Source organism: Arachis hypogaea, chromosome 3, assembly GCF_003086295.3.
Source record: "Arachis hypogaea cultivar Tifrunner chromosome 3, arahy.Tifrunner.gnm2.J5K5, whole genome shotgun sequence".
In the NCBI taxonomy this organism is placed as follows: Eukaryota; Viridiplantae; Streptophyta; class Magnoliopsida; order Fabales; family Fabaceae; genus Arachis; species Arachis hypogaea.
Window position 1 is genome coordinate 58,265,976 of NC_092038.1, and position 72,089 is coordinate 58,338,064.

At 36.6% G+C, this 72,089-nt stretch overlaps 1 protein-coding gene and 2 non-coding genes across 4 annotated transcripts; 2 read left to right on the forward strand and 1 right to left on the reverse strand.

The window, feature by feature from the left end:
* Positions 1–20,295: 20,295 nt before the first annotated feature.
* LOC112793806 (small nucleolar RNA R71) lies at positions 20,296–20,403 on the reverse strand. Its single transcript, XR_003198497.1, has one exon. It is a non-coding gene; the product is annotated as a small nucleolar RNA R71 (small nucleolar RNA).
* A 9,484-nt stretch (positions 20,404–29,887) lies between these two features.
* Positions 29,888–34,509, forward strand: LOC112790633 (cyprosin). Of its 2 annotated transcripts, none has more exons than XM_025833119.3 (14): positions 29,888–30,096; positions 30,265–30,643; positions 31,233–31,293; positions 31,457–31,551; positions 31,655–31,767; positions 31,920–32,088; positions 32,169–32,208; positions 32,524–32,588; positions 32,698–32,811; positions 32,904–32,968; positions 33,063–33,219; positions 33,325–33,444; positions 33,792–33,880; positions 34,025–34,509. In XM_025833119.3, the coding sequence occupies exons 2-14, from the start codon at positions 30,278–30,280 to the stop codon at positions 34,107–34,109; spliced, it is 1,539 nt and encodes a 512-aa protein (XP_025688904.1). In that variant the 5' UTR covers positions 29,888–30,096; positions 30,265–30,277; the 3' UTR covers positions 34,110–34,509. The 2 variants fall into 2 exon arrangements, with proteins under 2 accessions (XP_025688904.1, XP_025688905.1); XM_025833120.3 differs by having other exon boundaries at positions 32,907–32,968.
* Positions 34,510–59,125: 24,616 nt separating this feature from the next.
* Positions 59,126–59,233, forward strand: LOC112792953 (small nucleolar RNA R71). The gene has a single exon (XR_003197669.1). It is a non-coding gene; the product is annotated as a small nucleolar RNA R71 (small nucleolar RNA).
* Positions 59,234–72,089: the final 12,856 nt, after the last annotated feature.

Here is a 72,089-nt window from a genome sequence, read left to right on the forward strand (position 1 = left end):
ATAAATTCTCGTTGCAAGTATAGTTTCTAAACCAAGCAATCAACCTTTCTTACAAATGTTTGGTTGTCACAAGTAACAAACCCAATAAAATTTATAACCGAAGTATTCAAACCTCGTGTCGTCTTCTCAAGGAATTGCAGGAAAGTATGATTTATTATTGGTTATGGAAAACAGTATTTTAGGTTTTGAAAGGGGTTTTGAACAAGAGAGGCAGATTGCAGAAATTAATAAATTAATAACTAATAAAACCCTTGACAAGGTATGAAAACTGGAAATCCTATCCTTGTTATCCTTATCAATGGTGATGAGAATTATATTTTTGATACCACTAAGTCAACCTCTAACTATGAAGGTCAGTTAAGTGGACAAATTAATTTAACCCTTAAAGTCCTAGTCAACTCCTTAAGGAAAGACTAGAATTATAGGAATCTAAATTAATCAGCAAAGATAGTAATTATCAATCACGATGAGCTTGATAACTCAAGAGTTACCAATTAATCAACCAAAGCCAATAGTAAATAATCTAAATTATAAATAAGGAAAAACAATCATGAGTCTGAAATACCTCAAATTATATTATTTAAGAAAATCCTAACATGAATGGTTCATAAGCCAAATAGGCAACATAAGTAATACAAGCATTAAAGTATCTAAAAGTAAAAGAGAAATACAAAGTAAAAGGAATATTGAACCTAATGAAGAGTTGAAATCCTAAATCCTTTAATAGGAATCCTAATCCTAAATTCTAAGAGAGATGAGAGAACCTCTCTCTCTAAAAGCTACATCTAAAATTATGAAAAGTGAATTATCAATCTGATATGTTGAGTCTCTACATGTTCCCTGACTTTAATCTGTGTTTCTGGGCCGAACTCTGGGTCAAAACGCGGCACGAAACGGTCTCCAGCATATTCTGTAATTTCTGCAGATCGCGCATGTCACGCGTCCGCGTGGGTCACGCAGTCGTGTCATTTGGAGTTTTGCTCTTCCACGCGGTCGCGTCAGTCATGCGTCCGCATCAATTGTGTTTCGCAAGTCACGCGCTCGCGTCATTCAGGCGCTCGCGTCGATTCTCTTCTGCACTAAGCACGCGTTCGCGTCGCCCATGCGGACGCGTCGCTGCCAATTTCTCCAAAACTCCAATTTGTGCTTTTCTTCCAATTTTTGTATGTTTCCTTTCCATCCTTTAAGTCATTCCTACCCTATAAAACCTGAAAGTACTCAACACACAAATCACGGCATCGAATGGTAATAAAGGATAATTAAATTTGATTATTTTAAAGCTAAGAAACATGTTTTCTCACATGTCATATCATAAGGAAGGAATTGTAAAACCATGCAAATTCATATGAATAAGTAGGTGAAGAGTTGACAAAATCATTCAATTTAAGCACAAGATTTATCATGAAATAGTGGTTTATCAGGCATAATCATGATAAGAATCATCATATCCATTGGAATGATATGCATCATAGGAGGGATTGCAATCATAGTAGCGTGGTAGAGGAGGTTGCCATGATCATTGCTCATATGGATGTGGCTCCTTTCTCAAGAGTTCCTCCCTCCCATAATGTGAGCCATCATTAAAGTCTCCATTACTTATAACATAGTCATAACCATATCCAAAACCACAAGGATGAGAATTCATATCGAAAAGAGGAAATCAAAACAAAAATATCAAAGATGCAAAGAAAGAGTAAACTCCTAATTACTAGCAAGACCAAGAAATTACCAAAAATTAAGATATTCACAATATGAAGATATTCACAATAGCCAATAACATAACACCATTGCATTTCTCTGGCAACGGCACCAAAAATTTGATGTGAGAAAATTGTCGGTAAAGAATTTCTCAATGAAATCCCGTTGCAAGTATAGTTCTAAACCAACAACAATCCTTAATCAAAATTTAATTTGTTTGTCACAAGTACAAACCCCAATAAAAATAACCGAAGTATCTAAACCTCGAGTCATCTCTCAAGGAATTGTAGGGAAGTGTGCTCAATTATTGGTTATGGATTGAATATTTTGGGGTTTTATGATAAGGGTCAAGAAACATAAATGACAAGAAAGTAAATGAAACTCAAATGATAAAAAGGTCTTGGCAAAGGTTGATGATTAAGGATCTCAATCCTTGTCACTAACCACAACATGATAATTGCAAGGATCAACTCCATTAAGTCATCCTCTAACAAGTGAAGGAAAGTCAAATGAGCTTTATCAATCCCAATCCATAAGTCCTAGCCACTCACTAATTGACTTAGTGAAAGCTAGTGTCAATGGACACCAATTATCAATCACTTGGACATTAGCAACTCAAGGTCACCTAAGTTACCATCCCAAGCCAAGAACACAAAAATCTACTCTAAAATCCAACCAAGAATTTTATCAAACACTTAGAAGGCATAAAAAGAAAGCATAATAAAATGACAAGAAATTTAAAATCTACCACTACCCAAAGTAGGATAAACAACTCAATTGAAAAATAAAGGAACATAAAACATCAATTGCATTAAAAAGAAAGCCAAATCCAACAAGATTGCAACAACATAAAAGAGGCATAAAAAGAGAGATTAACAAGGGGAACTAAGGGAATCAAGACAATAGAACAAGGAATTTTAAAGAAAATAAGATAGAAACAAGAAATTAAACCTAGATCTAAGAGAATTTAGTCTAATCCTAACCTAATTCTGGAGAGAAGAGGGAGCTTCTCTCTCTAGAAAACTAACTAAAGGCTCATCATCACTAATCTAAGTGCTCCCCCCTTGACCCATCTTGAATTTCGATGAAATAGTCTCTGTAATCAGTGGGATTTGGGCTTGGGAAGCTCAGAAATCGCCCCCAGCATTTTCACTTTAATGAGGTCATGTGCGAGCTACGACGCGTACGCATGGGCCACGCGTACTGATAAACCACTATTTTATGGTTTATCTTGTGCTTAATTGAGTGGATTTTATCAATCTTTCATACACTTATTCATACCAATTGCATGAGTTTACGTTTCCCTTCCTGATTTTGTGCTATGATTGAAAACATGCTTCTTTGGGCTTTAAATTTGCTATATTACCATTTGATGCCTTGATATGTGTGTTAAGTGATTTCAGAGATTACAGGGCAGGAATGGCTTAGAGGATGGAAAGGAAGCATGCAAAAGTGGAAGGAATACAAGAAGTTGAAGGAACTGCAAAGTTGTAAGCCTGACTCTCTCGCACTAAAACGGTCATAACTTGAGCTATAAAGGTCCAAACGATGCAGTTCTAGTTGCGTTGCAAAGCTAACGTCCGGGGCTTCGATTTGATATATAATTTGCTATAGTGGACGTACAGCTAGGTGATACAAACGCGTGCTCCACACGGACGCATCGCAGTGACAGAAATCAGCGTGGCAGATTTCGCAACCAGCGAATCCTGGGCTATTTCCGGCCCAGTTTCAAGCCCAAAAAACACAGATTAAAGGCTGCAAAGTGGAGGAATGAAGGGGACACTTCAGATCAGACTCACAACACACTTTTCATAATTTTAGATGTAGCTTTTAGAGGGAGAGGCTCTCTCCTCTCTCTTAGGATTTAGGATTAGGATTTTTAGAATTTAGGAATATTTCTTCTTCATCTCAGGTTCAATGTTCTTTTTAGTTATTTTTCTCTTTTATTTATTTAATGACCATTCATGTTATGACTTTCTTAATTAATATAATTTGAGGTATTTCAGACTCGTGATTGTTTTTCTTATTTTTAATTTAGATTATTTACTATTGGCTTTGGTTGATTAATTGGTAACTCTTGAGTTATCAAACTCATCGTGATTGATAATTACTATCTTTGCTGATTAATTTAGATTCCTATAATTCTAGTCTTTCCTTAAGGAGTTGACTAGGACTTTAAGGGTTAAATTAATTTGTCCACTTAACTGACCTTCATAGTTAGAGGTTGACTTAGTGGTATCAAAAATATAATTCTCATCACCATTGATAAGGATAACAAGGATAGGACTTCCAGTTTTCATACCTTGTCAAGGGTTTTATTAGTTATTAATTTATTAATTTCTGCAATCTGTCTCTCTTGTTCAAAACCCCTTTCAAAACCTAAAATACTGTTTTCCATAACCAATAATAATCATACTTCCCTGCAATTCCTTGAGAAGACGACACGAGGTTTGAATACTTCGGTTATAAATTTTATTGTGTTTGTTACTTGTGACAACCAAACGTTTGTAAGAAAGGACTTTTGTTGGTTTAGAAGCTATACTTACAACGGGAATTTATTCTGAATTCTAGACCACGCAAAAGTTCTCTCTTCACGTACGCGTCATCTGGCATTTTGCTTTCCACGCGTACACATTTGTCATGCGTGCGCGTTGATGTGTGCACTCCAAATCCTTGATTTTCCATGAATTCTCCACTTTGCATGCTTTTCTCTTCACTCCTTTGATCCATTCCTAGCCCTTTTCAACTTGAATTCACTAACAAACACATCAAGGCATCTAGTGGAATCAAAGGGGAATTAAAATTAGCAAATTAAAGGCCTAAAAAGCATGCTTTTTACACTTAAGCACAAATTAAGGGAGAATTATAAAACCATGCTATTTTATTGAATAAATGTGAGAAAAGTTGATAAAATCCCCTAGAATCAACACAAGATACACCACCAAATTAGGGTTTATTAAACCTCCCCACACTTAAACCAAGCATGTCCTCATGCTAAAATCAAGAAAGAAACAAGGGATATGAACATTTATTCAATGCAAACTATCTATATACAACCTATCTATATGCAACTACCTAGATGCAACTATCTAAATGTATGCAATTACTTGGTCAAAATAAATCAATCCCCAAGAAAACATATATAAGCATAGGGGCTAAAGTAATAGCAACCAAATCAAACCCACAATTGAATTGAGTTATTAAGAGATTTTACAAACTTGCAAGAAAAGGGATGATCATGGTGAAAACATGTAATTAAGCAATCGAACCCTCACCAGATATGTATCCGCACTAGTCATTCAAGTGTATAGGGTTGGTTCACTTAATTCTCCCCTAATTATGCTTTCTAAGATTTGTTTTTCATCTAACAATCAACAATCATTCAATGCATGCATACAATTATCATGAGGACTTTCCATAAGGTTATAATGGGTCTAGGGTCAAGGTAGGATTGTATATGGTTAAGTGGACTAGAATTTGAATCTTTGATTCACCTAAGGTTCCCACCTAACCTATATAACAACCTATACTATTATAAACAAATCTAACTACCCATAATTTTCACTTTCTCACATACTCATGCATTCTCTTTTCAATTCACATCCCATATGCTTTGATATTATTGAACTCTACTTTGGGGTGTTTTATCCCCTTTTATTGCTTTTCTTTTTTTTTTCTTTTCTATATATATATATATATATATATATATATATATTATTTTTTATTTTCATTTATTTTTTTATGACTTATATACAAAGATGCCAATGCATATGGCTTAACATTTAATGCATGAGTATGCACCCAATTCCTAAAATTTTCAACAAAATTACAAAATACACTTTTTTATCCCAACCAATATTCCAAACTCTCCCAAACTTAAATGGTAAACACTCTCACTAGCCTAAGCTAATCAAAGATCCAAACAAGGAACTTTTATTATTTTTCACTTAGGCTTGTAATGTGCTAAAATTAAGAACAAATGGGTTTAGCATAGGCTCAAAGTTGGCTAACAATGGAAGATAAAAGGTAGGCTATTTGGGTAAGTGAGCTAATTGAAACAATGGCCTCGATCATATAAATGCATCTATACATAAAATAATGGACATATAGAATCAAACAAATCAAATATCACAATCATAGAAAGAGAACAATGTACACACAAGAAGGAAAATAAGTGGGTATAAGATGTAACCATGCAATTAGGCTCAAGATCTCTCTTGCTTGTGTTCTTAGCTCAAAATCATGATCCAAAATAAATTCTCCAAGCAAGTTCAACAATTTTTTTTCAAATTGGTAGGGTGCCCTAAAACAGTTTCTTGGAAAAAAAATCATCACCCTAACCAAGTAGTCCTAACATAAAAAGAAGTGGTAAAATATGTACACATATTGTAACTATCATGCAACCTAGCATGCCATGCAACAACTAATCTAACAAAGAAAATTAAGAGTTGGTGTTGAAAAGGAATGTGGTTACCCATGGAGGTCAGTCAAACGACCTCCCCACATTTGAAGATTGCATCGTCCTCAGTGCATGCAAAGAAGAGCAAGGTAGGCGGGTTGCTACAAATGATGAATTTCCTCAAAGAATTATGCGGATGAACTTGTTTGGTGCCCCCATTTAGAAGCTTTTCCATTCCTTCTTGGTGGCCAATCTAAAAGGAGAGAAAGAGAAAGAAAATTAAGCCCATAACAAAGATATCAAAGCAAATAAAACATAGGCGGGGGCTAATGCCAAATAAGAGTAGGGTTCTCATCTACATGGTAGCTATAACATGTGAGTGAGAAAGCAATGTAAGATAAGGCATATCAACTAACACTTGATGCAAGAGAAAAGTCAAACCTAAAGTAAATGACATGAAGAGCACTCAAAAGCATCAAGTTCGAACGAGAAAGAGTAGGTCATGAAAGACAACATGAGTTCATATCAATGCACAAAGGATGCAAGAGTCATCAAAGATTAAGCATTGACTTAAAAATTTCATCACCCAACAATACGAAACAAGTCAAGAAGAACCAATATAACCAAGAAATTCTCAACAATTGAGTAAGAGAATTCAACACCATTATTAAAATAAGAAACTTTTGAAAGAAAAATAAGGACAAGCTATAAAAACAAAATTAAAATGCAATGAATAAAATTATGCAAATGCAATAAACAAAAGAAAATGAAAGATGAGAAAAATAAAAAGTGAAATTTTATTTTATTTTATTTTGTTATTATTTTTTTCTTTTGAAGAGAGGGGAAAAGGAGAAAGTAAGAAAGGAAGAAGAGAGAAGAAGAAAGGAGAGAAGAAAGAAGAAGAAAAGAAAAGGAAGAGAGAAGAGGAAAGAAAAAAAGGAAAAGAAACAGGGCACGAGGCAACGCGTAAGCGTCACCCACGCGTGCGCATGGGAGGCAGCAAGGATAAGCAACGTGTAAGCTTCGCCCACGCGTACATGCAGAATGCTGAAAGTACAGGTGAAGCGTAAGCATCACCCACGCATACGCATGGGGGCAAATTGTGCTATAGGCACAAAACCAGTACCACTCTAGTACAACTCTCTAGTTTTTGTACCAAGAGTTCCAAAATGCCACACGATGCATGCGGGTCGGCCACGCTTACGCATGGCGTGCACACTTTTTTTTTAGAAATATAAAAACAGACACAGAACACTCTCCTAATCTACAAGAATTCTAAAACAACCAAAATTCAAATTTAACAACAATCTTTTAGTTTTTTGATAAATTTTCAAAGACAAAACAAACAAAACTTGCACTTCAAGAAAAATGCAATTCAAAAACAACTAACCTACAACGTAAAGCATAAATCTACTCAAACAAACTAACAACCAAAATACTAAAATAAAAATAGGCAAAGGAGAAAACTACCTAACAATGGCAACTCAATTCATTCATTGATTATATATGCAAAAGAATGGAAAGAGTTTACCATGGTGGGGTGTCTCCCACCTAGCACTTTTATTTATTGTCCTTAAGTTGGACTTGTAGGGAGCTTGATAAGCCCATATTTCATGAGTTCTTTTGTGCTTAATTTGAGTGATTTATTCAATCCTTCACGTACTTATTCACATTAATTGCATGATTTTACTTTCCCTTCCTTATTATGTCATATTGTGAAAAACATGTTTCCTAAGCTTTAAAATTAATTGTTTTAATTACCTTTATTTCCATTCGATGACATGATTAGTGTGTTGAGTAGTCTTAGGTTTTCTAAGGCTGAATGACTTAAAGGATGAAAAAGGAAACATACAAAAATGGAAGGAGAAGGCAAAATGGAGCTTTAAGGAAACTGGTATCCACGCGATCGCATGGACGACGCGATCGCGTGCCAGAAGCGAAGAAGCAACGATGCGGCCGCATGACTGACGCGACTGCGCGCCTCAAGTAGAACACCCACGACGCGGACGCGTGACCGACGCGACCGTATGGCAAGGAAAAACTCCAGACGATGCGACCGCGTGACCCACGCGGACGCGTGACAGAGGCCACGTATCAGAATTCACAAAATACGCCCCCAGCGATTTCTGAAGCCATTTTTGGCCTAGATCCAAGCATAGACAGCATAGATTAGAAGTTATAAAGTGGAGGAATGCATCCACTCAGGGAGAGCTCGCCAATTTCTAGTTTTCATGATTTAGATTTAGTTTAGAGAGAGATTCTCTCTCTCTCTTTAGGATTTAGGATTTCTTCTTGTTTTGAGAGTAACTCTGGATCCAGGTTTAATGTTCTTTTATTTTCAGTTTATTTTTATTTATTTATTTGCTTTTAATATTTGAATTGATTTATGAATTATTCCATGTTACAGATCTCTATTTTGAATTAATGATATTTGAAGTATTTTCAGTTAAGATTGTTCTCTTTGATTTAAGTTACTATTGCCTTCCATCTAAGGTCACCTCTATTATTCTAGCAATTTTACTTTTTCCCCTTTTGGTTTTGGTTAAGAAATCAGTAACTCAACATATTTGATAATCGTTATCTTGCTAATTGAGCTGAACTTAAGTAATCCCAACCTTTTCTTAGAAAATAAATAGGATTCAAAGTTCAATTTAATTAGTCCCTTGACTTTCCTTTGCTTTAGTAAAGGTTGACCAAGTGGAGTTTAGATTCAACTTTTCTTATAGTTGAGAGAGATAACTACGTTGGACCTCCAATTTCTCATACCTTGCCCAAAAGTTTGCTTTACAGTATTTATTCATTTTTAATTGCCATTTATATTATTTGTCATATAACATATTCCCACCTTACTTCCAAAACCCCAATTTACAAACTCATAACCAATAATAAGAACATACCTTCCTCGCAGTTCCTTGAGAAGACGACCCGAGGTTTAATACTCGGTTATCAATTTTAAAAGGGGTTTGTTACTTGTGACAACCAAAACGTTTGTACGAAGGGATTTCTGTCGGTTTAGAGACTATATCTACAACGCGACTGTTTTTATGAAATTCTTTACTGACAAAAATCCTAACGTCAGAGCTCTCATCAAGGTGGCTTGTGCTTGAATCCATCCTTGAACATCCACCAATGCTTGTACTTCCAATAAGCTCCATCATTCAAGATTAATAGCTCCAAACTTTGATGGAGTTCTTCACAAATCATGAGCTCCCAAAGTTGATCCTCCTCTTGTAATCCGGGATCTCACACTTTTTTTAAACTCGTCTTCAAGTTGATCATCATGATTCCATCCAGGTGGCATGACCTTAGAATTCTCACTTAAGCAACCAAACATCCTCCTAGACCCAAGTAATCTAGCTCTACATCAAACTTTGCAATCAAACTTTGAACATGCAACCATCATGAACCTAGAGTGATGTTTCCAACCACTAACCATCTCCCTTTTGCTCTTAAAGCCACAAAGAGCTCTAAGTTGACCGTCCGTCTCAAGCAAACCATATTCAAAAGGGATAATGAAGCTTAGAGATAAGAGATTTACCCATTTGAATGAAAGGATGGATGGTGATGGCTTGGGGAGAGGTGTCTCTAATGTCCTTACAAGCTCCACTCCCTTGTGTTATTCCTTGACAACTTCCACCTCTAGGCAAGCTTCTTTAATTTCAACCTCTTCCTCTTTAATCCCTATGTCAAGTCCAATGGGAGAGGATTCAATTGTAGATAAGAACTCATCAATGATTGAATCTATCTCTTGATCAACCTCTTCAAAGTCTCCCACTATGATATGCTTTGGAGGTTGTACACTCTTCTCAACATAAATTTCAAGCTTCTTGGAGGGAGGTTCTATGTCTTGAGATTCCCATGGAGGTTCTGCATCTCCTAAGTCTTCAACCACTTCTTCCTCTTCAATAATTACAGCTTCTTCCAATTTTTCCAACACAAAATCGCATTCCTCATCCTCCACCAGAGTTTCTAATCTCTCCTTCACGCTAAACTCTTCATTTGATTCTTCACATGTGGACATGAAAGTACTTTGAGTACATGAGTATCGGGAGACCAAAGTGTTTACTACCATGGTCAAGGTAGCCACAAATTCTAGTGTCTCCCTTTGCATTTCTCTTTGCCCTTAAAGTAATAAAGTGAGAGAATCATCCAATGGGGCTTGGAGTGGATAAGAAGGTTCATTGTTTAGAAGAAAGGATTCATAATAAGAAGGTCGTTCTTCTTAGTGGAAATATGGAGGTGGTGTATATGAAATTTGTGGTTCTTGGGAGTAATTGTATTGGAATATGAGTGGTTCTATAGGTTTCCTCTCATAATAGTCACAAGGATGAGGTACGGGTGATTGGTTATATGATGCATGAGGGTTATAGAAAGGTATTTAGCAAAAAAGGGTTTGTGAGAATGGTTGAGGGCTATGTTGAGGATGAGGTTCATAGGCATATGGTGGTAGTTGTTGATAGTCACAAGGAGGTCCACCATAGCCATTAGATTGGTATGCATTATAGGATGGTTGTTGCTCATAGTACATTGGTGGAGGTTGTTCCCAAGAGGGTTGATCTAATCCTTGAGGCTCCTCCCATCTTTGATTGTTCCATCCTTGATGCATGTTGTCATTGGAATTCCCATTTCCTACAACATAGTTATTACACACTCATAGCCAAAATGATAAGAATTCATAGTGAAAAGACAAAATAAAATCAAAAGCTAATAAGATATAATGAAAGCAAACTCCTAAACTAGAAACAATTAACAGAGAAGCATATTCACAATATTCACATATATACAATAACCAATAACAAGGTACACATTTGCAACTCCCCGGCAACGGCACCAAAAATTTGATGTAAGAAAATTGTCGGTAAAGAATTTCTCAATGAAATCCCATTGCCAGTATAGTTCTAAACCAACAACAATCCTTAATCAAAATTTAATTTCTTTGTCACAAGTACAAACCCCAATAAAAATAACCAAAGTATTTAAACCTCGGGTCGTCTCTCAAGGAATTGCAGGAAAGTGTTCATGTTATTGGTTATGGGATGTATATTTTGGGGTTTTGTGATAAGGGACAAGAAACATAAATGACAAAAAAGTAAATGAAACTCAAATGATAAAAAGGTCTTGGCAAGGGTTGATGGTTAAGGATCTTTATCCTTGTCACTAACCACAACATGATAATTGCAAGGATCAATTCCATTAAGTCATCTTCTAACAAGTGAAGGAAAATCAAATGAGCTTTACCAATCCTAATCCATAAATCCTAGCCACTCACTAATTGACTTAGTGAAAGCTAGTGTCAATGGACACCAATTATCAATCATTTGGATATTAGCAACTCAAGGTCACCTAAGTTACCATTCAAAGCGAAGAACACAAAAATCTATTCTAAAATCCAACCAAGCATTTTATCAAACACTTGGAAGGCATAAAAGGAAAGCATAATAAAATGAAAAGAAATATAAAATCTACCACTACCCAAAGTAGGACAAACAACTCACTTGAAAAATAAAGGAACATAAAACATCAATTGCGTTAAAAGGAAAGCCAAATCCAACAAGAGTGCAACAACATAAAAGATGCATAAAAAGAGAGATTAACAAGGGGAACTAAGGGAATCAAGACAATAGAATAAGGAATTTTAAAGAAAACAAGATAAAAACAAGAAATTAAACCTAGATCTAAGAGAATTTAACCTAATCTTAACCTAATTCTAGAGAGAAGAGGGAGCTTCTCTCTCTAGAAAACTAACTAAAGGCTCATCATCACAAATCTAAGTGCTCCCCCCTTAACACATCTTGAATTCTACATGAAATAATCTCTGAAATCAGTTAGATTTGGGCTTGGGAAGCTTAAAAATCGCCCCCGGCATTTTCACTTTAATGAGGTCACGTGCGAGCTGCGACGCGTACTTATGGGCCTCGCGTACGCGTTGTCTGGCATTTTGCTTCCCAGGCGTACGCGGCTGTCACGCGTCCACGTCGATGTATGCACTCCAAATCCTTGATTTTCCATGGATTCTCCACTTTGCATGCTTTTCTCTGCACTCCTTTGATCCATTCCTAGCCCTTTTCAACCTGAATTCACTAACAAACAAATCAAGGCATCTAGTGGAATCAAAGGGGAATTAAAATTAGCAAATTAAAGACCTAAAAAGCATGTTTTTACACTTAAGCACAAATTAAGGGAGAATTATAAAAGCATTCTATTTCATTGAATAAATGTGAGAAAATTTGATAAAATCCCCTAAAATCAACACAAGATAAACCACTAAATTGGGGTTTATCACTCATCACATTCAAATATCTGAATACTATAAGAATTATACCATCCCGGTCTTGGGCATCAAGAAGACTAAGAGTTGGTCTCAAAAATAGTGGTGTTGTAATGTTGACAACTCATAAGACCTATTAGGCTAAATCAGGATAGCAATAAGCCCAATAATGCTTTTGAGATTTAGCAAGAGGTTTAAATTATTATTATTTTTCAAGTTTTTTAGGCATTTAGTTTAATTTGTTTTGCTATTAGAGTTTGTTGGAAGATTTGATTTACTTCTGATTTGCTTAGTAGTATTTTTATAGATTTTGAATTTAAATCAAATCTGATCTAATCTAATTGGATCAAATCTGATTTAAATTGGTTATCATATCTTTAGGATTTTGAAATTTAAATCAAATCTGATATAATCCAATAAGATCAAATCTAATTTAAATTAGTTATCTTATTTTTAGGAGATTTAAATTAAGTTATCTTATCTTATCTTTTAGTTAGTTTGTTAGGGGCCTATTTAAACACATATGGTGAGACAATTTATATAACTTTTGATAAACAAAATTTTCAGTTGCTTTATGTACATTTTTTAGTGTGATTAAGTGTGGTGAGTGATTTTCTTCGCTTGTTGCATGAAGAATATTGAAGGATCCAACACTAAAGTGATCTGCGCAGTGGTTTCTTTCAATTTTCATCTCTCTGATCTAGGTTATTAAGGATAGGTTCTTTGAAGGTCTAGTAGGGAATTGATAAACCCCAATTTTGTGGTTTATCTTGTGTTGAATTTAGTAGATTTTATCAACTTTTCTCACATTTATTCAATGAAATAGCATGATTTTATAATTCTCCCTAAATTGTGCATAATGATTAAAAATATGCTTTTTAGGCCTTAAAATTGCTAAATTTAATTCACTTTAATTCCATTCAATACCTTGATATATTTGTTGAGTGATTCAGAGTTTATAAGGCAAGGATTGGATCAAAGAAGTGAAGCAAAAGCATGCAAGATGGAGAATTTATGAAGAAAAAGGATTTGTGAAATTCAATGCCATGCGTATGCGTGACCCACGCATAGTTGTGAAAAGGGAATCTGTCAAGGCGACGTGTATGCATGACAAGTAGCATGTGACTTCATTAAAGAAAAAGTGACTGGCGATTTCTGAGCTGCATTAAAATCCAACTCATTTCTGAAGCTATCTCAAGTAGAATTCAAGAGAAAACAAAGGGGAGCAATTAGAGTAGTGTATGAAACATGCTTTAGGTTAGTTCTAGAGAGAAAAGCTCCCTCTTCTCTCTAGAAATTAGGGTTCTTAGTTCACTTGTCTCTTAGATTTAGGTTTTAATTCTTGCTTTCAATTAGTTTTCCTTGCAATTTCTTGTTATTACATCTTTGTTCTCTTAGTTCTTCTTATTAATTTTCCTTTTTGGTTACTTTTTATGGTATGAACTCTTGTTGATTTTCATTCCCTTTAATGCAGTTGATGTTTTTGCTTTATGTTTCTTATTGTTTAATTGAGTTATTATTCTTGTTATCTTGCATTTGGTAGCTTTAGATTTTATATTTCTTGTAATTTACGATGTTTTCCCTTTTATGTACACCAAGTGTTTGATAATATACTTGGCTTAGTTTTAAAGTAGTTTTTTAGCATTCTTGGCTGGAAAGAGAAATTAGGCGATCTTGAGTCATTAATACCCAATTTAGATTGGTGATCTAGAGTTGTTAGTTGATCTTGTTTCCATTAACATGACTTATGGATTAGGATTAACTAGGCTTATTTGACTTTCTCCCGATGTTGGAGATAACAAAATAGGATTAGCTCTTGTTAATTATTGTGTTATGATTAACGACTACGATAGAGAACCTTGATTCTCAATCCTTGCCTTGAATACCTCTTTTTAGTATTTGTTATCTTTAGTTGTTTGATTTATTTTCTTGTCATTTAATCTCTTGCCTTTTTATCAACCCACCTCTGTGAATCTCATAATCAATAACTGAGCACTTGATTCTAATTCTTAGGGAGAACAACTGGGGAGCAATACTCTCGGTTATTTTTATTGGGTTGAACATATGACAACCAAAATTAAACTTTAAATAAAGCTCATTCCTTTTTCAAAAGTATTGCCCCATCCAACAAAAAGAACTAAACACAACTACTCCCAGGGACCGATCACCCCTGAGGCCAAATAAAACACGGAAATCCACAACATAAATAAAACTAACACTACCCACTACTTACAAACAGTCCACCAAGAGACCTCAAGATATTAATAACAACACGAGTAAAATGGCCTAAACAGCCCCGTAACAATAAACAAGCAAAGTCACAAACGGGGGTTTTGCTGAAAAACAGCCCACAAACTTATACATATTAAAAAGAAAAATCACTCTAAATCTAGGATATGGCCATCCTTGACGGTCTTGAACGCCCTCATCATGGAGACATCTATATCCAGAGCAAGGACCAGGGCTTAGGCCCTCATAGTCTTCTCAACAACCGAGATCACTCCCTTAACATCTTCCAGTAGCTCTCCTTTCTCCTTCTTCAACTTTGCCACCTCGGCCCTCAAAGCCTCTACTTCAAACAGCAGCACGACGGCCTTGGACTCAGCATTGGAGGAGCGCTTACGCTCACTAGCAAGCTAAATGAGGAGAGAAGTTTCAACCTCGGAAAGACGGAGAAGCTCGTCACCAGCATCCTTGACATCCTTTGTTGCCTTTAGCCGAGTTGTCTCCACTGCCTCCAATTCTGCCTTTAGCTTTCCAACCTCCGCCTGAGATTGGCAAGGCTTTCCATCCAAGAGACCCACCTGAGCCAACACCGACTCCGCCTTGTGGACAATAATGGCAGTGCAGAGAAGAGCCCGATATGATGACCTCACTTAACCAGTGAGTCATAGTCGTGGAAATACTTCTCGTTGCCCGGGAGGAGGTACTAGTCAATAAAAGCCGAAGCATCAAAACTCTAATCCATTACTGACAAGACCGGTCAATCCTCCAAGTTCTCACCACTGTTGCCCTCTACCGACCTCCTCTGCTACGGATCCGCCTCAGCAGCTAAAACCACGACTACCTCCTCCTCAGGGCCAGTGGTGACCGGCCTAGGCAAAACAGGACTCGCACTTCTAGTTGAAACCATCTCCTGAGAAATGGTCTGGGATTCTACCTAAGGACGGGATTGATGAGTCTACAGAGAAGAATCAGAGCCCGCTTCCTGAGCTATAGCGGCCTTCAACCTTGCCAATTGGGTCAACCCACCGGCCATATAAACTAAAAGAAGAAAAAGCAAAGCAAAATGTAAGTCTTAAACTTGGGAAGAAGGAACATATCAATAAACATTCAGACAACACACACCAATATAAGTCTGGCACATCTCTGGGTCACTCATGACATCCTGGGAATTCAACGGTCACTCCCCAAAGATCGACCACAAGACCTCAACAATGTCTTTATTTTCAGCAAAAAGCATCTCGTAAGTGATGCACGTAAGGGTGACGCCCTGGCCCCACAACGTTCGCCCTTCGGGGTTAGCCAGAAGGATGGTGCCCCCGAGCATAACGCACCTTGAAGCACTCCCTCTTAAACCCGTGAAAGGAATCCTCAAACAGGCTAAATATACGTCGGTTAGGCTAGGCCCTAAATGACACATACCTCTTTTTGTGCTTCCCTTCCTTGGCCGATACGATACACAAAAAGTAAAATAAAAATACATCAACCCGTATTGGAAGCTCCAAGTACTCGTAAACCAACTAGAAGGTTCGAATGGCGGCCCAGCTGTTAGGGTGCAGCTGAGACGGTCCCACGGAACAACGATTTAGTAGCGGACGAACTCCGAAAATGGGAGACGTACCCCTAGCCGCGTAAACATCTACTTATACACACACATCCAGTCGGCAACACGGGGCGAGTCAGGGGTTATGTGGCAAATCCTCTCATCAGCCCCGGGGAGCACGAACTCGTACTAACGCTTTGCATTGGCGCCCTCACAGATTGCCCCTTAGTCACTGAGCTGCAAGAGATTTGCCTCTATCACCCGGATGGTCTTCCTCATACATTAGAGGTCACCTAGTAATACGTCTAAAGAACACCACCGGTTAGGACCATAGGAGCTCTAACACCCTCACTCCTCCGTCGGGCCATACCTAAAAAAGAGAGAGGCACCACCATCAACCCACCAGAACCAGAAAAAAGAAAATCACGCAAATACTAATTGATGAGCGGATAATTTATATACTTTTGGCATTATTTTTATATAGTTTTTAGTATGATTTAGTTAGTTTTTAGTATATTTTTATTAGTTTTTAAGAAAAATTCACATTTCTGGACTTTACTATGAGTTTGTGTGCTTTTCTATGATTTCAGGTATTTTTTGGCTAAAATTGAGGGATCTGAGCAAAAATTTGATTCAGAGGCTGACAAAGGACTGCTGATGTTGTTGGATTCTGACCTCCTTGCACTCGAAATGGAATTTTTGGAGCTACAGAAGTCCAATGGCATGCTCTTAATTGGGTTGAAAATTAGACATCCAGGGCTTTCCATCAATATATAATAGTACATACTTTGCCCAAGTTTAGACGACGCAAACTGGTGTTTAACGCCAGCTTTCTGCCCTATTCTGGCGTTAAAAGCCAGAAACAAGTTGCAAAGCATAGTTAAACGCCAGAAACAAGTTACAAACTGGCGTTTAATTCCAAGGAAGACCTCTACACGTGAAAGCTTCAATGCTCAGTACAAGCATACACCAAGTGGGCCCGGAAGTGGATTTCTACATCATTTACTTATTTTCTGTTAACCCTAGTAACTAGTCTAGTATAAATAGGACCTTTTATTATCTGGGTATCTATCTTTGATCAGTTTATGCAATCTTAGACATTGGGGGCTGGCCTCACGGCCATGCCTGGACCATTATCACTTATGTATTTTCAACGGTGGAGTTTCTACACACTATAGATTAAGGTGTGGAGCTCTGCTGATCCTCGAGGATTAATGCAATTACTACTTTCTTCTATTCAATTCATGCTTATTCTTATTCTTAAGATATTCATTCGCACTTCAACCTGATGAATGTGATGATCGGTGACACTCATCACCATTCTCACTTATGAATGCGTGCCTGACAAGCACTTCTATTCTACCTGCGAAAGCTAGAGTGTGTATCTCTTGGATTCCTGTTCCACGACGCATGGTTGCCTCTCCTGACAACAGAGCCTTCCATTCTGTAAGATCAGAGTCTTCGTGGTATAAGCTAGAATCCATTGGCAGCATTCTTGAGATTTGGAAAGTATAAACCTTGTCTGTGGTATTCCAAGTAGGATCTAGGATGGGATGAATGTGACGAGCTTCAAACTCGCGACTGTAAGGCGTGGTGACAGACGCAAAAGGATAGTAAATCCTGTTCCTACATGATCGAGAACCAACAGCTGATTAGCCATGCGGGAAACCGTAGAGGACCTTTTTCACTGAGAGGACGGGAAGTAGCCATTGACAACGGTGACGCCCAATATACAGCTTGCCATAGAAAGGAGTATGAAGGATTGGATGAAGGCAGTAGGAAAGCAGAGATTCAGAAGGGATAAAGCATCTCCATACACTTATCTAAAATTCCCACCAATGAATTATATAAGTATCTCTATCTTTATTTTACGTTCTATTTATCTTTTAATTATTAAAACTCCAAAACCATTTGAATCCGCCTGACTGAGATTTACAAGATGACCATAGCTTGCTTCAAGCCGACAATCTCCGTGGGATCGACCCTTACTCACGTAAGGTTTATTACTTGGACGACCCAGTGCACTTGCTGGTTAGTTATGTGAAATTGTGAAAAGGCGTGATATTACAATTGTGCATACCAAGTTGTTGGCACCATTGAGATCACAATTTCATAAACCAAGTTTTTGGCGCTGTTGCCGGGGATTGTTCGAGTTTGGACAACTGACGGTTCATCTTGTTGCTTAGATTAGGTAATTTTCTTCTTGTTTCAACCTTTATTTTATTTTCAAAAAATTTTAAAAAAAACTTTCAAAAATTTTTCTTCTTTTTCGTTTTTCCAAAATTTATTTTCGAAAAAAACCAAAAAAATTAGTAAATCATAAAATCAAAAATATTTTTTGTTTCTTGATTGAGTCTAAAGTTAATTTGTAAGTTTGGTGTCAATTGCATCTTTTTAATTTTCTAAAAATTTTCAAAAATCATGTATAGGTTCTTCATGATCTTCAAGTTGTTCTTGATAAGTCTCCTTGTTTGATCTTTAAATTTTCTTGTTTTGTGTCTTTTGTTGTTTTTCATATGCATTTTTAGTTTGTTAGTGTCTAAGCATTAAAAATTTCTAAGTTTGGTGTCTTGCATGTTTTCTTTTCTTGAAAATTTTTTAAAATAAGTTCTTGATGTTCATCATGATCTTCAAAGTGTTCTTGGTGTTCATCTTGACATTCATAGTGTTCTTGCATGCATATTTTGTTTTAATCCAAAATTTTTATGTTTTAAGTCATTTTTGTGTTTTTCTCTCTCATCATTAAAAATTCAAAAAAATCAAAAAGTATCTTTTCCTTATTTCTATCATAAATTTCGAAATCTTTGGGTTGACTTAGTCAAAAAATTTTAAAATTAGTTGTTTCTTGTTAGTCAAGTCAAGATTTCTATTTTAAAAATCTTATCTTTTCAAAACTTTTTCAAAATCAAATCTTTTTTATTTTTCTTTTATATTTTCGAATTTTTTTTAAATTGTTTTTCAAAAACTTTACTAACAATTAATGTGATTGATTCAAAAATTTGAAGTTTGTTACTTTCTTGTTAAGAAAAGTTCAATCTTTAAATTCTAGAATCATATCTTTTAGTTTCTTGTTAGTCAAGTAATCAATTTTAATTTTAAAATCAAATCTTTTTAATTTCCTTTTCAAATCTTTTTCAATCATATCTTTTTAAAATTTGATTTCAAAATCTTTTTTAACTTCTTATCTTCTCAAAATTGATTTTCAAATCTTTTTCAACTAACTAATTGATTTTTTTTGTTTGTTTTACTATTTCTTATCCTTTTCAAAACTACCTAACTACTTTCCTCTCTCTAATTTTCGAAAATTTCTCACCGTTTTTCAAAATTCTTTTTAATTAACTAATTGTTTCAAATTTTAATTTTAATTTTATTTCTTCTCTTAATTTTTGAAAATCACTAACCATTTTTCAAAAATAATTTTCGAAATTCTCTCCCTCTCATCTTCTTCTATTTATTTATTTAATTACTAACACTTCTCTTCTACTCATAATTCAAACCCTCTTCTTTTCTCTCTCTGTGTTCAAATTTTTCCTCTTCTACTTTTTTCTTCTTCTACTCACATAAAGGAATCTCTATACTGTGACATAGAGGATTCCTCTTCTTTTCTGTTCTCTTCTTTTTTATATGAGCAGGAGCAAGGACAAGGACATTCTTATTGAAGCAGATCCTAAACCTGAAAGGACTCTGAAGAGGAAGCTAAGAGAAGCTAAAATACAACACTCTAAAGAGGACTTTACTAAAATTTTCGAAAAAAAATTAGAGATGGCCGAACCCAATAACAATGGTGGAGGTGCAAAGAAGATGCTTGGTGACTTTACTGCACCAAATTCCAACTGCCATGGAAGAAGCATCTCAATTCCTGCCATTGGAACAAACAATTTTGAGCTAAAGCCTCAATTAGTTTCTCTGATGCAATAGAATTGCAAGTTTCATAGACTTCCATCAGAAGATCCTTTTCAGTTCTTGATTGAATTCTTGCAGATCTGTGATACTGTTAAGACCAATGGGGTTGATCCCGAGGTCTACAGGCTTATGCTTTTCCCTTTTGCTGTAAGAGACAGAGCTAGAGTATGGTTGGACTCTCAACCTAAAGATAGCCTGAACTCTTGGGATAAGCTGGTCACGGCTTTCTTAGCCAAGTTCTTTCCTCCTCAAAAGCTGAGTAAGCTTAGAGTGGATGTTCAAACCTTCAGACAGAAAGAAGGTGAATCCCTCTATGAAGCTTGGGAGAGATATAAGCAACTGACCAAAAAGTGTCCTTCTAACATGCTTTCAGAATGGACCATCCTGGATATATTCTATGATGGTCTGTCTGAATTATCTAAGATGTCATTGGACCACTCTGCAGGTGGGTCTATTCACCTGAAGAAAATACCTACAGAAGCTCAGGAACTCATTGACATGGTTGCAAATAACCAGTTCTTGTACACCTCTGAAAGGAATCCTGTGAGTAATGGGACGCCTCAGAGGAAGGGAGTTCTTGAAATTGATGCTCTGAATGCCATATTGGCTCAGAACAAAATGTTGACTCAGCAAGTCAACATGATTTCTTAGAGTCTGAATGGATTGCAAAATGCATCCAACAGTACTAAAGATGCATCTTCTGAAGAAGAAGCCTATGATCCTGAGAACCCTGCAATAGCAGAGGTGAATTACACGGGTGAAGCCTATAGAAACACCCATAATCCCTCATGGAGAAATCATCCAAATTTCTCTTGGAAGGATTACAAAGGCCTCAACAAGGCTTTAATAATGATGGAAGAAACAGGTTTAGCAATAGCAAGCCTTTTCCATCATCTTCTTAGCAACAGACAGAGAATTCTGAACAGAGTCTCTCTAGCTTAGCAAACATAGTCTCTGATCTATCTAAGGCCACTATATGTTTCATGAATGAAAGAAGGTCCTCCATTAGAAATTTGGAGGCACAAATGGGCCAGGTGAGTAAAACAGTCACTGAAACTCCTCCTAGTACTCTCCCAAGCAATAAAAAAGAGAACCCCAAAAGAGAGTGTAAGGCCATAAACTTACTTGGTGTGGCCGAATGCACAGAGGAGGAGGAGAACGTGAATCCCAGTGAGGAAGACCTCTTGGGACGTCCTCTGGAAAAAAAAAGAGTTCCCAATTGAGGAATCTAAGGAATCTGAGGTTCACCTAAAGACCATAGAGATTCCATTGAGCCTCCTTTTGCCATTCATGAGCTCTGATGACTATTCATTTTCTAAAGAAGATGAAGACATTGTTAAAGGGCAAGTTGCCCATTATTTAGGAGCAATCATGAAGCTGAATGCCAAGCTATTTGGTAATGAGACTTGGGAAGATGAACCTCCATTGCTCATTAATGAACTGAATACCTAGGTTCAGCACACTTTTCCTCAAAAGAAACAGGATCCTAGTAAATTCCTAATTTCCTGTACCATAGGCACCATGACCTTTGAGAAGGCTCTGTGTGACCTGGGGTTAGGCATAAACTTAATGCCACTCTCTGTAATAGAGAAACTGGGAATCTTTGAGGTACATGCTACCACATTCTCATTAGAGATGGCAGACAAATCTATGAAAAAGGCTTATGGACAGGTAAAGGACGTGCTAGTAAAGGTCAAAGGCCTTTACATCCCTACTAATTTCATAATCCTAGACACTGGGAAGGATGAGGATGAATCCATCATCCTTGGAAGACCCTTCCTAGCCACAGCAAGAGCTGTTATTGATGTGGACAAAGGATAGTTGGTCCTTCAACTGAATGAGGACTACCTTGTATTTAAAACTCAAGGATCTCCCTCTGTAACCATGAAGAGGAAGCAAGAAAAACTTCTCTCAATACAGAGTCAAACAGAGCCCCCACAGTCAAACTCTAAGTTTGGGGTTAGGAGGACAACCAAACTCTAAGTTTGGTGTTGAACCCCCACATTCAAACTCTAAGTTTGGTATTGGGAGGTCCCAACAATACTCTGAATATCTGTGAAGCTCCATGAGAGCTCACTGTCAAGCTATTGACATTAAAGAAGCGCTTATTGGGAGGCAACCCAATTTTTATTTATCTGTGTTATTTCATTTTTTTTAGGTTGATGATCATGTGGAGTCACAAAAACAACTGCAAAAATTAAAGAAAAATCAAAAACAGCATAAAAAATAGCACACCCTGGAAGGGCAACTTACTGGCGTTTAAATGCCAGTAAGGGTAGCAGAATGGGCATTTAACGCCCAGTCTGGCACTATTTTGGGCGTTAAACGCCAGAAATAAGCACCAGACTAGCGTTAAATGCCAGAAACAGGCTACAATCTAGTGTTAAACGCCAGAAACAGGTTGCATCCTAGCGTTTAACGCCAGGAAAGGAATAAAAGCTGGCGTTTAGCACCAGAAACAAGCAGCAGTCTGGCGTTAAACGCCAGGATTGCATAGCAAAGGCGTTTACACACCTAATAGGAGCAGGGATGATAAATCCTTGATCCTTCAGGATCTGTGAACCCCACAGGATCCCCACCTTCCCTCCCACAACACTCTTCCCCTATATAAACCCCTCACTACTCCTTCATATTCCCACAACACAAACACCCTTCCCCCGTCTTGGCCGAACCACCTATAACCCTCCATCTCCTCCATTTTATTCTTCTTTCTCTTCTTTCTTTCTTCTTTTACTCGAGGATGAGCAAACCTTTTAAGTTTGGTGTGGTAAAAGCATTGCTTTTTGTTTTTCCCTAACCATTTATGGCACCTAAGGCCGGAGAAACCTCTAGAAAGAGGAAAGGGAAGACAAAAGCTTCCACCTCCGAGTCATGGGAGATGGAGAGATTGATCTCAAAAGTCCATCAAGACCACTTCTATGAAGTTGTGGCCAAGAAGAAGGTGATCCCTGAGGTCCCTTTCATGCTCAAGAAAAATAAGTATCCGGAGATCCGACATGAAATCCGAAGAAGAGGTTGGGAAGTTCTTACCAATCCCATTCAATAAGTCGGAATCTTAATGGTTCAAGAGTTCTATGCTAATGCATGGATCACTAGGAACCATGATCAAAGTATGAACCCGAATCCAAAGAATTGGCTTACAATGGTTCGGGGGAAATACTTAGATTTCAGTTCGGAAAATGTAAGGTTGGTGTTCCACTTGTCAATGATGCAAGAAAACGCATGCCCCTACACTAGAAGGGTCAACTTTGATCAAAGGTTGGACCAAGTCCTCATGGACATATGTGTGGAAGGAGCTCAATAGAAAAGAGACTCAAGAGGCAATCCGGTTCAATTGAGAAGACCGGACCTTAAGCCTGTGGCAAGAAGATGGTTGGAGTTTATCCAACGCTCCATCATTCCTACTAGCAACCAATCTGAAGTGACTGTGGATCGGGCCATCATGATCCATAGTATCATGATTGGAGAGGAAGTGGAAGTTTATGAGATCATACCTCTAGAACTCTACAAGGTGGCTGACAAGTCATCCACCTTGGCAAGGTTAGCCTTTCCTCATCTTATTTGTCATCTATGCAATTTAGCTGGGATTGACATAGAAGAAGACATCCTCATTGAAGAGGACAAGCCCATCACAAAAAAAAAGGATAGAGCAAACAAGAGAGCCCATTCATGGACCTCAACAAGAGCATGAGGAAGATCCTCATCAAGAAATCCCTGAGATGCCTCAAGGGATGTAATTTCCTCCACATAACTATTGGGAACAACTCAACACCTCCTTGGAAGGCTTGAGTTACAACATGGACCAACTGAGGGTAGAGCACCAAGAGCACTCCGTCATTCTCCATGAGATTAGAGAAGATCAAAGAGCTATGAGGGAGGAGCAACAAAGGCAAGGAATAGACATAAAGGAGAATAGGCGTTCCATTGGTTCTTCAAGAGGAAGACGCCACCCTTACTAAGGTGGACTCATTCTTTAATCTCCTTGTCTATTTATCTTTCTATTTTTGATTTTTGAGCTTCATGTTTGTCTATGTTTGTGTCTTCATTACATGATCATTAGTGTCTAGTGTCTATGTCTTAAAGCAATGAATAATTCCATGAATCCTTCACCTCTCTTAAATGAAAAATGTGCTTAATTACAAAAGAACAAGAAGTACTTGGATTTCAAATTTTATCTTGAAATTAGTTTAATTATTTTGATGTGGTGGCAATACTTTTTGTTTTCTGAAAGAATGATGAACAAAGAGAAATGTTATTGATAATCTAAAAAATCGTGAAATTGATTCTTGAAGCAAGAAAAAGCAGTGAAAAAAGTGGCAAAAATTAAAAGAAAAAGAAAGAAAAAGAAAAAGCAAGCAGAAAAAGACAATAGCCCTTAAAACCAAAATGCAAGAGTAAAAAGGATCCAAGGCTTTGAGCATTAATGGATAGGATGGCCCAAGGAAATAAAATCCAAGCCTAAGCGGCTAAATCAAGCTGTCCCTAACCATGTGCTTGTGGCATGAAGGTCCAAGTGAAAAGCTTGAGACTGAGTGGTTAAAGTCGTCATCCAAAGCAAAAAGAGTGTGCTTAAGAGCTCTGGACACCTCTAACTGGGGACTTTAGCAAACCTGAGTCACAATCTGAAAAGGTCCACCTAGTTATGTGTCTGTGGCATTTATGTATCAGGTGGTAATACTGGAAAACAAAGTGTTTAGGGCCACGGCCAAGACTCATAAAGTAGCTGTGTTCAAGAATCAACATACTTAACTAGGAGAATCAATAACACTATCTAAAATTCTGAGTTCCTATAGATGCCAATCATTCTGAACTTCAAAGAAAAAAGTGAGATGCCAAAACTGTTCAGAAGCAAAAAGCTACAAGCCCCGCTCATCTAATTGGGACTAAGTTTCATTGATATTGTGAAATTCATTGTATATTCTCTTCTTTTTATCCTAATTTGTTTTCAGTTGCTTGGGGACATGCAACAATTTAAGTTTGGCGTTGTGATGAGCGGATAATTTATACGATTTTTGGCATTGTTTTTATATAGTTTTTAGTATGATTTAGTTCGTTTTTAGTATATTTTTATTAGTTTTTAAGCAAAATTTACATTTCTAGACTTTACTATGAGTTTGTGTGATTTTCTGTGATTTCAGGTATTTTCTGGCTGAAATTGAAGGACCTGAGCAAAAATCTGATTCAGAGGCTGACAAAGGACTGCTGATGTTGTTGGATTCCGACCTCCCTGCACTCGAAATGGAATTTTTGGAGCTACATGAGTTCAATTGGCGCGCTCTCAATTTCGTTGGAAAGTAGACATCTAGGGCTTTTCATCAATATATAATAGTCCATACTTTACTCGTATTTAGACAACGAAAACTGGCGTTTAACGCCAGCTTTCTGCCCTATTCTGGCGTTAAACGCCAGAAACAAGTTGCAAAGCAGAGTTAAACGCCAGAAATAAGTTGAAAACTGGTGTTTAACTCCAAGGAAGACCTCTACACGTGAAAGCTTCAATGCTAAGCCTAAGCACACACCAAGTGGGCCCGGAAGTGGATTTCTGCATCATTTACTTATTTCTGTAAACCCTAGTAACTAGTCTAGTATAAATAGGACATTTTATTATCTGGGTATCTATCTTTGATCAGTTTATGCAATCTTAGACATTGGGGGCTGGCCTCACGGCCATGCCTGGACCATTATCACTTATGTATTTTCAACGGTGGAGTTTCTACACACCATAGATTAGGACTTGAGGAATCAAATTGATTCATCCACTTGAATTTCCTCCATGGTTAGGGGTTAACTAAGTGAGAGAAATGGACAATTTGTTGTCACAATTGAGGAGGATAACTAGGATAAGACTTCTAATTCTCATATCTTACCAAGAGCTTTGTTAGTTGTTAGTTTATTTTCCTTGCCATTTGTAATTATTGTCTAAAATCTTAAAAACCCCAAACATAACTCACAACCAATAACAAGACACTTCATTACAATTCCTAGGGAGAACGATCCGAGGTTCAATACTTCGGTTTATAAATTTAAGGGTTTGTTACTTGTGACAAACAATCTTTTGTATGAAAGGATTATTGCTTGGTTTAGAAACTATACTTGTAACGAGAATTCATTTGTGAAATTCTATACCATCAAAAATCCACTCATCACAAATCTTCCTCCGGCAAGAGCAACGGGCATGTGATGAGACGCTCAAACCACTCGACGGTACCGATCTCGTGCGCGCTACCCAGACAACGTGTTTCTCGCCTGACCATGAAACGGCTAGGGACTCCCAGAATTCCCAACCTCGACCAGGGAAACTAAACAACGAGCTCCTTGCCAAGCCACAACGGCAAGTAAAAGTTCCTCCAGTGATGAGACCTGGCACGCTCTCTCTCTCTCGCTCTGGGGGCAATTGTTACGGACCTGGTTTTTAGGTCCCACACCGGAACGGCCTCCAACTCGATTACTCGAGATTTGGCCTCCTTTTAACGGCCCAAACCGACCCTACAATCTCTAACCAATATTCAAAGTCAAATATCTATCTTATCTCAATGGATAAGATAAGATAACTACCCCAAGCTATATGAAGGGGAGCTAGATTCATTCTAACTTGAGCGTTAGAGTGTCTTCGCAGGTACCACCCCCCGCCGCTCCAACCAAACAATCCGGCTACTGCCTCGTCCCGCAAGTTTTCGATCTATCTCGCAACCCGTACCAGAGACTTCTAGTACAATATATATTTTTATAATTTAGTTCCTATTTCTACTTTAACAAATTTGGTTATTCTTGTTCAACTAGAAATAAATAAATTTATAATTATTTACAAATTCAAATATATATTTTAGTACAAGTATTTTTTTTATTGAAATAATTCTAAATTTACTTCAACTACTAATTTTTCTTTGATGATATCATAGTTCTACCTTATTTTAAGTGAAATATGATCACTTATACTTTATTATCAGAATCAATCCAAAAAAGAACATTAAAAATTATATTTTAAATTTTTTATAAAGTTTTAAATTTTTGCTTAATATTACACTATTTTGGCGGTATTTTTTTAAGATATATATATATATATATATATATATATATATATATATATATATATATATATATATATATATTCAACATTTCAATGCAAGAACAAATGTCTTTTAGTATATCATTGAAAAAAATTATCTCATTTTATGTGGGATATACTTTATTGGTGTTATAAGTGAAAAGCTTAAATTCATAAAAAAACGATAGCATTTGAGGTTCATCTCATTGCTTACTTAAAAGTATGAAAAAATGACAAATAGGTCATTTACTTTTTGATTTGTAGACATTTAAGTTTTTGATAATTTGAAAATATATTTAAGTTTCTGACCTTTTCAAAACCTAAACATATTGATCCTTCATGTGTCAATTGGGTTTGTTAGACTCAATGGAAAAATTAAAATGTAACTCTCGTTGTACTGACCTAGTTGATACGGATGCACACGTGAAAAAGTTTTTAAAATTGAACAAATTAGGCTCAGAGATCGATATATTCAGATTTTAAAGAGGTCAAAGATTTAAATATCTGGGGACCAAAAAGTCAGAAATCAGTTTATCTTTTTCTCTAAAAATATTAAGTCATTGATATTTAAAACCAAATGGATTAAATGGATACTATCGAGATATAAAATATGCTTTGTTGTAAAGCATTCCATTCAAAAGTGAATTTAGGCATGTTTATGTGCTCGCGACTCTCTTTTTTAATAATTTTACATAGATATCTTGAGATTAAAAAATCTTAAAATTTTATCGAAAATAATATAAGAATAAGAGAACTAAGACAATAATAATAATGGAAAAAGGATATTTAAAAAAAATAATTTTAACCAAAAATTAAAATATAATAAAATAAAATATTTAAAATAAAAATAACATATTTTAAATATTAAAAAAGTTAAAACTTAGTCTAAAGAGATTAAAATAATACTATACTCAAAATTTAATTTTAATGAAAAACGTTGTGCCTTAGCTTTTCTGTATTAAATATTTTGATACTGGATAATGCAGAAACTAGAATCCAAGAAGTAAATAGAAATATAGAATACAATACAAAAGGAGAGGAGAAGACTGAATCCAAGTAGAATTCATTAACATGTGCCAAATTGGTAACCTTCCGGAATTTTGGTTAGTGGAATGCGCACGTTTCTAAAAAGAAAGCAACTTCCAATCCTCTTAGCACCGTGCTGCAAATAAATACTCTCTAATACAGATAGGCAATAATTAAAGTTATTTTTTAAATTTAATATTTATAATTTTTTATATATAAGAATTATAGTTATAGATTTAGTATATGTAAACTTATATAATTATTAATAATAATTAATAAATAGTAAATAAAATAATATTAAACTATTTAAACTAATTTTTTAAAATCTTCTAAATATCATTGATGAATATACTCATGACTCATCTTGACAAATTGGCATCTCTCATAAGGCGAAACTACGCGGTGATTTCCATAAAAGGTTCAAGTTTATTAGGTACGGTTAACTTGTCTTAAACAATTCCTTCCTAATTTTTTTTTAACAAGCTAGAAAAAAAGGGGGAATATGTGATTTTTTTTGTTGTTTTGTTTTGGGGAAACTACATGTATGATTTTATTATAGATAATTTGTTTCGAACTTTAGAAATTTCATAGTAGATATGATTTTCTGAATTTCTCATTTTAAACCATTGTTTAAGAAGTATTTACCATGCTAATTATATGTTTGCTATATAAATTTTTTGATAAATTATGAACTATCAAAATAATAAATTGTTATGTAAAAAGAATCAAAATTTAATAATACTATAATCAAATTTTTCTTATACCAGCATAACCAACTTTTAAAAACACAAAACTCAGTCACAATTATATTGTTATACTTTTATTCGTTTTTAATTATAACATAAGTTTAGTTTAATTATATTTTTATAATGTTTCATTATGAGTGTAGATTAATTTTGCTTATATAATTTTGATTTTAAGTGTGAATCAAATTTAATTATATTATTTATAAAATTATAAATATAATATGTACATGAATAATTGATTAGTAATAGTTATTCAGTGTTTATATTTTATAGAGTATGGTTCAATGTAAATACCTGTATTTGATATCTAAATTTGACATCAAACAAGTTTTTTTTTTCCTGTTTTCAAATTTCTTATATTATAAGTTTCCAACATTTTATTTTTAAACATGATGAACAAACAACTACAAAAGAAGAAAAAGGAAACACTGAAATACAAAGATAGATATTTAGTAGAATAAAGTATGAGTTTTTTTTAAAAAAAATTAGAACACATAAATTTATTTATAGACGAACGAAATTAATTTCGCTTATTTATAAAAAAAAAAAGTATGAACTTTTAACTTTTCTAAGTAGAATAGTCCTATAGTAGTGTATTTTACGGTGAGTTCTATGATGTCTATAACTTAGTGTCTAACTTTTGCTTAATTTATTTTTTATGACAATTTTTGAATATTTAATAATTATTTACTTTTCAATCCTGCTACGTTACCAATAATATTTCTACCAACTTTTACCAATTTTTTTTATAACTGTATTTAATGAAAGTGTCTTTACAAATGTGTCTAATAAAAATATATTTTTTATGACTGTATCTAATAGAAGTGTTTTTATAGATATATTTTTTAAATGTGTCTCTTTATACATATATTTAAAATATAATAATTAATTATTATTGACAATAAATTGACACATAATATATTAGTATCTTGTACTTTTTCTTTATTTTTATATTTTTAAAATTAAATATTAATTTTAACTCTTTTTAATAAATTAGACAAATACTTTTAGACACTATAGCAATTACCTTATTCTATTTGTAAGTATACAAATATTTTTCCCAAGTCTTAACGTTTGTGAGTTCTGGCCGTGCTTACGAGGCGTACAAGAATGAAAAAGGTGGAAGACCAATAGCCAATAGCAATATGGATTGTCCAATTTAATTTGGAATGAATAATACATAATACATAATACTCTGCCTCTGGCCTTAATAATTAATACTTATCACCATCATCACTTCACCAGGTTTGTAATTTCACTTTTATGCTTATTATTATTACTACCTAATACACCTTAATCGTTACTCATTAACTCTAATTTTCTAGTATTTAGCTTAATTAGTTCACTATGAACCTTTGACCTCTTTAGTCTGATTAGAAACTAACTGAAACTGTTTTTGTCATGTTGAACCAGATGACTTGTAATCATGGGTTACAATTTCAAGTATGTGCTGGTTTTCATTTCTCTGATGTGTGTTTGGTGTGGAAGATTAAGATTCTCTATGGCTTCTACAGATTCTAGTGATGGTGGTTTGGTTAGGTTTAATCTAAGAAAGAGGAATTTGGACCGTCATAGTCTTAGTGCTGCGAGAATCAAGAAGGCTTCTAATGCCGGAGATTTAGGGAGTGATGTTAACACAGATTCAACTCCTAATGTTGTGTATCTTAAGAATTATCTTGATTCACAGTATTTTGGGGAAATTAGTATAGGTTCACCTCCACAATACTTCAATGTTGTGTTTGACACTGGAAGCTCAAACCTATGGGTCCCTTCTTCCAAATGCATCTTTTCTGTAAGTTAGTTAACTTAAATGTAACGTACACACCAAAAATCAGTCATCACATATTTATGTATAAATACATGTATAGTTTAACTCGTATTCTACACTGTTGGCTGATTTTGTGGACAGTTAGCATGTTAGTTAGTTAAGGTTTTGCTATCCAGTGCTGCTTAAGGAGCCAAAATTGGAAATACTTCTGAAGAGTTTGACATGTTTATTGCATTGAAAAGTTAGACATTTTTGTTTGACTCTTTAAAAAATGCCCTGCTCTAGTTAGCAAAACTTTTTAATTGAATTATCCTTTTTTAATGTTTTCGGATTTTTTTAAGACTACAACAGAGCAAATGTAATCAAACTCGAGAGTTCATCTAAACTCGTGGAGCTTAGGTAATTTCGAATCGAGAAACTCAGCTATGAGTTTACCAGAAAAACATAAACTCGATTTGAGAATCTAAACTCATAAACTCGTGAAAGTTTGAGGTTGCTCGAGAGTTTGATAACTTTACATGAAAAACAAACTCTTCCTCACATAATGGGTTTGGGAACAATGCTAGTTTCTCAGATTGAACTTATTTTAGAAATAAATGTGACTGCAATGCAGATTCCTTGCTATTTTCATTCAAAGTACAAGTCAAGGATATCTAGCACCTATACTGAAATTGGTAGGTATCTTTGGATTATTTTGATATTTGATGATGTATCATAATGTTTTTCTTTTTGACATGCTTCTGTTTGGTTTTATATGTACAAAGTACAAACAGAAGGTTTGTTTTGTGAAACTCGGTTTCTAAAGTTGGTGTTGAACTGATTGGGAAAATTATCTAGGCACATCTTGCAAAATCCCTTATGGCCATGGATCCATTTATGGATTCTTCAGCCAAGATGTTGTAAAAGTTGGGGATATCATCATCAAAGACCAAGTCAGTATTTTACCCTCTTTATTTTATTTTATTTCAAACTGTATTGTTAAGTTTCATATGCTTTCTTAGTTGCATCGACAGATGGGTACTTTCCATTCTGCAGGTATTCGCTGAAATTACAAAGGAAGGATCATTAGCCCTTTTAGCTTTGCATTATGATGGGATACTTGGACTTGGATTCAAAGATATTTCAATTGGAGAAGTCACACCAGTGTGGTAACTTTATTTGTTTATTTGAGTGTTTCAATAATTCACATATTTCTTCATTTTCCTCTTATCATATAGTTATTAAACAATATTGCATGATTAGTGGTGTGACTAGTTTAAAGTACGATTCTTCAAAAGAGTGATTAGTTCTATGAATACAGGTACAATATGATAGACCAAGGGTACATATATCAAAATGTTTTCTCTCTTTGGCTAAATAAAGATCCAGTGGCAGAGATAGGGGGTGAGATTGTCTTTGGTGGTATTAACTCGAGACACTTTAGAGGTGAACACACTTATGTTCCAATATCTCAAAAGGGTTACTGGCAGGTTAATTCCAGATTTAGAACTTCATCTCTAATACTCCTCATCAACCATGTCAATATTAACTTTTTCTCTTGTACCTTCAGATTGATGTTGGAGATGTTCTACTTGCAAATAGATCAACAGGTTCTCTTACATTTCTATGATTTCTAGCAAGATATTTAAGCTATATGCATTGTTTGTTTCACTATTTCTTATGTTTATGATTCGACATGAATACTATGTTTCAAGATATTATAATAGTTACTAAGCATTGCATCTTATTAGTAAGTTACCTATCTATTGCTAACTTTTTTAGGAAGGCTATTCAAGAACTAAAATTATTAATGCATCTTTTGGTTCAATTTTGGGTAGCATTAATGTTTTGCCTGCGATTATGTGCTATTGTATTGCGATCGTAGCTCTGAATGACAAATGGAAAATTCTATGAAAACATTGTAGGGTTATGTGAGGGTAGCTGTGCTGCAATTGTGGATTCAGGAATCTCTTCAATTGCTGGTCCAACTGTATGATATCAGACATAGTATTTTTTGTATTTTAATGCATCTTTTTCTTTTTCCTTTTACTTTGGCATCTTTTTCTTACTAGTTAGTTACCTAGTTCATCAATCTGCAGACTGTTGTAACTCAAATTAACCATGCCATTGGAGCACAAGGATATGTGAGTCTAGAGTGTAAAAGCATTATCCACAACTATGGTGATAAGATATGGGATGCATTAATCTCCGGGGTTTGTTTTTTGTCCTTTCCCCTAATACTCTTACAATGTTATACACAGTTTTACCTAAAAATTAATCATCCATTACATACCTTATGTCTCAGCAGCTAAATCCTGAAATTTTATGTGCCAACATTGGACTCTGTTCGCATGACAAATATCAAAAGGAGTACAACTTTTTTCCCCTAATTTTATTACATGACTACTTGTTCCTTTGTTTTGCTTCTGAATTCTAATAAAATCTGGCTACCTTTGAAATGCAGTAATGTTATCGAAACAGTGGTGCATGACGAAAATCTGGATGGTTCAACTTCCAAGGAGAGCCCATTTTGTACTTTTTGCGATATGATTGTCTTCTGGATACAAGTTCAGCTCAAGCAAAGTAATCTGAAGGAGAAAATACTAAAATATGTGGATGAGGTTGCTGTTCTTATGATACACCGGTATAGATTAATTGTCTTATTTATATATAGTTCTTAGACTTACAATCTTTCCCATTTTTGTCAATTTCAATTTGCAAAAAAGCTGTGTGAGAAGCTCCCAAGTCCAGAGGGACAAGTATTTGTAGATTGTAATAGTATTGCTGCTATGCCGCATATATCATTCACAATTGGAAACAGATCCTTTCCTCTTTCTCCACAACAGGTTTGAGTCTTGCAATTATTTTATTATTATTATTATTATTATTATTATTATTATTATTATTATTATTATTATTATTATTAGATCAACATGATTTTTTTACCTTCATTTCTGTTTTGGCACTACAAAAGTGAGAATGTTAATTGTATTTATTTGAGATACCCGGCTCATTGCCCATTTTTGCTTCTTTTTCCTTTCACAAAAAATGTCTGGTAAAATGCATACTTTAAAGTTCTTTAATGCAATCCGTATTTGGTTATTGTTTCTTTATCTTCCACATTTTCAGTATTCCTTATTTAGTTAGTTTATTTTTTGGCTTTTGTTTTTTGCTGTTTTTCCCCCGTTAACAGTATGTCCTTAGAGTTGAAGAAGGAAGTTCTAGCGTCTGCTATGGTGGCTTTGTTGCTCTAGATGTGCCGCCACCGCAAGGTCCCCTATGGTAATTCCATAATTTATTTTATCAACGTTTTATATGGTTAATGTTTTATGTTGCTTCTAAGTCAATGCAAAAAATTGAGCCTGCTGCACACATTTTTCTCTATCACTTTTCAAGTGTGTGACAGTAATAATGCATGATGTGCAGGGTTCTTGGAGACATTTTCTTAGGGAAATATCACACTGTGTTTGACTTTGGTAATCAAAGTATAGGGTTTGCAGAAGCTGCATAGTATAGTGATTCTTTATTAAGAAAATTTGGAGATTTTCATTTAGGACTCAGAAGCAGAAAATAATTGGTTGCTGCCCCTTTTTTTTTATTTTTGGTCATAGGTTGCTGCCCCCTTAAAAAGTCACAATATCTATGTATTAGGGCCTCATGTAAATGATGATGGCTCGTAGATCTTATTAATAAGATTTGTGACATTTAACATTGGTTGAAAAGGGTGATGGACACTAAAAGGATATTTGTGGGGCATTGCATTGTTGTTTATCTATGTAGTTATTGTAAAGAACTAAAGATCAAACAGGAGAAAACAAGAAGCTTAATTGCACCATCCGGCAATCGAATCCGGGTATGTATTGGTATGTATTGTGGCAGGGTCCTCCGATATAATATTCTTTTTTCAAGTATTGATTTCTTGAGACTTATAACATGGCATTCCCGTTAATGAAAAATAAGAAAGAAAAGAAATGATATTAATTTTCAATTCGTTTGTGACTTTGCGGTGTTCGCTGTGAGAAGAGAGAAGAGAGAAAAGAGAAGGGGGAGGGGTTGAGAGAATAACCGTATATACATGTGAAATAGTAAATACATTAAAATTAAAATAAAAATAAAAGAATAAAATAATATTTTGATTTTTGATTCCTAAAAAAATTAAGATTTATATGATTTGTATTTTTATTTTTAGTGTTTTTTTTAAATAAAAATAAAAGAATAAAGTAATATTTTGATTTTTGATTCCTAAAGAAGTAAGATTTATATGATTTGTATTTTTATTTTTAATATTTTTTATTTTTAAGATTATATAAAGAAAAAAATGAACACAATAGCGTTATATTTTAACTTTGTTTTTTTTTTATAAAATTCTAAGCAAAACAAATTTGGTGAACCAAAGAGGATTTCTTGGTCGAAGACCTCTTGTATATTTAAACAAATCTTTACATTGACCATTCACAATAATAAAATAAGACATTGTAGTTATACATTCCTTTAATCACCTTATTCACTGACCACAAAAACCCAATTGCTTTATCTCCCTCCAAAAAAAGCTCCACTCCATTGAGTCATTAAGTTTTACTTATATCCAGTTTTAGAGTCATATCACAATTTTCAAATTTTTTATTCTTTAAAAAATACATGTATTTACGAACAACTAAAACATTGCTATTTGTAAGTCTTCTTTTTATTAATACACTCTGATTATTACTTATCATTTTATTCATAATAAATTGTATTTTATACATCATAATCTTTAAAATTATCTCAAAAAAAAATCAAAATAGACTAATCGATCTTACTTGAATCATTGTCAAAGCATTAAGTATTTAGGGGATCAAACAAATGTGTATGGTTGAGAGAAGATCATTGTTGCATTAATTATGTCATGCTTAATTTAATAGTGCTTCAGAGAAATTAAAAAATTTTAGTAGCAAAATCATCTTTTTCCAAAGGTGAAAAAGGATTTATTAAAAATACAACTCTCTTCTGCTGCACTTATTTGTCTCATAAGCCTTCAATTGTCCTGACTAGTGACCTTTCTTCTTATGGTAGATATAAAAACTGTAGGCTTAGCTGCATCAACCAAATCAAAGAGAGACTCGAAAAAATTCTAGGTAGTCTGATCTATTCTCTCTAGATCTGGATACATCATTCCATCTTTATCTTTAAATTTCTGGATCCAGTTATGCCTATTTCTAGTTTGAGTCTTTGCATGAAAATATTGGTATTTTGGTCACCTAATTTGAGCCACTGGACTCTTATTTTTTTCTCGCCAATACCTCTCTTCTTTCAAATAAGCTTCCACTAACCCCTCCTCCATCCTCATAACTTGAATTATGTTCGCTACTGCCTCTATTTTTTTTTTCCTCCTCAATTTTTTGTTTAAGGTCTTGGATTTGCAACAAAAAATTACTACTTTTACTCCTTTGCCATTTCACTCAATGATGCATGCACTTTTTTAGCTTTGTAAAGAACTAGATCATTGGAGAGCCAACAAACTATTCCACCTATTTTTAATTATCAGGTTCATTTCTTTATCCTCACACCATCTCTCCTAGAACCTGAAGCGCTTCTTCACTTTTCTCTGCTCTGAATATATAATCAAGAGTAGTGGTCTATGATCTAAACCTAGATCATTCAGATGAATAATCCCTGTTGTCGAGCATGTTTTTAACTAACTTGTTGTGGCTAGCTAGCTATCTATCTAAATTCTCTTAAATCAAGCCCTCTCAAGACTGAGTGTTACTTCAAGTGAATTTTCTTCCTTCAAAATCCAAATCTACCATTCCACCCAAATTGATAAAAGTATTGAAGTTATCAATAGACAAAATTAGTTTTCTCTTGCCACCCTCCTTTTCATGATAGTCTACTATGGCACTAAAATCTCCTAGTACCACATAATTACCTTCCAGCGCTACTAGCAGAATTAAAATGATCTCATTTTGCTGGTTTCATAGTTTTATATTCCTTCCTCACTATAGAGATGCACTATAACCATATCCTATAACACCCTACTACACAAAGTCTTATGCTATAGTCATAAAACTGAGGCAACGAGGTATTATAACCTCTAAAAATAAAATCATATATATAATATAGGTGGAAAAGGGTTTTATCTAGGAGTCTTTTGAAGGAAAAATCAACAAATAGCGTTAAACAAAAAAGTGCATCACTCGCGTAATCAATAAACGTAAACTAGATGAGAATAGTGCAAAGTGACATATACATATATACATAGAAAAAGAATTTCAAAGATACAGATACCAAAGCTTCTGACCTGGCTCGCGAAGCTAAAACCAGCCAGAGCATATATACATATATACATATATACATCAAGAACCCAAAATATCCAAAATACTGTTTTTAGAACATGTTTCTCAAAGCCAACCTTTAAGAGGGATAAAGCATAATATACATATAGTGGAGATGATAAATATCTACATATATACATCAAAACCAAAATAAAGTCCAAAAAGCACAAACGATCTTCGCTGTCTGAAGCTCCCAGTATGCCTCAATGAGGTGTCTCATATCCTGCATCTGAAAACTACAAAATATGTATGGGGTGAGAACTAGAGATTCTCAGCATGGTAAGGATGCCTACATAAATAAGATATAAGGTCCCGAGAAAGCCAGAGGCAATCCTAGAACTCCGACACTCAGATTATAAAATATAGAGATTTAGAACGGAAACCATAAATAGGGGTGGTTCTCTCGGTCTCCTAAACTTAACTAAACTCTAACTAAAACCCTTAATCCTTCACCTTCATCCAGTCCTCCAAACTCCGGTGAAACCACACAGACAATAGCAAACTCAATTAGAGTACAAGTAATGCAAGTAGCAAGTATAACAATTAGGCATACTAATTCACATAGGCACTCCCAATTAATGCACAAATAAGCAAAGTAAACATATGCATGTGATGTATGCCTGCCTTATAGTTGATGAGTCTCCCCTGTCGGTTATAAAGCCGAACCCGACATGTCCGGTAGCTAACCCTGAACAAAACACCAAACACAGAGCAAGTGAGATAATGCCGCGACCCTTGCATCTTACCCACGTACCCAGAGCAGGGGACAACTTCACCCTGCCTCTTACCCAGGTGGTGTTATAGTTCTCAACCCGGAGCAAGCGGTGACAGAAATCCACCCTTGCATCTTACCCGAAGTTTCGAACTCTTAACAAGAGCAAGTGGATAACACCATTGCATCTTACCCAGCAATCTCGCCTTTTCCCCGGAGGCATATTACAATCAAATTCAAGTTCATTTTCATTATTATTCCAATTCATTCATAATTAGTCAATCATCAATTCACCTTCCATACATTCTCAACATCTTTACACTTCCTCAACACATACCCGGAGCGAGTAGTCAGAGCCACCGCCTTTTATCCGGTCACATCTATCTTATTGTCATTCAACTCATTAGTTACAATTCATCAAAATCATCATCTTCATCAATCACTCCTTATCTCACCTCACGAACACTTCCTTAAATTAGTTAAAACTTTGCAAAACTCTTCCAAATGTTTTCTCCATTTATTTCAAAGGCTTACCTTTATTCAAAGGCTTAAAGCTCACTAACAGACTCTAAACAGGTGTAAAAAGGAGTTTGGGAAGCTAAAGAATTGGTTTAGACTTGAAAAATACAACTTTTTTAAAACAGCATATTTGTGCGTACGCATACCCTTGTGTGCATACGCACGGATACAAAAATTTGCCAAGTCACGTACGCAGCCATGTCCCACGTACGCTGATGAGCGGATAATTTGTACGCTTTTTGGCATTGTTTTTAGTATGTTTTTAGTATGATCTAGTTAGTTTTTAGTATATTTTTATTAGTTTTTAGTTAAAATTCACTTTTCTGGACTTTACTATGAGTTTGTGTGTTTTTCTGTGATTTCAGGTATTTTCTGGCTGAAATTGAGGGACCTGAGCAAAAATCTGATTCAGAGACTAAAAAGGACTGCAGATGCTGTTGGATTCTGACCTCCCTGCAATCGAAGCGGATTTTCTGGAGCTACAGAAGCCCAATTGGCGCGCTCTCAACGGCGTTGGAAAGTAGACATCCTGGGCTTTCCAGCAATATATGATAGTTCATACTTTGTTCAAGATTTGATGGCCCAAACCGGCGTTTAAAGTCACCCTCAGAATTCCCAGCGTTAAACGTCGGAACTGGCACCAAAATGGGAGTTAAACGCCCAAACTGGCACTAAAGCTGGCGTTTAACTCCAAGAAGAGTCTCTACACGAAAATGCTTCATTGCTCAGCCCAAGCACACACCAAGTGGGCCCGGAAGTGGATTTTTATGTCATTTACTCATCTCTGTAAACCTTAGGCTACTAGTTTTCTATAAGTAGGACCTTTTACTATTGTATTGGGATATCTGGGTAGTTATCTTTGTTCTGATGCTATCTTAGATCATTGGGAGGCTGGCCATTCGGCCATGCCTAGACCTTGTTCTTATGTATTTTCAACGGTGGAGTTTCTACACACCATAGGTTAAGGTGTGGAGCTCTGCTGTACCTCGAGTATTAATGCAATTACTATTGTTCTTCTATTCAATTCCGCTTGTTCTTGTTCTAAGATATCACTTGTTCTTCAACTTGATGAATGTGATGATCCGTGACACTCATCATCATTCTCACCTATGAACGTGTGACTGACAACCACCTCCGTTCTACCTTCGATTGGGTGAATATCTCTTGGATTCCTGATACACGATGCATGGTTGATCGCCTGACAACCGAGCCAGCCATTCCGTGAGATCAGAGTCTTCGTGGTATAGGCTAGAACTGATGGCGGCATTCAAGAGAATCCGGAAGGTCTAACCTTGTCTGTGGTATTCTGAGTAGGATTCAATGACTGAATGACTGTGACGTGCTTCAAACTCCTGAGGGCGGGGCGTTAGTGACAGACGCAAAAGAATCACTGGATTCTATTCCGGCCTGATCGAGAACCGACAGATGGATAGCCGTGCCGTGACAGGGTGCGTTGAACATTTCCACTGAGAGGATGGGAGGTAGCCACTGACAACGGTGAAACCCTTGCTTAACCTTGCCATGGAAAGGAGTAGGAAGGATTGGATGAAGACAGTAGGAAAGCAGAGAGACGGAAGGGACAAGCATCTTCATACGCTTATCTGAAATTCCTACCAATGAATTACATAAGTATCTCTATCTTTATCTTTATGTTTTATTCGTATATCACCATACCCATTTGAGTTTGCCTGACTAAGATTTACAAGGTGACCATAGCTTGCTTCATACCAACAATCTCTGTGGGATCGACCCTTACTCGCGTAAGGTTTATTACTTGGACGACCCAGTACACTTGCTGGTTAGTTGTGCGAAGTTGTGTTTATGCCATGGTATTGAACACCAAGTTTTTGGGTTCATCACCGGGGATTATTTGATTTGTGAAAAGTATTGATCACAATTTCGCGCACCAAGTTTTTGGCGCCGTTGCCGGGGATTGTTCGAGTATGGACAACTGAAGGTTCATCTTGTTGCTTAGATTAGGTATTTTTTTTCTTCAGAGTTCTTAAGAATGAATTCTAGAGTTTCATGATGATCTGTTGAAATCTGGCTGGCTGTGAAGCCATGTCTAATTTCATTGGACCGAGGTTTCAACTTATCATCACAAGAGCTTGTTGATTTCTATCAATCTTGCTATTGGAGCAGTGATCTGCTAAGGCTTGGCTGGCCTTTGGCCATGTCTAGTGTTTTGGACCGAAGCTTTCTTTGAAAGCTTGGCTGGCTGTGAAGCCATGTCTAATTCCTGGACCGGAGTCTTAGACTAAACATTGCATGATTCCTGGACTTCTCATTAAGAATTTTGATATCTTTATTTTCTTTTTCCACTTACTTTTCGAAAAAAGCACAAAAAAATTACAAAATCATAAAATCCAAAAATTTCTTGTTTGAGTCTAGTGTCTCATATTAAGTTTGGTGTCAATTGCATGTTTCTGTTCTTCTTGCATCCATGCATGTGTCTTAGTGATCTTCAAGATGTTCTTGATGATTTCATTACTCTGATCTTTAATTTCTCTTGACTTAAGTGTTTATGTGTCTCATATAGTGTCAGTAGTATACAAACTGCTAAGTTTGGTGTCTTGCATGCATTGTTATTTGATTTTAGTTGCATTTTGATTATTCCTCATGATTAAAAATCCAAAAATATTTTTAATTTGTGTCTTTTCAAGTCAATAATACAGAGAATTGAAGATTCAGAACATACAGCAGAAGAATTGCACAGAAAAAGCTGGGCGTTCAAAACGCCCAGTGAAGAAGGACAGACTGGCGTTTAAACGCCAGCCAGGGTACCTGGTTGGGCGTTTAACGCCCAAAAGGGTAGCATTTTGGGCGTTAAACGCCAGAATGTGCACCATTCTGGGCGTTTAACGCCAGGATGCACAAGAAGGAAGATTTTGTTTTCAATGCAAATTTTTTTTCAAGTTTTCAAAATCTTTTCAAAATCAAATCTTTTTCAAATCAAATCTTTTCAATCAAATCTTTTTCAAAATCAATTTCTTTCCATTTTCAAAAATACTTGCTATCAATTAATGATTTAATTCAACATTTCAAGTATGTTGCCTTTTCTGTTGAGAAAGGTTTAATGTTTGAATCATATCTTTTCTTGTTAGCCAAGTTTTTAATTTTCAAAATCAAATCTTTTTTTAAAATGTTTTTCAAATCATATCTTCTCAATCACATCTTTTTAAAACCAATCATATCTTCTTAACCACATCTTTTTCAAAATAACTTTCAATCAAATCTTTTTTATTTCTAATTTCAAATTCTTTTTCAAAAATCACTTGATTTCTTTCCCACTTTTATTTTCGAAAATCAATTAGTGTTTTTCAAAATATTTTCAAAATCTTTTACTTGATTTTCGAAAATTACTTCCCCTCTTCTCACATCCTTCTATTTATGGACTAACACTATTCCTTAATGCAAAATTCGAACTCCATCTTCTTTGATAAGTTCGAATTTTCTACTTCTACCTTCTATTTTGCTTTTCCTCTGACACCTCAAGGAATCTCTATACTGTGACATAGAGGATTCCACATTTTCTTGTTCTCTTCTCTTTCTTATGAGCAGGAGCAAGGACAAAAGCATTCTTGTTGAGGCTGATCCTGAACCTGAAAGGACCTTGAAGCGAAAATTAAGAGAAGCTAAGGCACAATTCTCTGAAGAGGACCTAACAGAAATCTTCAAAGAAGAAGAACACATGGCAGCCGAAAACAACAACAATGCCAACAATGCAAGGAAGGTGCTGGGTGACTTTACTGCACCTACTCCCGACTTCTATGGGAGAAGCATCTCTATCCCTGCCATTGGAGCAAACAACTTTGAGCTAAAGCCTCAATTAGTTTCTCTAATGCAACAGAATTGCAAGTTCCATGGACTTCCATTGGAAGATCCTCATCAGTTTTTAGCTGAATTCTTGCAAATCTATGACACTGTCAAGACTAATGGGGTTGACCCTGAGGTCTACAGACTTATGCTATTCCCTTTTGCTGTAAGAGACAGAGCTAGGACATGGTTGGACTCACAACCTAAAGAGAGCCTGAACTCTTGGGAAAAGCTAGTCAATGCCTTCTTGGCAAAGTTCTTTCCACCTCAAAAATTGAGTAAGCTTAGAGTGGAAGTCCAAACCTTCAGACAGAAGGAAGGAGAATCCCTCTATGAAGCTTGGGAAAGATACAAACAATTAATCAGAAAGTGTCCCTCTGACATGCTTTCTGAATGGAGCATCATAGGTATTTTCTATGATGGTCTGTCTGAACTGTCCAAGATGTCTTTGGATAGCTCTGCTGGAGGATCTCTTCATCTGAAGAAGACGCCTACAGAAGCTCAAGAGCTGATTGAAATGGTTGCAAATAACCAATTCATGTACACTTCTGAAAGGAACCCTGTGAACAATGGGACTAGTCAGAAGAAAAAAGGAGTTCTTGAGATTGACACTCTGAATGCCATACTGGCTCAGAATAAAATATTGACTCAACAAGTCAATATGATTTCTCAAAGTCTGTCTGGAATGCAAAATGCACCAAGCAGTACTAAAGAAGCTTCATCTGAGGAAGAAGCTTATGATCCTGAGAACCCTTCAATGGAAGAGGTGAATTACATGGGAGAACCCTATGGAAACACCTACAATCCTTCATGGAGAAATCATCCAAATCTCTCATGGAAGGATCAACAGAGACCTCAACAAGGTTTCAACAATAATAATGGTGGAAGAAACAGGTTTAGCAATAGCAAGCCTTTTCCATCATCTTCTCAGCAACAGACAGAGAATTCTAAGCAGAACCACTCTGACTTAGCAACCATGGTCTCTGATCTAATCAAAACCACTCAAAGTTTCATGACTGAAACAAGGTCCTCCATTAGAAATTTCGAGGGACAAGTGGGTCAGCTGAGCAAGAAAATTACTGAACTCCCTCCTAGTACTCTTCCAAGCAATACAGAAGAAAATCCAAAAGGAGAGTGCAAGGCCATCAACATGGCCGAATTTGGAGAGGAGGAAGAGGCAGTGAACGCCACTAAGGAAGACCTCAATGGACGTCCACTGGCCTCCAGTGAGTTCCCCAATGAGGAACCATGGGAATCTGAGGCTCAAAATGAGACCATAGAGATTCCATTGGACTTACTTCTGCCATTCATGAGCTCTGATGAGTATTCTTCCTCTGAAGAGGATGAGTATGTCACTAAAGAGCAAGTTGCTAAATACCTTGGAGCAATCATGAAGCTAAATGACAAGTTATTTGGAAATGAGACTTGGGAGGATGAACCCCCTTTGCTCACCAAAGAACTGGATGACTTGTCTAGGCAGAAACTGCCTCAAAAGAGACAGGATCCTGGGAAGTTTTCAATACCTTGTACCATAGGCACAATGACCTTCAACAAGGCCTTGTGTGACTTAGGGTCAAGTGTAAACCTCATGCCTCTCTCTGTAATGGAGAAGCTAGGGATCTTTGAGGTGCAAGCTGCAAAAATCTCACTAGAGATGGCAGACAACTCAAGAAAACAAGCTTATGGACTTGTGGAGGATGTTCTGGTAAAGGTTGAAGACCATTACATCCCTGCTGATTTCATAGTCCTAGAGACTGGGAAGTGCATGGATGAATCCATCATCCTTGGCAGACCCTTCCTAGCCACAGCAAAGGCTGTGATTGATGTTGATAGAGGAGAATTGATCATTCAAGTGAATGAAGAATCCTTGGTGTTTGAGGCTCAAGGATATCCCTCTATCATCATGGAGAGGAAGCATGAAGAGCTTCTCTCAAAACAGAGCCAAACAGAGCCCCCACAGTCAAACTCTAAGTTTGGTGTTGGGAGGCCACAACCAACTTCTAAGTTTGGTGTTGAACCCCCACATTCAAACTCTAAGTTTGGTGTTGGGAGGTTCCAACATTGCTCTGAGCATCTCTGAGGCTCCATGAGAGCCCACTGTCAAGCTATTGACATTAAAGAAGCGCTTGTTGGGAGGCAACCCAATGTTATATTTTATCTATTCTCTTTTGTTATTTTATGTTTTCTGTAGGTTGATGATCATGAGAAGTCACAAAATCAATTGAAAAAGCAAAAACAGAAAGAAAAACAGGAAGAAAAATAGCACACCCTGGAGGAAGAACCTACTGGCGTTTAAACGCCAGTAAGGCTAGCTGTTGGGCGTTTAACGCCCAGTCTGGCACCATTCTGGGCGTTTAACGCCAGAAAGGGGCACCAGACTGGCGTTAAACGCCAGAAAAGGGCAAGAAGCTGGCGTTAAACGCCAGAAATGGGCACCAGCCCGGCGTTTAACGCCAGAAATGGCTAAAAACGCATTTCTGCATGCCATTTGGTGCAGGGATGACTTTTCCTTGACACCTCAGGATCTGTGGACCCCACAGGATCCCCACCTACCCCACCACTCTCTCTCTTCTTCACCCATTCACCAATCACCTCAACACCTCTTCCCCAAAAAAACCCTTCACCTATCAAATCCCATCTTTCTCTTCACCACTCACATCCATCCTTCATAAAACCTCACCTACCTCACCATTCAAATTCAAACCACTTTCCCACCCAACCCACCCATACATAGCCGAACATCAACCCTCCCCCTCTCCTATATAAACCCATCTTCACTCCTTCATTTTCACACAACCTAAACACTACTTCTCCCCCTTTTTGGCCGAACACAAAGCCATTCCCTTCTTTCTCATTTTTTCTTCTTCTACTCTCTTCTTTCTTATTTTGCTCGAGGACGAGCAAACCCTTTAAGTTTGGTGTGGTAAAAGCATTGCTTTTTGTTTTTCCATAACCATTTATGGCATCCAAGGCCGGAGAAACCTCTAGAAAGAGGAAAGGGAAGGCAAAAGCTTCTATCTCCGAGTCATGGGAGATGGAGAGATTCATCTCAAGGGTACATCAAGAACACTTCTATGAAGTTGTGGCCTTGAAGAAGGTGATCCCCGAGGTCCCTTTTTCACTCAAAAAGAGTGAATATCCGGAGATCCGACATGAGATCCGAAGAAGAGGTTGGGAAGTTCTTACCAACCCCATTCAACAAGTCGGAATCTTAATGGTTCAAGAGTTCTATGCCAATGCATGGATCACCAAGAACCATGATCAAAGTGTGAACCCAGATCCAAAGAATTATCTTACTATGGTTTGGGGGAAATACTTGGATTTTAGTCCGGAAAATGTAAGGTTGGCATTCAACTTGCCCATGATGCAAGGAGATGAACATCCTTACACTAGAAGGGTCAACTTTGATCAAAGGTTGGACCAAGTCCTCACAGTCATATGTGAAGAGGGCGCCCAATGGAAGAGAGATTCAAGAGGGAAGCCGGTTCAATTGAGAAGGCATGACCTCAAACCCGTGGCTAGAGGATGGTTGGAGTTTATCCAACGCTCAATCATTCCCACTAGCAACCGGTCCGAAGTTACCATAGACCGGGCTATCATGATTCATAGCATCATGATTGGAGAAGAAATAGAAGTTCATGAGGTTATATCTCAAGAACTTTATAAGGTGGCGGACAAGTCTTCTACCTTGGCAAGGTTAGCCTTCCCTCATCTCATTTGTCACCTCTGTTATTCGGTTGGAGTTGACATAGAGGGAGACATCCCTATTGATGAGGACAAGCCCATCACTAAGAAGAGGATGGAGCACACAAGAGACCCCACTCATCATGAGATCCCTGAGATACCTCAAGGGATGCACTTTCCTCCACAAAACTATTGGGAGCAACTAAACACCTCCCTAGGAGAATTGAGTTCCAACATGGGACAACTAAGGGTGGAGCATCAAGAACACTCCATCATCCTCCATGAAATTAGAGAAGATCAAAGAATCATGAGAGAGGAGCAACAAAGACAAGGAAGAGACATTGAGGAGCTCAAGCACTCCATAGGATCTTCAAGAGGAAGAAAGAGCCGCCATCACTAAGGTGGACCCGTTCCTTAATTTCCTTGTTCTTTATTTTCCTGTTTTTCGAATTTTAGTGCTTATGTTTGTCTATGTTTGTGTCTTGTGATCATTAGTGTCTTAGTGTCTATGCCTTAAAGTTATGAATGTCCTATGAATCCATCACCTCTCTTAAATAAAAGATGTTCTTAATTGAAAAAGAGTAGAATTGCATGAATTCTGAATTTTATAACAGTTTAATTATTTTGATGTGGTGGCAATACTTTTGTTTTCTGAATGTATGTTTAAACAGTGCATATGTCTTTTGAATTTGTGGTTCATGAATATTGGCTCTTGAAAGAATGATGAAAAAGGAGACATGTTACTGAGGATCTGAAAAATCATAAAAATGATTCTTGAAGCAAGAAAAAAGCAGTGAATATAAAAAAAAATTTCGAAAAAAAAAGAGAAGAAAGAAAGAAAAAGAAAAAGAAAGAAAAAGAAAGAAATAAAGTTGTGATCCAAGGCAAAAGGAGTGTGCTTAAGAACCCTGGACACCTCTAGTTGGGGACTCTAGCAAAGCTGAGTCATAATCTGAAAGGGTTCACCCAATTAGTGTCTGTGGCATGTATGTATCCGGTGGTAATACTGGAAGACAGAGTGCTTTGGGCCACGGCCAAGACTCATGAAGTAGCTGTGTTCAAGAATCATCATACTTAACTAGGAGAATCAATAACACTATCTGGATTCTGAGTTCCTAAAGAAGCCAATCATTTTGAATTTCAAGGGATAGAGTGAGATGCCAAAACTGTTCAGAGGCAAAAAGCTAAAAGCCCCGCTCATCTAATTAATACTGATCTTCATAGATGTTTTTGGAATTCATTGCATATTCTCTTCTTTTTATCTTATTTGATTTTCAGTTGCTTGAGGACAAGTAACAATTTAAGTTTGGTGTTGTGATGAGCGGATAATTTGTACGCTTTTTGGCATTGTTTTTAGTATGTTTTTAGTATGATCTAGTTAGTTTTTAGTATATTTTTATTAGTTTTTAGTTAAAATTCACTTTTCTGGACTTTACTATGAAATTGTGTGTTTTTCTGTGATTTCAGGTATTTTCTGGCTGAAATTGAGAGACCTGAGCAAAAATCTGATTCAGAGACTAAAAAGGACTGCAGATGCTGTTGGATTCTGACCTCCCTTCACTCGAAGCGGATTTTCTGGAGTTACAGAAGCCCAATTGGCGCGCTCTCAACGGCGTTGGAAAGTAGACATCCTGGGCTTTCTAGCAATATATGATAGTCCATACTTTGCCCAAGATTTGATGGCCCAAACCAGCGTTCAAAGTCACCCTCAGAATTTCCAGCGTTAAATGCCGGAACTGGCACCAAAATGGGAGTTAAACATATGCATGTGATGTATGCCTGCCTTATAGTTGATGAGTCTCCCCTGTCGGTTATAAAGCCGAACCCGACATGTCCGGTAGCTAACCCTGAACAAAACACCAAACACGGAGCAAGTGAGATAATGCCGCGACCCTTGCATCTTACCCACGTACCCAGAGCAGGGGACAACTTCACCCTGCCTCTTACCCAGGTGGTGTTATAGTTCTCAACCCGGAGCAAGCGGTGACAGAAATCCACCCTTGCATCTTACCCGAAGTTTCGAACTCTTAACAAGAGCAAGTGGATAACACCATTGCATCTTACCCAGCAATCTCGCCTCTTCCCCGGAGGCATATTACAATCAAATTCAAGTTCATTTTCATTATTATTCCAATTCATTCATAATTAGTCAATCATCAATTCACCTTCCATACATTCTCAACATCTTTACACTTCCTCAACACATACCCGGAGCGAGTAGTCAGAGCCACCGCCTCTTATCCGGTCACATCTATCTTATTGTCATTCAACTCATTAGTTACAATTCATCAAAATCATCATCTTCATCAATCACTCCTTATCTCACCTCACGAACACTTCCTTAAATTAGTTAAAACTTTGCAAAACTCTTCCAAATGTTTTCTCCATTTATTTCAAAGGCTTACCTTTATTCAAAGGCTTAAAGCTCACTAACAGACTCTAAACAGGTGTAAAAAAGAGTTTGGGAAGCTAAAGAATTGGTTTAGACTTGAAAAATACAACTTTTTTAAAACAGCATATTTGTGCGTACGCATACCCTTGTGTGCATACGCACGGATACAAAAATTTGCCAAGTCACGTACGCAGCCATGTCCCACGTACGCTGATGAGCGGATAATTTGTACGCTTTTTGGCATTGTTTTTAGTATGTTTTTAGTATGATCTAGTTAGTTTTTAGTATATTTTTATTAGTTTTTAGTTAAAATTCACTGTTCTGGACTTTACTATGAGTTTGTGTGTTTTTCTGTGATTTCAGGTATTTTCTGGCTGAAATTGAGGGACCTGAGCAAAAATCTGATTCATAGACTAAAAAGGACTGCAGATGCTGTTGGATTCTGACCTCCCTACACTCGAAGCGGATTTTCTGGAGTTACAGAAGCCCAATTGGTGCGCTCTCAACGGCGTTGGTAAGTAGACATCCTGGGCTTTCCAGCAATATATGATAGTCCATACTTTGCCCAAGATTTGATGGCCCAAACCGGCGTTCAAAGTCACCCTTAGAATTCCCAGCGTTAAACGCCGGAACTGGCACCAAAATGGGAGTTAAACGCCCAAACTGGCACTAAAGCTGGCGTTTAACTCCAAGAAGAGTCTCTACACGAAAATGCTTCATTGCTCAGCCCAAGCACACACCAAGTGGGCCCGGAAGTGGATTTTTATGTCATTTACTCATCTCTGTAAACCTTAGGCTACTAGTTTTCTATAAGTAGGACCTTTTACTATTGTATTGGGATATCTGGGTAGTTATCTTTGTTCTGATGCTATCTTAGATCATTGGGAGGCTGGCCATTCGGCCATGCCTAGACCTTGTTCTTATGTATTTTCAACGGTGGAGTTTCTACACACCATAGGTTAAGGTGTGGAGCTCTGCTGTACCTCGAGTATTAATGCAATTACTATTGTTCTTCTATTCAATTCCGCTTGTTCTTGTTCTAAGATATCACTTGTTCTTCAACTTGATGAATGTGATGATCCGTGACACTCATCATCATTCTCACCTATGAACGTGTGACTGACAACCACCTCCGTTCTACCTTCGATTGGGTGAATATCTCTTGGATTCCTGATACACGATGCATGGTTGATCGCCTGACAACCGAGCCAGCCATTCCGTGAGATCAGAGTCTTCGTGGTATAGGCTAGAACTGATGGCGGCATTCAAGAGAATCCGGAAGGTCTAACCTTGTCTGTGGTATTCTGAGTAGGATTCAATGACTGAATGACTGTGACGTGCTTCAAACTCCTGAGGGCGGGGCGTTAGTGACAGACGCAAAAGAATCACTGGATTCTATTCCGGCCTGATCGAGAACCGACAGATGGATAGCCGTGCCGTGACAGGGTGCGTTGAACATTTCCACTGAGAGGATGGGAGGTAGCCACTGACAACGGTGAAACCCTTGCTTAACCTTGCCATGGAAAGGAGTAGGAAGGATTGGATGAAGACAGTAGGAAAGCAGAGAGACGGAAGGGACAAGCATCTTCATACGCTTATCTGAAATTCCTACCAATGAATTACATAAGTATCTCTATCTTTATCTTTATGTTTTATTCGTATTTCACCATACCCATTTGAGTTTGCCTGACTAAGATTTACAAGGTGACCATAGCTTGCTTCATACCAACAATCTCTGTGGGATCGACCCTTACTCGCGTAAGGTTTATTACTTGGACGACCCAGTACACTTGCTGGTTAGTTGTGCGAAGTTGTGTTTATGCCATGGTATTAAACACCAAGTTTTTGGGTTCATCACCGGGGATTATTTGATTTGTGAAAAGCATTGATCACAATTTCGCGCACCATATGCGAGTATCTAAAATAGCAAGGAATACTCACGTTGCGTGCATGCCTCGCGTACACAAGCCCTGTTTCCTTCAAAAGGTGCAAAAAACCATATTTTTATACCGAACTTCGAACGCACATAACATTTTTGTTTTAAAACATTTTTCATCCATTCTTTGATCGGCATAAACTTCACGGACCCAAATTTCATTTGAAACAAGTTTGACACAATTTAGGGAGCCAGAAGCCGAGTTATGGCACACCGAAATTAGTTAAAAATCCATTATTACCAAAAACACCAAAACCTTTATCCTTTCCAAATTCTCAATATAAACCATGATTTTTACACCCAAACCAGTTTCAATAACTCAATACAATTCCTTACCATTACTGATGAATCCATATTTTACGATATATATTGGTTTGATTTGAGTGAATTTCATCACATAAACCTACATTTATTCATCTAAATAGCATGCTTTTGATATTTCTTCCTAAATTGTGCTTAATTGTGAAAACATGCTTTTTAGGCCTTAAAATAGCTAAAATTAATTCACTTTAATCACATTTGGTGCCTTGATGTATTTGCTGAGTGATTTCAGGTTTCCAAGGCAAGTATGGGATGGAAGAAGTGAAGAGAAAAACATGCAAAAGGGAGAAATCATGAAGAAAATGAAGTTTGGAAGCTGCTGCAAAGGTGCGTATGCACAATGATGCGTGCGTATGCACAACAGTGACTTCGTGCAAGGATACGTACGCACCAAATGTCGTGCATACGCACGATGGGATATTTGCGCAAAGATGCGTACGCACCGTAAGTCGTGCGTACGCACGACTGCATATACGTAAGATCATTAATGCAAATCGCTAAGGGCGAATTCTGGGCCTCTAAAATCCAGTCCAACTCATTTTTTGAAGCTATTTAAGGCCAAAGTGAAGAGGAATGAAAGGGGAGAGCAATTAGGGTTTAGTTTTAGCATAATGTAGTTCATTTTCTAGAGAGAGAAGCTCCCCCTTCTCTCTAGAACCTAGGGTTTTAGTTTTTTTACCTTGTAATTTCTTGTTTTAATTCTTATTTTAATCTAGTTTCTTCTACCTTTTCTTGTTCTATTGTCTTAATTTCATTACTTTATTTTGTCACTTTTTTTATTTTTGCCATTTTTATGTATTTGCACTCTTGTCACTTTCATTTACATTTAATGCACTTTTATGTTTCTATGCCTCTTTTATTGCTTTATTGAGTTGCTATCTTTATTTTCCTTACATGGTAGTTGTAGCATTTATTATTTCTTGTCATTTACCATGTTTTCTTTCTATACCCACCAAGTGTTTGATAAAATGCTTGGTTGGGTTTTTACATAGTTTTTCTCACTCTTGGTTAAGAAATTGAGTGGTTTGGGTGAACTTGAGTGGTGGATGTCCATTCCACATTGTGTGAGGGTTGTTAATTAATTTGGTTTCCACTAACACTAATCTTTTACTAAGTTCATTAGTAAGTTGATTAGGACTTGTGGATTGAAATTAATTATGCCCTTTTGACTTATTCTCGATGTAGAGTTGACTAATTAGGATTAATCCACACACAATTATTATGTTTGTGGTCCACAACTAGGATAGGAATCTCTAATTACCCAATTCTCACCAATAGCTCCTTTTGGCATTTAAATTCTATTTGTATTGCTTTTACTTGCACGTTAAGTTACTTTCTTATTATTTACCTTTCATGCCATTTACATTTCCTTGCCTTTCTATTTCATTGCACTTTATATTTCTTGCAATCTCACGCCATCAACCACCATTTCCCCTAATAGCCAATAACATGACACTTAATTACAACTCCTAGGGAAGATGACCTGGGATTTAAAACTCCCGGTATTTTTACATTGATTGTGACATTTTTAGATTTAAATTTGATATTGGTCAACTGTTGGGTTTGGAACTACACTTACAACGCCGATCTTATTTTGAGATGAATTCTGAACCCACTTTAGGCCATTGTCAAGTTTTTGGCACCGTTGTCGGGAGTTGCAATGGTGTTTATTATTGACTATTGTAAATATGTAAATATGTGAATAGTTATTTTTTATTGTGAATATGTTTATATGTGCATATGTAAATAGCTTCCTTTGATTGTTTGCTTGTTCGTGCTAGTCTTGGGAGTTCATTTTATTTGTTATTATTATCTTTGGTTTTTGTTTCCTTTTTATCCTATGAATTCTCACCCATTGCATTGTGAGTATTGTTGCTATTGTGCCATAAGAATTGGGGATTTCAAATGCTTGTTACCTACAAGGAGTGAAAGGAATTCAAAATAAGATTTGGGTGCACAAGCTTTTGAGCTTCAAAAGCCTTGAAGAATACAAACTTGGGTGGGATTTCAAAGAAGTTTGATGAGAGCTCTCCATAAGTCCAACTTAAGGACAATAAACCAAAGTGCTAGGTGGGAGACACCCCACCATGGTAACATTGTTCTTACCCTTTTTCTTGTATATAATTTTGGTTTATTGCATTTTTGCTTATTTTGGTTTGCTTAGGATTAGTTTAATTTTTGAGTTTAGTAGGTAAATTTGCATGTGGGTGGTGCACAAAATTGTGATTCACACTTTTCTCTGGTACAACTAACCAGCAAGTGCACTGGGTCGTCCACGTAATGAAACCTTACGTGAGTAAGGGTCGATCTCACGAAAATTGCCGGCTTGAAGCAAGCTATGGTCATCCTGTAAATCTTAGTCAGGTTGATTCAATTGGTTATGAGTTTTGATAATTGAAAGATAAATAAAACTTAAATTAAAATAAAGATACTTATGTAATTCATTGGTGGGAATTTCAGATAAGCATTTGGAGATGCTTTGTTGCTTCTGAACCTCTGCTTTCCTATTGTCTCTACCCAATCATGCGTGCTCCCTTCCATGGCAAGCTGTAAGTTGGTGGATCACCATTGTCAATGGCTACCATCTGTCCTCTCAGTGAAAATAGTCCAGCTATGGTTTCTGTACGGCTAATCAACTGTCGGATTTCTCATTTCGGATGAAAAATACCAGGCACAACTACCGCACGGCTAATCATCTGTCGGTTCTCACTTGTGTCGGAATAGGATCTCTTTATCCTTTTGCACACTATCACTGCACCCAACATTCATGAGTTTGAAGCTCGTCATAGTCATCCCTTCCCAGATCCTACTTGGAATACCACAGACAAGGTTTAGACTTTCCGGATCTCATGAATGCTGCCAATTGGTTCTAGCCTATGCCATGAAGGTTCTAACCTCACGGACTCGGTCCGTGGATCAGAGACCCAAGAGACTATACTCTAGCTATCATCCAATGACTACGTGGAACATCATGTAGACCGCTTGTGGTTGTCAGGAACGCGGATCTTGGCTAAGCGAGTAATGAAGATAGTGGGTGATTGTCACGGGTCACCCCTTCATTTTGACTTAACTAAATTAAGTACAAGAGTATATCTTGGAGAAAAAGTAAGCGTGAATTGAAAGAGAAACAATAGTACTTGCATTAATTCATGAAGAACAGCAGAGCTCCACACCTTAATCTATAAGGTGTAGAAACTCCACTGTTGGAAAATACATAAGAGAAAAAGGTCTAGGCATGGCCGAATGGCCAGCCTCCCAAATGTGAAAAATGGCATAAGCTCCCTGATACAATAGTAAAAAGTGCTATTTATACTAAACTAGTTACTAGGATTTACAGAAAATAAGTAACTAAGTGCAGATAGTGCAGAAATCCACTTTCGGGGCCTACTTGGTGTGTGCTTGGGCTGAGCATTGAACTTTACATATGCATAGGCCTTTGCTGGAGTTAAACACCAGCTTGGATGCCAATTTGGGCATTTTACGCCAAAAAAGGGGTCTCTGGTGGGTGTTTTGACGCCAGTTTGGGCCATCAAATCTCGGACAAAGTATAAACTATTATAGATTTCTGGAAAGCCCAAGATGTCTACTTTCCAACGCAATTAAGAACGCGCCAATTGGGCTTTTATAGCTCCAGAAAATCCACTTCAAGTGCAGGAGGGTCAGAATCCAACAGCATCTGCAATCCTTTCTCAGCCTTTGAATCAGACTTTTGCTCAGGTCCCTCAATTTCAGCCAGAAAATACCTGAAATTACAGAAAAACACACAAACTCATAGTAAAGTCCAGAAATGTGATTTTTGCGTAAAAACTAATAAAAATATAATAAAAAGCAACTAAAACATACTAAAAACTATGTAAAAATAATGTCAAAAAGCGTATAATTTATCCTCTCATCACAATACCAAAATTTAAATTGTTGCTTGTCCCCAAGCAACTAAAAACAAAATAGGATAAAAAGAAGAGAAAATACAATAAATTTCAAAATATCAATAAAGCTTAGTTCCAATTAAATGAGCGGGACTAGTAGTTTTTTACTTCTGCACAGTTTTGGCATCTCACTTTATCCTTTGAAGTTTAGAATGATTGGAATGCATAAGAACTCAAAATTCAGATAGTTTTATTGATTCTTCTAGTTTAATATGTTGATTCTTGAACACAGCTACTTATGAGTCTTGGCCGTGACCCTAAGCATCTTGTTTTCTAGTATTACCACCGGATACATAAATGCCACGGACACATAACTGGGTAAACTTTTTCAGATTATGACTCAGCTTTGCTAGAGTCCCCAATTAGAGGTGCCCAGAGTTCTTAAGCACACTCTTTTTATTTTGGATCACGACTTTAACCACTCAGTCTCAAACTTTTTACTTGGACCTTCATGACACAAGCACATGGTTAGGGATAGCTTGATTTAGCTGCTTAGGCCAAGATTTTATTCCTTTGGGCCCTCCTATCCACTGATGCTCAAAGCCTTGGATCCTCTTTACCCTTGCCTTTTAGTTTAAAGGGTTACTGGCTTTTTGCTCTTGCCTTTTGGTTTAAAGAGCTATTGGCTTTTTCTGCTTCCTTTTTCTTTTTCTTTCTTTTTTTTTTTGCCTTTTTTTTGCAAGCTTTGTGTTTTTCACTGCTTTTTCTTGCTTCAAGAATCAATTTTATGAATTTTTAGATTATCAATAACATTTCTCTTTTTTCATCATTCTTTCAAGAGCCAACAATTTTAAATTCATAAACTTCACTATAAAAAATATGCACTATTCAAGCATTCATTTAGAAAAAAAAGTATTGCCACCACATCAAAATAATTAAACTATTTTCAAGATAGAATTCAAAATTCATGTACTTCTTGTTCTTTTGCAAATAGAAACATTTTTCATTTAAGAAAGGTGAAGGATTCATGGAACATTCATAGCTTTAAGACATAGACTCTAAACACTAATGATCATGTAATAAAGACATAAACATAGACAAAACATAAAGCAAATGAAACGGAAAATAGAAAAATAAGAATAAGGAAATTAAAGAACAGGTCCACCTTAGTGACAGCAGCTAGTTCTTCCTCTTGAAGATCCTATGGAGTGCTTTAGCTCCTCAATATCTCTTCCTTGCCTTTGTTGCTCCTCCCTCATGGATCTTTGGTCCTCTCTAATTTCATGGAGGATAATGGAGTGCTCTTGGTGCTCCATCCTTAGTTGCTCCATATTAGAACTCAAATCTCCTAAAGAGGTGTTGAGTTGCTCTCAATAGTTGTGTGGAAGAAAATGCATCCCTTGAGGCATCTCAGGGATTTCTTGATGAGAAACTTCCTTATGCACTTGTTGAGGTCCATGAGTGGGCTCTCTTGTTTGCTCCATCCTCTTTTTAGTGATGGGCTTGTCTGCTTCAATGGAGATATCTTCCTTTATGACAATTCCAGCAGAATTGCATAGGAGACAGATGAGATGAGGAAAGGCTAACCTTGCCAAAGTGGAGGACTTGTCAGCCACCTTGTATAGTTCTAGGGGTATGATCTCATGAACTTCCACTTTCTCTCCAATCATGATACTATGGATCATGATAGCCCAATCCACAGTTACTTCGGACCGGCTGCTAGTAGGAATGATAGAGCGTTGGATGAACTCCAACCATCCTTTAGCCATGAGTTTGAGGTCAGGCCTTCTCAGTTGAATCGGCTTGCCTTTAGACTCTCTCTTCCATTGGGCTCCTTCCACACAGATATCCATGAGGACTTGGTCCAACCTTTGATCAAAGTTGACCCTTCTAGTGAAAGGATGAGGATCTCCTTGCATCATTGGCAAGTTGAATGCTAATCTCACAGTTTTTGGACTGAAATCCAAGTATCTTCCCCGAACCATTGTGAGCCAATTCTTTGGGTTCGGGTTCGCACTTTGATCATGGTTCTTAGTGATCCATGCATTAGCATAGAACTCTTGAAGCATTAAGATTCTGACTTGTTGGATGGGGTTGGTGAGAGCTTCTCAACCTCTTCTTTGAACCTCACGTCGGATCTCTGGATATTCACTCTTTTTGAGCATGAAAGGGACCTCGGAGATCACCTTTTTCTTGGCCAAAACTTCATAGAAGTGGTCTTGATGGACCTTTGAGATGAATCTCTCCATCTCCCATGACTCAGAGGTGGAGGCAACTGCCTTCCCTTTCCTATTTCTAGAGGTTTCTCCGGCCTCAGGTGCCATTAATGGTTATGGAAAAACAAAAAACAAAGCATTTTCTCACACCAAACTTAAAAGGTTTGCTCATCCTCGAGTAAAAGAAGAAAGAAATAAGGAGAAGAAGAAGAAATTGAGGAGATAGAGGGGGTGAGTGGTTCAGCCAAGGGGGTTTTAGGTGGTTATGATGTTTGAAAATAAAGGAGTGAAGAGGGGTATTTACAGGGTAAAAGAGAGATGGGATCCGTGTGAGAATGGGTGGGTTTGGGAGGGAAGTGTTTTGAATTTGAATGGTGAGGTAGGTGGGGTTTTATGATGGGTTTTTGGGAAATAGTGGATGGATGTGAATGATGGAGAATTATGGGAAAAAGGGTAAGATTTGATAGGTGAATGATGTTTGGGGAAGAGTGCTATGGAAAGGTGTGAAGAGGAGAGAGAGTGAGTTGGGGTAGGTGGGGATCCTGTGGGGTCCACAGATCCTGATGTGTCAAGGATTTCTCATCCTGCACCTTTCTGGCGTGTAAACGCCCTTGGACAACCCTTTCTGGCATTTAAACGCCATTCTACTGCGTTTCCTAGCGTTAAACGCCAGGCTGATGCCCTTTTCTGGCGTTTAACGCCAGTTAGATATCCTTTTCTGGCGTTAAACGCCAGTCTGATACCCCTTACTGGCATTTAACGCCAGCCAGACACCAGACACCCTTTTCTTGCGTTAAACGCCAGTCTGTCTACCAATTCTAGCATTTAACACCCAGAATGCTGCCAGACTAGGCGTTAAAAGCCCATTCTGCTATCCTTACTGGCGTTTAAAAGCCAGTGAGCCTGTCCTCCAGGGTGTGCTATTTTTGATGCTATTTTTTATTTCGCTTTAATTCTGCAGCTGTTTTTGTGACTCCACATGATCATCAACCTAAAGAAAACATAACTAACAATGGAAAATAAAATGAAAAGGTAATTAACATAGATAAATAAAATTGGGTTGTCTCCCAATAAGAGCTTCTTTAATGTCAATAGCTTGATAGGAAGCTCTTACAGAGCTTCACAATTGCTCAGAGCATGATTGTGGCCTCCCAATACCAAATTTAGTGTTTGAGTGTCGGGGCTCTACTTGACTTTGTATGGAGAGAATTGGATGAAGATTTTCATTATTTTTCTCTATGTTTATAGAAAAAGATCCTTGAGCCTTAAACACAAGGTAGTCCTCATTCAATTGAAGGACTAACTCTCCTCTGTCCACATCAATCACAGCCCTTGCTGTGGCTAGGAAGGGTCTTCCAAGGATGATGGATTCATCCTCATCCTTCCCAGTGTCTAGGATTATGAAGTCAGCAGGGATGTAAAGGCCTTCAACTTTCACTAAGACATCCTCTACAAGTTCATAAGCCTATTTCATTGATTTGTCTACCATCTCTAGTGAGATTCTTGCAGCTTGTACCTCAAATATCCCTAGTTTCTCCATTACAGAGAGTGTTATGAGGTTTATACCTGACCCCAGGTCACACAAAGCCTTCTCAAAGGTCATGGTGCCTATGGTACAAGGTATTAAGAACCTTCTGGGATCCAGTTTCTTCTGAGGTAATGTATGCTGAACCCAGGCATTCAGTTCACTGATGGGCAATGGAGATTCATCTTCCCAAGTCTCATTACCAAATAACTTGGCATTCAGCTTCATGATTGCTTCTAGATACCGAGCAACTTGCTCTTCAACAATATCTTCATCCTCTTCAGAGGAAGAATACTCATCAGAGCTCATGAATGGTAACAGCAAGTTCAGTGGAATCTCTATGGTCTCTGTATGAGCCTCAGATTCCTTCGGTTCCTCATTAGCGAACCCCTTAGTGGTTAGTGGACGTTAGCAACGTCTTCCTCACTGGAAATCACTGCATCTTCCTCCTCTATATGCCATTTTGGTTATATTGATGGCCTTGCACTATCTCTTTGGATTCTCTTTTGTATTGCTTGGGAGAGTACTAGGAGGAGTTTCAGTAACTCTTTTACTCAACTGATCCACTTGTGCCTCCAAATTTCTGACGGATGACCTTGTTTCAGTCATAAAACTGAGAGTGGCCTTAGATAGATCAGAGACTATGTTTGCTAAGGCAGAGGGACTCTGCTCAGAATTCTCTGTCTATTGCTGAGAAGATGATGGAAAAGGCTTGCTATTGCCAAACCTATTTCTCCCACCATTATTATTGTTAAAGCCTTGTTGAGGCTTCTGTTAATCCTTCCATGAAAAATTTGGATGATTTCTCCATGAAGGATTATAGGTATTTCCATAGGATTCTTCTATGTAATTCACATCTTCCATTGCAGGATTCTCAGGGTCATAAGCTTCTTCTTCAAAGGAAGCTTCTTTAGTACTACCGGATGTAGCTTGCAATCTAGTTAGATTCTGAGAAATCATATTGACTTGCTGAGTCAATATTTTGTTCTATGCCAATATGGCATTCAGAGTATCAATCTCAAGAACTCCTTTCTTCTGAGTCATCCCATTACTCACAGGATTTCTTTCAGAAGTGTACATGAACTGGTTATTTGCAACCACTTCAATGAGCTCCTGAGCTTCAGCAGGGGTTCTCTTCAGATGAAGAGATCCACCAGAAGAGTGGTCCAATGACATCTTAGACAATTCAGGCAGACTTTATAGAATATATCTAAGATGCTCCATTCTGAAAGCATGTTAGAAGGACACCTTCTGATTAATTACTTGTATCTTTCCCAAGCTTCATAGAGGGATTCACCTTCTTTCTGTCTGAAGGTTTAGATGTTTACTCTAAGCTTGCTCAGCTTTTGAGGTGAAAAGAATTTGGCCAAAAAAGCAGTGACCAACTTGTCCCATTTCTCTAGGTTGTAAGTCCAACCATGTCCTAGCTCTGTCTCTTACAGCAAAGGGGAAAAGCATAAGTCTGTAGACCTCAGGATCAACCCCATTGGTCTTAACAGTATCACAGATCTGCAAGAATTCAGCTAAAAACTGATGAGGATCTTCTGATGAAAGTTCATGAAACTTGCAATTCTACTACATTAGAGAAACTAATTGAGGCTTAAGCTCAAAGCTGTTTGCTCCAATGGCAGGAATTGAGATGCTTCTTCCATAGAAGTTGGAAGTTGGTACAGTATAGTCACCAAGCATCTTCCTTGCATCTCTAGCATTTTTGTTAGGTTCAGCTGCCATGTCTGCTTCTTTTTCGAGATTTTCTGTAAGGTCCTCTCCGGAGTGTTGTGCTTTAGCTTCTCTTAGCTTCCTCTTCAGAGTCCTTTCAGGTTCAGGATCAACTTCAACAAGAATGTCCTTATCCTTGTTCCAACTAATATGAAAAAGAAGAGAACAAAGGAAGTAGTGGAATCCTCTATGTCACAGTATAGAGATTCCTTTATGTGTCAGAAGAAAAGAAGAATAGGAGCATAAGGTATAGAAAGAAGAAGAAGAATTCAAACAGAGAGGGAGAGAGAGGGTTCAAATTTTTAGATGAGAAGTATTACTACTTAAATAAAATAAATAGAAAGAGATGAGAGAGAGAGTATTCGAATTTTAAAAAGAGGGAGAAGAAAAATATTTTTATTTTTATTTAATTAATTAAGTTAGTTTCAAAAATTTGAAAAAGAAATACAATAAAATTCAAAACTAAAACAATTAGTTAATTAAAAAGATTTTTGAAAAAGTGGTTAGTGATTTTCGAAAATTGGAAGTGGAAAAGTGGTTAGGTGGTTTTGAAAAAGATAAGAAATAGTAACTAGTTGAAAAAGATTTGAAAATAATTTTGAAAACATAAGAAGTTAGAAAAAATTTGATTTTTAAATTAAAGTTGATGACTTGACTAACAAGAAACTAAAAGATATGATTCTAGAATTTAAAGATTGAACCTTTCTTAACAAGAAAGTAACAAACTTGAAATTTTTGAATCAAAACATTAATTGTTAGCAAGGATTTTTGAAAATATAAAATAAAATTAAGAAAAAATTTTTTGAAAAATTAGTTTAAAAATTTTTCGAAAATATTAAAAGAAAAATAAAAGAAAAAGATAAGATAGAAAAAGATGATAAAAAAAGATAAGATTTTAAAATTTAGAAAAGATGAAAAAGATAGCCATTTAAAATTATAAATTAAAACATGAAAATTTGAAAAAAAAAATCGACTTGGAAACAAAATTACCTCCCTTGTGTTATGTTAGCGTTAAACGCCCAGAATGCTATCCATTCTGGCGTTTAACGCCCACTTGCCTGCCTCTTTGGGTGTTTAATGCCCATCCAGATACCCTGGCTGGCATTAAACGCCAGGAATCTTTCTTTGCTGGGCATTTTTCTAAACGCCCAGAATGCTGCCGTTTAACACCCAGAATGATACCTTTACAGGCGTTAAATGCCCAAAGTGCATCTTTACTGACGTTTTAACGCCAGTGAGCTCTTTTTCTCTGTGATTCCTCTGCTTTATGTTCTGAACCTTCATTCTCTGTATTATTTACTTGAAAAGATATATATTTTTTATTTTTTTTAATTTGAAATTTTGACTTGACTAACAAGAAACAACTAAATTTTAAAAATTTTTGACCAAGTCAACTCAAAATATTTTGACTTTTGAATTTTGAATAAGGAGAGAGAAAAACAACAAAATGAAACAAAACATAAAATTTTAAGATCAAAACAAATAATGCATGCAAGAACACCTTGAATGTCAAGATGAACGCCAAGAGCACTTTGAAGATCATGATGAACATCAAGAACATATTTTTGAAAATTTTTAAGAAAAGAAAGACATGCAAGACACCGAACTTAAGATTTGACACTAGAATCAAACAAGGAACACAATTTTTTTGTTTTGTTTTTATGATTTTATTAAATTTTTTTTATATTTTTCAAAAATAAAAATAAAAATGGTTAAACATAAAACAAAATTACCCAATCTAAGCAACAAGATGAACCGTCAGTTGTCCAAACTCGAACAATCCTCAGCAACGGTGCCAAAAACTTGGTGCACGGAATTGTGCTTCACACTTTTCACAACTCCGGTACAACTAACCAGCAAGTGCACTGGGTCGTCCAAGTAATAAAACCTTACGCGAGTAAAGGTCGATCCCACGGAGATTGCCGGCTTGAAGCAAGCTATGGTCATCCTGTAAATCTTAGTCAGACGAATTCAATTGGTTATGAGTTTTGATAATTGCAAGATAAATAAACTTAAATTAAAATAAAGATACTTATGTAATTCATTGGTGGGAATTTCAGATAAGTGTTTGTAGATGCTTTGTTGCTTCTGAACCTCTGCTTTCCTATTGTCTCTATCCAATCATGCATGCTCCCTTTCATGGTAAGCTGTAAGTTGGTGGATCACTATTGTCAAAGACTACCATCCGTCCTCTCAGTGAAAATGGTTCAGCTATAGTTTCTGTACGGCTAATCAACTGTCGGATTTCTCGTCTTGGATGAAAAATACTAGGCACAGCTATCGCACGGCTAATCATCTGTCGCTTCTCACTTGTGTCGGAATAGGATCTCTCTATCCTTTTGTACACTGTCACTGCGCCCAACATTCATGAGTTTGAAGCTCGTCACAGCCATCCCTTTCCAGATCCTACTCGGAATACCACAGACAAGGTTTAGACTTTCTGGATCTCAGGAATGCTGCCAATTGGTTCTAGCCTATACCACGAAGGTTCTAACCTCATGGACTCGGTCCGTGGATTAGAGACCCAAGAGACTATACTCCAGTTGTCGTCCAATGACTATGTTGAACATCATGTAGACCGCTTGTGGTTGTCAGGCACGCGGATCTTGGCTAAGCGAGTAATGAAGATAGTGGGTGATTATCATGGGTCACCCCTTCATTCTGACTTAATTGAATTAAGTACGAGAGTATATCTTGGAGAAGAAGTAAGCGTGAATTAAAAGAGAAACAAAAGTACTTGCATTAATTCATGAAGAATAGTAGAGCTCCACACCTTAATCTATGAGGTGTAGAAACTCCATTGTTGAAAAATACATAAGGGAAAAAGGTCTAGGCATGGCCGAATGGCCAGCCTCCCAAATGTGAAAAATGGCATAAGCTCCCTGATACAATAGTAAAAAGTGCTATTTATACTAAACTAGTTACTAGGGTTTACAGAAAATAAGTAACTAAGTGCAGATAGTGTAGAAATCCACTTTCGGAGCCCACTTGGTGTGTTCTTGGGCTGAGCATTGATCTTTAAACGTGCATAAGCCTTTGCTGGGGTTAAACGCCAGCTTGGATGCCAGTTTGGGCGTTTAACTCCCGTTCTGGTGCCAGTTTCGGCATTTTACGCCAAAAAAGGGATCTCTAGTGGGCATTTTGACGCCATATTGGACCATCAAATATCGATTAAAGTATATACTATTATATATTGCTGGAAAGTCCAAGATGTCTACTTTCCAACGCAAATCAGAACGTGCCAATTGGACTTTCCTAGCTCCAGAAAATCCACTTCGAGTGCAGGAGGGTCAGAATCCAACAGCATTTGCAGTCCTTTCTCAGCTTCTGAATCAGACTTTTACTCAGATCTCTCAATTTCAGCCAGAAAATACCTGAAATTACAGAAAAACACACAAACTCATAGTAAAGTCTAGAAATTTGATTTTTGCATAAAAACTAATAAAAATATAATAAAAAGCAACTAAAACATACTAAAAACTATGTAAAAATAATGCCAAAAAGTGTATAATTTATCCGCTCATCAGTGGGTCATGAAATTCTAGATGTTTGAATGTTTTTGGGGTTGAGCTTTCATTGAAATAAGGCTTGGTACCTTAGAATTTTGAAGGAAAATTTTTGTGAAACAGGGCATTTGTGCGTGCGGACCATCCTGTGCGTGCGCACAAAACTGCGTTTTTGGCCACCTGTGCGGCCGCACAAGCTTGTGTGTCTGCACACTCCTTGACATGCCCTCTGATCACAGCACCAGCATAGCTTGTGCGTGCGCACCGCTCTATATTCTGTGACCTGTGTGGCCACACAGACGTGTGTGTCCGCACACAAATTGATAGCCCCTCTGGTGGGAGCATCGGCACAGCTTTTGTGCATGGACCCCTACTCTCTTTGTGTTCTTTGCGTGCACACGGACCTATGTGCGCACGCACACATGACCCTTTCCTAAAAAAAAAGAAGTGTTCTGTGCGTGCGCACACCCTTGTGCGCCCGCACACGTCTTCATCCCTCTTCTGCCAGGAGCGCTCTCATAGAGTGTGCGAGCGCTCACCTTCCTTTTTCCTCATAGTGTGTATACGCACACATTTTTGTGCGTACGCACACCCCTATTTTCTCACTATTATGCTTCTTTTCCCTTCTTCTTCTTCTTCTTCTTCTTCTCTACTTCTTTCCTTTTTTTCTTTTCCTCTCTCTTCTCCCTCTTTCACCCTATTTTACGCTTGTTCATGTTTGTTTTGTTTGTACTTCATTTTTATTTTAGTAATTATATTAGCTTTAGTTTAGTTGCTTATTGATTGAATAAGTTGCAAGTGTTTGTTTGATATTGATTAGGTTTCTTGTTGCTTGAAGTTTCCACCAATGCCCATATACTTTGCCTTAATTTACTAGCACCTAGTGGGCTTGAATACTTATGTTTTGATTGTACCACTAGGACAAATTATATAAGTGCATTGAATTAAGTGATTTGAGTTGAAATTACTTGTTTACCATGATTTGCATATCAAATTCACCACATGACCGGTACTTACTCCTTGTTAATGCTTTGCATTTGTTTAAGTGACTTAACTTGATTCTTATCAAGCTTATCACTTTTTGTAACAAGTACCTTCCCATGTGACTTTTTTATTGTGTTTCATTATGAATAAGGAGTTTCCGTTCATTAATGGATTGGTTATTGTGTATTGTCCTATTTTATACCAATTTTGCGCTTTCACTTGCACGATTTCAATAACCAATATCAAATACTCAATTCACTTTTGTGGCTACCTAGGGTTGTTTGTGCCTTAAGTTTTACTTATTCTTTACTTGCAACCTAGGCTATTTAATTGAGGACCATATCATTTCTTTTGATTATGTGGTTTACGTTTCGCTTAGCCAATGTGTTGTGTTCTAAATTATGCGCGCATTTAGAATATACACATTGCTTTTTATCATACCAGACACATCTTACTTTTTCTCAATTGTTGTTTATTTGTTTACAAAGTAACTGGAGCCTACCAGCTGAAGGTGAAGCCTCATAGCCCTTCATCCCCCGGATCATGTGCATGCACGGAGGACCGTGCACAATTTAAGTGTGGGGGAGGATCGCCAACTTCAAGGGGGGTAAAAATTTCTCTTCTTAGACACTTTGCAATATTCTTTCTATTCTTTTTTCTTCAATTTTTGCAATTTTTGTTCTTATTTGCACTTTGTTTTGTTTGGTTTGTTTATATTTCTTTAATCCTTATAGTATCACAGTAGTAAATACTTGCATGTGCATGTTAGATTGAATAAGTTTGGTAAAAACAACAAGAAAATTTCATGAAATCCCTTTTAGGGCATGCTATTGATTGAATTGAGAAATTGTTCTTCAAACTTGCTTGAAGTATTTTTCATAGAACATAGAAAAGAGTTAGAACAACGCACCTTGTGAGATTTGAGCCTTGATTGTTTGGTTGCACATCTTAAACCATAAAGTTTGTTCTTGTGTGTTATAAACTCCTTCTATGATTGTGATCTTTGATTTGCATGATTCTATATGTCCATTATTTTGTGTATGAATACATGTATATGATTGAGGCCATTGTTTCAAATAGCTCACTTACCCAAATAGCCTACCCTTTATCTTCCATTGTTAGCCAACTTTGAGCCTATGCTAAACCCATTTGTTCTTAATTTTAGCACATCATAAGCCTTAAGCGAAAAACAATAAATGTTCCTTGTTTAGATCTTTGATTAGCTTAGACTAGTGAGTGTGTTTGTCATTCAAGTGTGAGAAGTTTGGGAACATTGGATGGGATAAAATGGCATTTTTTTATGTTTGGTAAAATATTAGAAATTGGGTACATACTCATGTATGAATTATGTTAAACCATATGCATTGATGTTCTTGTATATATTTTACTTTGAAAAAGAAAAAAATAATAAAAAAAAGAGAGAAAAGAAAAGTAATAAAAAGGGGACAAAATGCCCCAAAGTGAAGTCAATAAGAATCAATACATATGTGTGATGATTAAAAAGAAAATACATAAGTGTGTGAAAAAGTGAAGAATGGGTAATTAGGTTATCTTTGAATTGTATAGGTTCTCACAGGTTAGGTGGGAAGCTTAGGTTAATCAAAGATTCAAATTCTAGCCCACTTGACCAAATACAATCTTACCTTGACTCTAGCCCCATTACAACCCATGGATAAGTCCTCTTGATATTTGTATGCATGCACTAAATAATTGTTGATTGTTATATGACTTGCAAATCTTTGAGAAACGTGATTAATGGAGAATTGAGTGATTAAGCCCTAAACACTGAGCGAATTGAGTGAATACACATCCGGTGAGGGGTTTGATCGCTCAATTCTATGTTCTTGTGTCCTATTTTGTATCTTCTTGCAAGTTGTTGGTCAGCTAGTTTTGAAAATCTCAATTCAATTCTTTGGATTTTGATCATAGTGTATTGACTCTTTGCCTTGGCCCTAAGGCTTGTTTTGGATTGATTGGAATCTCTTGTTTGTTTTCTGCCAAACTACATAGGAAATCATATTCTACATATAGATAGACAGCATTTAGTGTAGTTGCATGCATGTAGTTAGCTGTATTGAATAAATTGCTTTTCCCCTTTTCCCTTCTCCTTTGATTGTGATTAGCATGAGGAGATGCTATTGTTTAAGTGTAGGAGAATTGATGAATCCATATTTGACGATATATTTTGGTTTGATTTGAGTGGATTTCATCACGTAAACCCACATTTATTCATGTAAATAGCATGCTTTTGTGTTTTCTCCCTAAATTGTGCCTAATTGTGAAAACATGTTATTTTGAGCTTAAAATAGTGATTTTAATCCCACTTTTATACCATTCGATGCCATGACATGTTTGTTGAGTGATTTTAAGTCCTAGAGACAAGTTTGGCAAGGCAAAAGTGGAAGGAAGCATGCAAAAAGGGAGAAAACATGAAGAAAACAAAGGAGAAGCACACATTGGAGTGTGCGTACGCACAACTATCTGTGCGTACGCACAAGAGCCACAAAACCATGTGTGCGTATGCACGACATCCTGTGCGTACACACAAAAGGAAAATCAGTATGTGTGCGTACACACAGGTACAGGTCCCAGCGAGTGACTAATTTAATGGAAATTGCTGGGGGCAATTAGGTTTAGCTTTTATCATGTTTTAGTGTAGTTTTCTAGAGAGAGAAGCTCCCCCCTCTCTCTAGAATTAGGGTTCTTTAGTTTAATTTCTTGTAATTTCTACTTTTAATTCTTGTTTTTATTTACTTTTCCTTGTCATTTATTGTTATTGCATCTTTGTTCTTTTCATTTCTCTTGTTATTTTCCTTTATTTTGTCATTTTCATGTTTATGCACACTCTTGTTATTTTAATTTTCAATTAATGCAATTTATGTTTTATGCTCATTTAATGCTTTCTTTAATTGTTATTGTCATTTTCTTGCTTTTGGTAGTTAGCTTTTGTTTTTAATGTAATTTAATGTTACTTTATTCTTATGCACACCAAGTGTTTGATTAAATTCTTGGCTTAGTCTTTACTTAATTTTTCTCCATTCTTGGCTTGAAATTGTTGACTTTGGTGATCCTTGAGTCATTGATGTCCATTCTTGTTTGATACATTAGAGTAGTTAGTTGATTTGGTCTCCCTTGACACTATGTGACCCCTTAGTGTTGACATAGGACTTAGGGATTGGAATCAACTATGTCTACTTGACTTATCTTCGACGTAAAGTTGACTAAGTAGGATTAACTCTTCATAATCATCATGTGTTTGTGGTCAATGGCTTGGATAGGTAACCTTAGCTCTCAATTACTTGCCAAGAGGTTTCTTGCATTTGAAGTTTCCTTTTCTTGCATTTTATTGCTCTTGACTTTTATTACTTTGACCTTTATTTCTTGAATGTTTAGTTTTCACACTCTTGGTTGAGAAATTGGTTATTTGTGTGGAATTGAGTTGTGGATGTCCATTCCGCATTGTGTGAAAAATGACTAATTGGTTTGGTTTTCATTGACGCTAGTCTTTCACTAAGTAATTAGTGAGTTGACTAGGACTTATGGATTGAGATAAATTATGCCCTTTTAACTAATTCTCAAGGAGAATTAACTAAGTTGGATTGATTTCACACAATTGCCATGTTTCTGGTCTATAACTAGGATAGGAATTCCAAATTCTCCAATTCTCACCAAGAGCCCCTTTTTAGTACTTAATTTCCATTTTTAATGATTTTACTTGCTTTCTTTTAATTCCTTGCAAGATCATTTAAATTCTTACTATTTACATTACTTGCTCTTTCTTGCATTCCCAATCCCCCATGCTCTTTCTCATAGCCAATAAATGCACATTTCATTGTAACTCCTAGGGAAGACAACCTGGGGGTTTAATACTCTCGGTTTATTTTGTGTATTGATTGTGACTATTCATTTGATTGATGGTCAAATTGTCGGGTTATCATTATACTTACAACGCCAATTCTATTTTTAGATAAAATTCCTAACCTATGCAATTTGGTCGTTGTTAATTACCATAACATGTTCAAACTAAATCTTACCATTTTCCACTTTAAATTCATCTACAAATCTAACTACAATTTCAATATTAATCAAACCAACACAATTCTTTTCTATTCAAGATCACATGTCAACAACATTCATTCACCATCAAACACCAACATCATCGACCATATCAACTCAAATACATATTACACTACTTAAAACCACTAAATTTGTAACAATACACAATCCAAATTTACTTCCGTCAATCATTCAACAATTCACATTCATTATTCTCATCAATCATCTTCAGAACCACCAATATTTTTATTGAGATTACTAATATTTTAACATACATACATGATTCCAGCTATCTTATGGTCATCTAACCTATGTTTTCACGAGACATTATATATTATTTACAAGAAAACGACACCATACCTTGGTCGATTTTTCCTTAAGCTCAAAACCACCAAAATTCAAGCTTCAAAGAATTTAATAGTGAATACAATCGTGAGTATAGTCCAACCGACACTCAAATCTCGCATCAAACAATTCTACAATCTATTGTCGAGAGTATTAATCTCCCAAGTCGTCCTCCCTTGGAATTGCCATAGAATGCATGTTATTGATTAGGAAACCTTTGTTGTGGTTTTTAAAGATTGGTGTACTAGTTCAATACTAGTTCAAGCTAGCAAAAGTAGATAACAAACAATCTTTATTAAAGGACTTGGCCAAGGGTCAACATTGGAAGTTCTATCACTATAGTTTTCTTCAATTTTGATAACAATTAAGTCTTGCTTCACTTAATTGACCCCTAATTATAGAGGAGATTCAAGTGAAAGTAGCTAGCTTGAGTCACAAGTCCTAGCTTCACCCTAAGGGAATCTAGCTTTAGTGCACTTCAAACCAATTAGCAATTCTTAATTCTCAATCAGCAATTGACACCTACTATTCAAGTTTTTCCAATGGTTCAAACCCTAAGCCAAGTGAAAGACTTTTACTCCATAACTAGTGTTGTCATTTTATCAAACAGTTGGTGAGCATTCATAAGAGACATTATGAAATTGAAGTGAAGAATTGGATTCAAGAGATCTAAATCACACAATCATCAACAATTGAACAATTACAAGTAATGGATAAGAAAGTACCTCAAGTCACTAGTTCCAAATCCAAGTAACAAAGTCAAAGCTAGATCCAAAGTGAGAGGATCAAAAGAACACAAATTGAGAATAGGAGAAGAGTATATCTACTAATTGCATCAAAATAAAAGTGTATTACAATGAATCTCACCAAGAAAATCAAAGGAGAATGAAATCCTAAGAGAAGTTGGAGGTTCTCTCTCTACCCAAGATGTAACCAACTCTAGGAAAATATCTAAGAAAGTGTAAAAATGAGTGAATCCCCTAAAACCTTTAATCCTTGGCCTTCTTAAGCTTTTTCCTGCCAAAACTCTTCCCGAAAACAGGGTTTCTAACTGCCTCCACGCGTTGGTCACGTGCCTCTTTAAAAATCACGTGTGGCAATCGGCGCGTACGCGCACAGCACGCGTACGCGCCCCTGGGGCAATCGCAATCCGTGCGTAGGCGTAATGCGCGCAGGTGCATCCATGAGGATCATGGCCTAGCCGCTAAATGCGCCGGCTCGTAGCTTGGTTCCTGGCTTTGGCTCTGGTGGTGCAAATCTGTGCGGACGCGCAATGTGTGCGCGCGCCGCTGCTGAAGTTTCCAAAGCTCAATTTTCCAAGATCCTTTCCTTTATGCATGCTCCCATTATCTCCTCCAAGTAATCCTTTCCCTATAAACTCTGAAACCACTTAACACACGGGTCACGGTATCTAATGGTACTAGAGGAGGATTAAAAATATATCTAATTTAGTGCAAAAGAAGCATGTTTTCATCCATGAGGCAAAATTGAGAAAGGAACACAAAATCATGTATTTTCATATGAATAAGTGCGTAGGATCATTGATAAAACCCTCGAAATCAATACAAGATAAACCCTAAAAATGGGGTTTATCATTATCTTTTAAGGGTTTCGACTCTTGAGGTAGGGGTATATTTTAATAAGAAAATATTTTGGATTTTGAATACCTGATAAGTTTAGTAGATTAATGCAAATGGATAAATGCCTGTGATGTAAATGATTTTCTATTGAGATTGATATGTTGTGTTGGTTATTTAATTAGTTGATTTCTAGATTTCTGGTGAAAAGGATTGAATCTGTGGATTTTGGTTTTCTTTGATTCAAATTGATAATGATGGTTTTGGAAACATTGATTTGAAATGTTAGTTTTGATTGAGTTGAGGTTGAAAAGGGGGGACCTGTGATGGGTGACAAACTCCAGTTTTTAGGAGAGGTGCTGCCAAAAATTTTCTAAGAATTAGAAGGAGTTTTGATTATGATTTTGGAAATGAATTTGACTTGAATTAATTATCAGAAGAGATAAGTTTTAAACACTTTTATGGATTTTAAGGACAGTCGGATTCCCTTGATTTGGTCAAATGGTGATTTTAATTCATTTGATTTTTAATAATAATGAAAAGAGATTTGATTAACTAGCTAAAGACGTTAAAACAACAATTTAAGTATAATTTCAAGGGTTTGGAGATAAGTGAGTAAGTTTGAAGGTTATTCTTGAATTAAGATATAATTAGTGACAATTGGTTTGATGGAGGTTTAATGGTGATTTCAATATTTAGGAAGAGGATAATGATTGAGTATGATTGAGGTATGGTGACGAATGAGATGAGATTGAGAATGATGTGGATATTGATGAATTATGATTGAATTATTCATATGGCTTTTGAAATTGAATTATTTGAGATACGAGTTTCCTTGGGTAGACGCAGTGGCTTGCCATCACTTGCTCTAGGTTAAGATTCGATACTCTGTTGACCCACTATCGCAAGATGTGACCGGACACTTTAACTCCCCGGGTTCCCCCATGGGCATGCATATATATTTGAATTTTGAATATTCTATTATATTTGAGCTTGGAGTTTGACTCCATAGATATTATTTTTTTAGCTTGGGGATGTGCGCACAAAGGGACTATTCAATGGTTAACTACCAGGACATGCCAGGTTGGCTATATAACCGACAGATGAGACTCATCATATGACAGGCATGCATCATATGCATTTGTATGTTTTGATTGAGTGTGCACTTGCTTTAGTTAGCCTAATTGCTTAGCCATGTTTATCTACTACTTGTTTTACTTGCTGTACCTGAATCCTATCTGTGATTTTTTTATTTGTATTGTATGTGTATGTTTATCTGAGAGACCCCTTTTCGTGGAGGCGTGATGAAAGTGGTTTCTGGTATGTGGTAATGAAGGTTGAGACAGATGGACTAGGTGTTGCCTGAGTATTCTAATGTATAGGAGTGAGCGAGGTAAGTTGGATAGGAAGTCACTAGGCACATCCTTGGTCCTTTACATTTCTTTAAACCAATCGCCTTACTGAATTGTAAACCAAATAAAACTTCTTTACGATCTTTTAAATTAAGTTTCCTCCATAAAGGTTTTCCAACGATTATTTTAAGGATAAACTGTTTTGTAATCAAATTAATGCTATTTGCAAGTATTTCTTTGCTTTGATGGTATTTCCGTCCCTACTAAGAATGTGTGATTTGTTCTCACCCCAAAATATTCCACCCTTTCAGTGATACAGGTTCGAAGACACAGTTTGAAGCTGCGGGCGGTTGTTGACTTTATTTATGAGTTAAGTTACTTTCATAGAATTTCCTCGCGTGTTGCTTAAGATTTTTATTTTATACAGAGGGATAGGTATTATATCTGAGTTTTATTTTGATTTACTTGTATAAGATTTATTATTATTAGTAATTATGTGATTATCGTTACTTGGTGATCTTTGATATATGATTTGTAATTGGAAACAAAATTTTCTGGCATTTTCTTAAAGAATGAAACACGATATCGAACGAAATGCTCAATATTAAATAGTTAATAAGGAAAATAGGTTAGTAACACCTTATTTTTGGTACG

Bases quoted from the DNA above. Each gene is read 5' to 3' on its own strand.
- LOC112790633 (XM_025833119.3), top strand. From the start codon at position 30,278: ATGGGTTACAATTTCAAGTATGTGCTGGTTTTCATTTCTCTGATGTGT. The intron at 32,089-32,168 runs GTTAATTCCAGA...TTGTACCTTCAG, and splicing joins CTCAAAAGGGTTACTGGCAG to ATTGATGTTGGAGATGTTCT. The intron at 32,209-32,523 runs GTTCTCTTACAT...AAAACATTGTAG, and splicing joins ACTTGCAAATAGATCAACAG to GGTTATGTGAGGGTAGCTGT.